Source organism: Catharus ustulatus, chromosome 5 (assembly GCF_009819885.2).
Source record: "Catharus ustulatus isolate bCatUst1 chromosome 5, bCatUst1.pri.v2, whole genome shotgun sequence".
NCBI lineage: Eukaryota > Metazoa > Chordata > Aves > Passeriformes > Turdidae > Catharus > Catharus ustulatus.
In genome coordinates, this window is record NC_046225.1 from 54,626 (window position 1) to 115,573 (window position 60,948).

Consider the following 60,948-nt stretch of genomic DNA (forward strand, 5'->3'; position numbering starts at 1 on the left):
TGCAGAGCAGCCGTGGTAGAGCTACACAAGAAGCGACTTTCGCTACACTTTTAAACAGCAACACTGACTCAAAAAAAGGGGAAAACAGGTTATGAAACAGAGAGAGACCTGTAATCAAAACCTTAGGAATTATGTGGAAAACAGATTTCTGAAGTAACACATGTCGTACCATACTATGGAGCTGAGAATGGCTTTCAAGGAAGGTGTTCTCCCCTAGCTACTGACCACAAGGAAATGCCAGCTGCCCAACTCTAACAGTTCACGGCTCAAGCTTGGGCACTTGCTATTAGCCATTTCCACCTTCAAATACCAATTAAATACTGTTCTCTTTTTGCAACGAATAATTCACTCACCCAGCCAGCAAGCAGAAACTGGCAACTACACCGTACACCTGTTATTCCGCATTACAATGAAATTAAAGTATTTAGAGAATTTGGCAAGGGCGCGCTGCCGACACCGCGGTGGTGGCTGTAACTGCGAACGCGCAGAGGAACGCTGCTCCTGCCCGCTAGGAAAACACGAAGAGCACAGAGAGCTGCTGGTGTCCAGCAGCTGGCCTTTCCAGGGGAGCGTGCACAAACATGGCCCCTGTGACACCTGCTCAGGTGGCTCGGGCGCGGGAGCAGCGGGAGCAGCGAGGAAGGGGCCCAGGAACGGCCCCGCACCGGCGCTGACCTCCTCGGGGGAAGTACACTGCACTATTTATTCAGGTGCAATAACACAAATCCTTGTGGGTTGTTCCGCGGTGATAAAACGAAGAGGATTCCAAAGAATGCGGTCCCTGTGTGACTTCCCCAGCCCCGCTGTAAGCACACCGTGTTTGCAATATCTCGTGATGGCCAGAAGCAAAATTATTGTCATTTGGGGCCTCCGAGTGCAGAACTCAAGCTGCTCTTCAAACGGGGAAAGGTTTATAATGCTGCAGAGTCTCACTGGGACGTGGGGAATAACACAGGGACCCGGTGGAGATAAGCTTTTGTTCCCCTAGGCATCATTTCAGCTGTCCTAACCTTTTCATGAAAAACAAACAGGACAAGCCTGCAATAAAAGGCAATTTATGTGCTGTAGCTGCACCATTAAAGCCTAGGGAGCTGGAGGCATCCCAGCACAGTCAGTGACCTGAGCTTGTGTCATAAATTGCTGGTTTTGTTCAAGAGGAGAGAATTGATGCTCAGTGTGAAACACCACCAGCAGAGGTGGAAGCTAGAACTCTAACTTATGTAAATGCTTTCCTCATCACATACAAACAAGTAGTGCAGACACCTCAGCACCCACAATACCCAACCTCAGAAAACACGTCCGAGCGGGGGCTTTGCACACCTGGGAGGCACACCTGGGGCTACCGGTGCACAATGGATCCCTCCTGCAGCCCTGGCTGCAGCTCACAGGGTTAGCAGGTCACTGTAACCTCAGCAACATCCTCCTGCCAGGGCTTCGAAAGAAAACATCCGAGGGACCTGTGATTTCCCAGCACTGGCTGTTCCATATGGGATCCCCAACTGGATGACCCCTGACATTTCCAGATTATTACATTAATCACCTTGGGCAGTTTCTCTCTAAACCCATCGGAGACAGGTGCTGGGTGCAGGTAAGCTGCTGTGCTACACCTGGGCTCTTTCAGGGACAGAGAGGGACAAGGTGAACTCAGGCCTTTGCTCTGATCAAGCTGCCACCCTGAAGAAAAAAACGTAAAAGAACTGCTATAGAAGCTATGTAAAAATACTCCTAAAAGACATTTTCCTGCTTGTCTGTAAGAATTTACCTTTCACCTGTCAGCAACAGCTCTGTTGCATTTCTGAATAACCCTGGAGTTCAGGCACAGCTTTACATCCTGACGAACAGGAACACTGCAGAGTCATGGGACGCAGCAGAACACCATGATCCTCATGCTGAGACTGAGCACGAAGAAAAGCTTTTAAGAAAACTTAAGCCTTCCCCTGCCTCATTTTCTTGATGGCTGTCAGAGGTAAGGGCATTGGAAGGAAAGCGCAGAGGATCCCTCTGCTGTATGGAATGCCAAGGAATCCATGTTTCTTTTTCACCAGGAAGTTTTCTAACTTTACTTGCTCCACTATCAGTCTAGATCACCAATGCTAACATGAGTGGGTAGCAGCAGCAGCATGGAGCCTTCTGACACAAAGGTTCCTCTGGTGTCCTTCAGGCACAAGCAAAGTTTGGAAAATTATACCTACGCTGTCCCTGCTGGAGTCCAAGTTCAGCCATCACATTCAGTATGTTTCTACACAAAAGGCCAAAGTGAAAGAGCAGAAGTAACAGGGAACTGATACCCCAAGTGTAAAAATACACTTGTGTCCTGACCCATTTCAATGAACTGCTTCTAATAAAAAAGATGGCTCTTGAAAAAAAAAAAAATCATTGATTTCCATTAGGAAAGAAGAAAAGAAAGGTAGGCTCAAACTCCAGTTCTAGAGTGGTCAAAAAAACCCTAAAGAGACAAGGCTGAAACATGACTCCCTCTTTCATTTAGACTGAATGGTCACCTGTATGAGAAACAAGTTGTGTGTACACAGCAAAGGCACGCAGCAAGATCAACTCTGCTAAAAACCCCACAACAAAGCAGGTTCCAAAAGAGAAGGACCTGTGTGCATCTCACGGTGTAAACCAGACAGATGCTAGGCAAAGATGACAAGATTTGTTTGATATGAATCCAAGCTACAGCCATTTTAACAAAGCCATCTGGTAGGAGTTCACCTGACCCACTACATGAGCATCTAGTCTTCATTTCTTTCAACTCAACAGTGCTTAGGAGGCAAATGACAGAGAGATCAAGGAAGCAACGGAGCTGGCAGGATTCAGAGTTGATATTACAGTTCCACAGCAGTACTGGCCCAGGTAGAAGATGCTTTCTCCATGTCTGCCTACCTGAGGAGGGGTAAATCACAAAGCTGAAACACCCTCCTGTTGATGGTTTGAATAAACACACCTCACATCCAGCTGGACACACACTATGTCTCCATTAAGTGCATTGAGCTATGAAAGTTAATTAAAAGAACTTGCATTTCCAGCTCTCAGATCATTGTTGAGCTTTTAGTTCTTTCAATAGCCACATTGAGCACACTGCACAGAAATAAAACTGAAGATTTCACCTTATGAAAACACTTCCTTTTGCCTGTGGAAATAACAGCTTCTGTACAATGGATCTTCTTCACCACAGGACAACAAAAAGGGAACCTCGGTTACAGCAATTCCATTCTCTCTTCTGGGGAAAGGGATGGCCGTATAGTAAAACCACAACTTTGTTAAACAAGTCCTACACACGCATCTATGATTTGGCTGAGCATGCTCTCAGCAGCTCAGTTCCAAACTACTGCAACTGCTGCAACCCTGGTGACTGGGAAAGTCAGACCCATCATGGAAAGCAACATTTCTATTTTTAATCATCTCAGGCCCCATAAGAGACTCCCCAGCCAGCACTGAAATGGGATCAATAAAATTTTGTGCAAGCATTAGAGCAGATCTAGCTGTTGTACTACATGGCAGCAGCAAAAACACATCCCTGGAACATATAAATATTATTAGGGCAGAGAAAAAGCAAAGATGAGCGGAAACTTGAGAAGCAAAACACTCTTGATTTCAGGAGGTTAACACTGATTTAGAAAACCTCCTAATGAGGTTCAAACTCATGAGTATACAAGACCTCTTAATCTGTTGTTAAGCCAAAAATTAAGCAATCTCCACATGAAAAAACACTGTCATGCTGAAGCCTCACTCTGGAATTCCTGTCAATAACCAATGTGCAGGTGGAATACTCTGATTGTCCCACTGCACCCCGAGGGACAGAACTGACCAAACACACCAAACCATGACCTGATGGAAAACAGAAGTGCCAACCTGCATAAGGGAGCACTCCCAGGGTGAGCCTGCAGCCTCCCCTGCTCCTCTGGCACAGCCACACCGCAGTCCAGGGCTCAGGCCAACTTCAAACCATCGAGGTTCTGGGCTGGCCAAGTACACTAGATGCAAAGCTTCATTCAACATCATCATCTTATCCTACAGCACTGACAGAACCAACCAAAACACAACAAATTGACCACTGAGCCCATAAGCCATAGCAGTCAGTCTTTTCCTCACTATCTCCATGAACCTGGAACGCATTAGGGTTCCTGGACTGGCCACCCTTGCAGACCAAAGGTAATTATGCCCTTGTCTCATGTAGTCTGCTGCCTCTTGCAGGATGACATTGAAACACATCACATCATGCAAATAGTCAACGTATTTCCTGCGGTCTGAGGAGGATAATAAGGTAGGCAAGAGAAAACATTTTATATATATAAAAATTCCCTAATAAGGCAGCCCCCGTGCATGGCAAACCCAGCCTGTGCCAGGGCTCCTGTGCACGGCAAACCCAGCCTGTGCCAGGGCTCCTGTGCATGGCAAACCCAGCCTGTGCCAGGGCTCCTGTGCACGGCAAACCCAGCCTGTGCCAGGGCTCCTGTGCATGGCAAACCCAGCCTGTGCCAGGGCTCCTGTGCATGGCAAACCCAGCCTGTGCCAGGGCTCCTGTGCATGGCAAACCCAGCCTGTGCCAGGGCTCCTGTGCATGGCAAACCCAGCCTGTGCCAGGGCTCCTGTGCATGGCAAACTCCACCTGTGCCAGGGCTCCTGTGCATGGCAAACCCAGCCTGTGCCAGGGCTCCTGTGCATGGCAAACCCAGCCTGTGCCAGGGCTCCTGTGCACGGCAAACCCAGCCTGTGCCAGGGCTCCTGTGCATGGCAAACCCAGCCTGTGCCAGGGCTCCTGTGCATGGCAAACCCAGCCTGTGCCAGGGCTCCTGTGCATGGCAAACCCAGCCTGTGCCAGGGCTCCTGTGCATGGCAAACCCAGCCTGTGCCAGGGCTCCTGTGCACGGCAAACCCAGCCTGTGCCAGGGCTCCTGTGCACGGCAAACCCAGCCTGTGCCAGGGCTCCTGTGCATGGCAAACCCAGCCTGTGCCAGGGCTCCTGTGCACGGCAAACCCAGCCTGTGCCAGGGCTCCTGTGCACGGCAAACCCAGCCTGTGCCAGGGCTCCTGTGCACGGCAAACCCAGCCTGTGCCAGGGCTCCTGTGCATGGCAAACTCCACCTGTGCCAGGGCTCCTGTGCATGGCAAACCCAGCCTGTGCCAGGGCTCCTGTGCATGGCAAACCCAGCCTGTGCCAGGGCTCCTGTGCATGGCAAACCCAGCCTGTGCCAGGGCTCCTGTGCATGGCAAACCCAGCCTGTGCCAGGGCTCCTGTGCATGGCAAACCCAGCCTGTGCCAGGGCTCCTGTGCATGGCAAACCCAGCCTGTGCCAGGGCTCCTGTGCACGGCAAACCCAGCCTGTGCCAGGGCTCCTGTGCATGGCAAACCCAGCCTGTGCCAGGGCTCCTGTGCATGGCAAGCTCCTGCCTCTGCAGAGACGCCAATGCCAACATCGCTGACTGTCAGGGAAGTGAGACCTGGGGCAGCCAGTAACATCCTGACTCTCCAGTACTAATCTGGCCACTCCAGCAAAGTCTCCTCAAGTGCGGCCGTACCAAAGGGGCTTTGAATGAAGGGAGGAAATAGAAGAAGGCAACTCTTCAAGCAAAACTGAAATGAGGAGTTCAGGCACTACAATTCATAGCTGCCTAAATATTTTAGTAAATAAAGATTGATCCAAAACCTCCTTCCAGTCCCAGAAATGCAAGGCCATCATTTCACTGTGGTGTAACAAACTTTGGCTTTGGCCCCGCAAACATCTGGTTCAAATTAGCACCTGCATACCTCAGTTATTAAATAAAAACCAGCCCTGTGCACATGACCTGCAGAGTCCTTGTGCACAAGAGCTTATCCAACGCCATCGTGTCCTCCCCTATCAGATGTGTGTGGTATGACATCATGAACACAGTGCTGCAGCACAACTGGCACCAGTTCAATTCCCAAGCACCAGGTCACATTTCCCGTCGTGCTCTTTTAACACAAACACTATGGGCTTGGTGGCTAGTGGACGGAGCCCTGGAATTTTACCACACATCCTTCACATTTAACCTAAGGCTGATGAACTAAAGGCAATCTCTAGGGAAGAATGCATCTGTCAAAACCATTGCTTGCAGCATATGGCCAAACTGAGAAGTATGCACCAGCCATTTCCATCCTGATTTGTAGCACCCAGCCTCCAGTGTCTGCTATGCAAGCTGGATTACAAATGAAAAGTTGCTGCTCCAGATATTTTTCCAAAACAGCACTTGGGGATTTGGATGGAGAAAGCAAATTGTTTTATTGTTAAAGCACACATCTCAGTGTTAAGGAGAGCTCCCTTCTGTTTCTGACTCCCCACGTGTACTGTGTGCTTCACTGCTGTCTCCACAGCTCGCCCCCAGCCTGGCACACCGGTGCTGTGGAGACAGAGAATTGCACCAGCTGAGGGTAAAACCAGTGACTTCATACAGCTCTCACACTCTAACAGCATTCAGCAGCTCTCTCTCCTATTCAAACAACACTCACAACTGCGAGCGGGGTCAAGAATTTAGCAGCTCCTTCAGGTGACAGACTGGTCACTGGTATCCCAAGACTCCCACTGCTGTCTCTGGGCACTGCACAGGTCCAGCCTTCTGCAAGCCTTTCAAAAACTCCATGACCCACAGGGAAAAAGACCTTCACTGAAAACCAGTTTCATGAGAAGGAAAAAGGAAACACAAAGATCTAGCTGCCTATTTTTGTTTAATATAGCAGAAACCCTTTGGGCAATAAGGTACAGGTACACAGCACAGTTATACATTTAGCTGCCCATTAAGGCATCCTGAGTTAGCCTTGTCAGCAACTGCCCATTTCCATACATTTTTACAACCTTCCAGGAGGCTGCCGTGGGTACTGCCCAGTAAAGCTCCCTAAAGACTGAGAGCTGTGACGGTCCATTGCCAGCACAGAGACACCTCCCAGCCTCCTGAAGTCCTTGCAGTGACCACCCGAGCACAAAGACTGGGCAGGTGAGAAGGAACTTCCTCACAATGACTCTCAAGAACCTGTAGGTTGGGTCACACCTCCAGCCGACACAAGCTGGACTTGGGCCCCCACAGCACATTGTGAATTCACTTCCAGTCAGATCTGTGCATCCTTCCTGCCTCAGTGCAGGCCTGAGTTAGCAAAAATGACCTAACAAAACCTTCGTTTCCATGTATTTCATGAGGATCATGCTCTGCTCTAAATCTCTGGTTAACACGTTCAAGAAGCTCCATGCATGGCTTTCCTCAGATCTGCTCAGCTGGATGCTTAAAACCAATTCTGAGTAACGAGATTTTTTTTTTACTTGCTGTGCCCTGTAGCAAAGAGCTCTTCAGGAGCTTCTGGCAGTAACCGGGCTCAGAGGGCAGCCCGTGTCAAACTGCAACATTCATTTGTTGGGCACTTGCCCAAAGACTGCAGAAAAGAAAATTTTCAAGTGCAAACATCCAAGGAGATTAGATTAAATGCCTCCTTTTTCGCCTCTGCAGAGCACTGGCCAGTTAAGTGGTGTCAGACAATGTGGTGCAGCTGTTGGTTAGAGCAAACAAGAGGAAATCATTAGAGATAGGAACTTCCAGCCACTTGACTTGCACACCAAAATAGCAGCAGGGAGCAGACACGTCCGTGACGCGATTTCACGCTCGCAGGAGAGCTGCCGAGCTGGCCTTGCCTTGCAGCACCGACGGGAATTCCTCTCCTCTGTAACGAGGGCTCGCCAGCTCTGCTCTGTCCCGTGCCTACACATCCAGTAGCTGCAATTTACATAATTGCAATTTCATTGAGCAAATATGGTTGGGCTCTTGCTACGCCTGATTTTCCCAAGTGCCGCTTTGTGGAGCTCGAGCCTGCGCTCATTCTTAGCAGAAAAAACTCAAACCATAATCGATACAGCTATTACACAAAAAAAGCCAGGAAAAATTCTCATGGTTTGGAAGATGAGGGGACTTAAGGTTTTGTGTTGGGCTTTTCCCCCCTTTTGTTCTCGTTTGCTCTTTAAGAACAGCACATGCAAAACATTTGTGAAGCCAACACAGCTGTGGGGCCCGCTCACCAGACCAGGACTGTCTACTCAGTATCCTTTCTAGCTTTTTATAGATACAACTTTAAAACACCATGAAATTTATTTCCTGTAATAGTGATCCCCAAATATTTTCTTTAAAAGTGGACGTTTCAGCAAAACTCTCCCAAGAATGTGGAATTATGCACTTATATTGTGTTAGCACAGTCCTTCCCTCCCCGCTTCCCTCGTTGTGCCCCCTCAGACTCATCCCTGCCAAGAAGCCAGGTTGGCACTGCCATGCCCATATAGACCCTGCTGGAGAAAGGCTCCAATACACATCAAAAAACACACAGGGTCAAGAGTTCTTCCCCAGATTTCCCTTTTTCCTACAGTAAATTCCTGGGCAGATAACTTTATGGCTCATTTTCCTCTGTGTGCTCCAGCACACTTCTGGTCTCCATCTCTGCATTTCCAGAGAAATGCCTAGCCTCAGGAAGGACCTCTAGAAGCTGTTATAAAGTCAATGCTATTTTATGCTAATAAACATAAGTCTCCTGTCGTGCATGCACAATCCCTTCTAACACACTGGTACCATTTCCTCATAGAGCACTTGCTGTTTTAAACAATTTACAGCCTTCCTTCCACAGCAGCACTCCCTCCCTGGAGCAGCCCCAAGGGATCCACCTTTATAGCACCAGAAATAGGGCTTTGGGATCTCAGGTAAGCCTGGGCTGGGGTTTGGGGGTTATTTAATTAAAAAATAAAGGGTGGCAAATGCTTCCCATGACCTTCTCTTTCTATCTGACCATCTGTTTTTCTAAAAAAGCACGTGGTCATCGTTCTTTCAACATGCTCACCCCCAAAGTCTGAGGCTGCACACTCTCAGGAGGGAGAGAGAAGCCCTTAGGGCAGTGCAGGGTCCTGGCGCAGCACACCTCCTGCCTCCTTCCAATTCCTCCCCAACCCCTTGGGATGCTCGCTCTGAAGCACAGAGAAGTTGTCGTTTTCTGCTGAGATTTGCTTAACCCACTGATACTGAGGATCCGAGGTGGAGGACAATTTGTCATCTCACTGCCTGTTTTTCTATTCTTACCCCATTTAGTTCCCCTCTCAGACAGAGGTTGCTATAAATTCCCTCTGTACCATTTGGGTGTGACAGTCATGTCTGTGCCCGAGAGAGGCCAAAAGAAAACCTCCTGGGAACAGCCGAAAACGAAGCACGGTACGTCAGGAATACTTGCTAAAAAAAAAAAAAAAAAACAAACCTCCTACAACCATTACAATTCCACAGAGAACAGAAGTTGCTTTGTAGCAATCACCATTTTGCAGCTACTGATCACGGCAGAATCTGTCCCTAAGATATTCATGACCAGTGATTGCTGTTGCTAAACAAAGCAGGAGCACTTCCCAATGAGCACAGAAGGGTTATGGAAACCCCCTGGAGCAGAGCCTAGGGAATGCTTTCGGAGGCAGGCACCTGATGGAAGTACTGCCAGTCCCGTGCCCATTCCAAAGGAAAGGAGAAGGGGCTACATGGCACTGCTGTTTATGCTTGCCAAAACATTCCCCCTCCACCTTGCTTTCCACGACAGACCTGGAACAATTAACTAAAGCGGGAGCAGAGTCAGTCACAACTAGTTACCAACTCCAGTTGAACCCAGGCCAACAGGAGCAGTGCCTGAGCACTGAAACCACGATGGAAGCACCTCCAAGCTGACTAAATACCCCATTTGTATGAAGCACATCCAATCCTCTCTTTTTTATTTCACAAAAATTGCATGGGATGAAAGAATGTCAGGGCTGAACTATCCAGAACAGATGCAGAACACATGTATTTGCATCAGTTTAAAGCAAGATTCCAGACACTAGAAAGCAGTTGTGGTTTGGCAGTGGAGATCTCTCATTTTAATTAGCTCGGGGTACAAATGATTTCTAGAAAGCCTTCTCCATGCTGGAGTAGGGTTACCTCTGCTGGGACAGGTCTCCCAGGCAGATTTTCTCAGGGGGAGAACTGCAGAGCTAACAATTCCAACTCCACACGCTCAGTCCAAGACAGGAGGCAGATCTGTACCTAAGAGGTGACCCCAGTGCCGGGGTAGTGCCAGCAGCCACCTGAGAACCAGGTGTGACTGCATCCCCCGGAGCATGACCCACCAGAGGCACAGCAGCACCACTGTGCTTCACGGGGCTCCTCCCATGCCTTGCAGTTTTCTACAGATGTGCATTCCTTCCTAGCTCAGCTCAGGGAAAAGCGAGTCAAGGTGGGACTAGCAGTTGCCATTTCCTAGCCCCTGACTATTGATACCACCCAACTGAAAATCTTTGTTACCTGTTGCAATTATTTCCCTCCTGAATTTGCTTGGCTTTCATGGTCTCCATAAGTGACTGCTCTAAGGAACATGCAGAATTATTCCATAACCAAAAACTTGCTCTTAATTAGAAAGGAAACGTAGGAAAGAATCAATATCCCTGATTGTGCCTCCTGACATACTAAACTCTAAAAGCTGTGATACTGCTCGTTTGCCAGGTCCTCAGCATCAGTGTTCAGGACAGTGATTACTCAGACTATCAGGATGCAACATCACCGCAGCAAACAAAGAGACAGCACTCACCTCTGTAAAGGGAGGGCAGGAAATAGCTAACGACGTGCAAAGATGAAATGGTTACATTTCTCTCAAGACCCAACTTCAGCTTACAGAAGACAAAGGACAGAATGCCATGAGCTGAACTTGGATCGCCCGAAGGGACCCGAGAACACATCACCAAAGTCCCTTGTGCTCTGCAGTCCCGCCCAGGAACCAGGTTTCTCCAAATGCCAGCCCCACCAGGAGGGCAGGAGCCCACCCTGGATGGGACCCTGTCCAGCTGGGACCTGTCCTGTCTGCTCCTACCTGAGTAACGTGAGGCAGAACCCTTGTCACACTCCAGTCACTGACAAGGTTTAACCATCAGCTCTACAAGGCAAGTTTTCATTGTGCCATGTCCTGGATCAGCCTGTCCAAAGGGCCAGCAGGAATTTTCACTTCCCTAAGGCACATGCCCTGCACAGGAAGCTCACACACGAGACACTTCCCTCTGTGTTTGTACCGAAGTGTGCAAAGCCTCGCTCCACCGAAACCAGAGCCGTGCGGCACGCTTTGGAAAATGGTACTATTTATAGAATGTCCACTGCTCTCTTGCTGTACTGAGGTTTCATCCTTTCTCCATTGTTCACAGATATTTTCCATAAAAAGCAAACTTCACCGCTCTGCATTTAATGGATAGATTCTGAGGGAAAAAGCTGAAAAGAAAAACAACATCCCTGGGAGTTAAATCAAAGGAAGGGATAGTTTTTCCAGCTGGGTTCTGGACGATGGAAGACAATCTGTCATTCTGAGGCCAGAAAATATCTTTTACATACACCAGTCTCAGCAAACCTGCCCTCAGTTATAAGGTTCATTCTAAAACAGTTTTAAGTCTTATACTTGACTTCTGCTGCTAGCAACCAAGGCCTATGCAATAGATATTGATTAGAAAGTAGCATCTATTCATTTTATTTTGCCAACACACAATGTGCAGCCATAAATCAAAAACGGTCCTTCCCAGGTCGTTTATTATTATTATCATTAGAATACTAAAGTTCACAAATTGTCACTGTAAGCAAGGAGTGCTCTTTAGGGACAGCTCTTCTGGGAGAGAAAGCAACATCTCCTGAGTGCAAACTCAGCCTGTATCCTTCTGACATCACAGCTCATTTGGAAATCAAATGCTGGAAATGCATCCTGTGGGTCAGCCTGCAACAGCTGAGCTCTCTTGCTCAGCTCAGTTTGCAGTCTCTGACATAACCCGGCACCTACTAGACTGCCAAAATTCATTTCTCTAATGCCTCTGAAGGTCTAAATTATCTGGGGTTTGCTTTATGTCCTCTTATACCCCAAATGTAGTGCCACCTTTCATGCACTCTAAAGTCCTCGGGAATTGAGCTCAGTTCCACTGAGCTACCCCAGAATACAGTGTAATCCATCTGACTTTTGGAAAGCCAAGATGTGCTTTACAGCCACCAAAATCTCTTCTATCAACCCCGATCTGCACATAGTTCAGTGTCTTGGGTTACAATACAGGGCGTGATAAAAGGTCTATTCTATTACCATCTGTTGAGGGTGGGGACAGTGATCCTGATCTCCGTGGAAGATGTTCTGCTAATAGCCCATCCATCGAAACCAGGTGGAGCATTTATCTTTTCACAATTCACCCTTCCTCCAGAGAGGTATCTTCTGCTAATGGCCCATTGAGTCCCATTGTGGGACTGATAAAATTACTTCATCCCACTGGAAGTTGCTCCAGCCAGGGGAAAGAGCCCAACATTTCTTACCAAAAGAAAACAGAACCTGTCAGCAGTGAGTGCACCTCCCTCCCTGCCCAGCACCCCAGCACCCCAACGGGGAGAGCAGCCAGCAGGGACTGCTCTGTGCCTCGTGCAAGCAGCCTCCAGAACCACAGCCCCACACAAACACTCAGCCTGACGGGCACAAGTACCTGGCCATTATTTACAGCTGTTATGTCACTGAAATAATACAATTTATGCACTCCATGAAACATACTCAGCTCTCCTAACTTGTGCTTCACTTCCATAAATTACAGCAAAAAATGAAGAAATAAAAGACACTCTACATTGTCCTTATTGTCCACATGCTTTTCTACACAGAGTCACCGCCAGCAGCCTGGTCATGGAGAACGTGCACTACAGCAAATCACGCCACTGTCAGGCGTTTCACACCATCCACAGTTCATACACCGCTATTTCATGGGAATGATTTGTCTGTGCTGTCACAGCTATGACTTAAAGAGATGGCTCTCAGGGAGGGAGGTAAGCAATAACTATATTGATTGGTCCTCTGTAAGTAACAGAAATCAGAGTGCACCATCAAGGGCAGCCAGCTGCCCCACAGCTCCTTTCGGGGCCCAGAGGACTCCATATCCAGTGGCCCCATTTCTGAGCACCCCAAGTGCTTTTGTGCTCCATCACACCAAGTTACATGTGCAGCACGATGTCTGTGAGAGGCACAGCATCACACCTACGGTTTCTGGAGAAAAAAGGTTCCATTTGTCACCTGCACGAGCAGCCTCAACAAGTAACACAATTTGCACACCCACCTCTCTCCCCCTCTGCGCTGGGAGCAGTGCACACCAGACATTCAGGAGATGAAACTGAAATGTGACATCTGGAGGAAAGGCAGTCTCTTTCACACTCTGCTGATCAGTGGCATGGAATCTGACAGGTATTTTGTACTGTGAGGGCAGGAGGGTTTGAAATTAGTAATGATTCCCTGCATGACTCATGCCAATTCCACAGCAATTTACTAAACAGACAAAGATGGCTCCATTTAAAGGAAATAAATATTTCTTTAATACCCTCTTCTTCTTGATTGAGAGCCCTCTGGGGATATTGGGAAACAATAAAGGGGAAAGATATGTCAGGAGGCCACTGTTGGTCAGATCCAACAGCATCCTCAGCTTCAGCAATTTTCCAGATGTGAAACATCCTCTGGAAAGCTTCCCCAGGTGTTACCAGTGCTCTTGCCCAGAGCACTTGAAACCCAAAAGGACCACCCAACTGCCTTCACAGCCAACACTCAGAGGCACTAAAAACAAGTTCCATTCTCCCAGGTACAGATTTCATCTGATGACCTGGTTGTACTTCTGACACAACTGAGAACACCAACACCAGGATCTGGAGTTTTAACATGCTTTGTGGCTTGGTTTTATTGGTGGAAACCTTTCCCCCACCTCCCTCCACACCCCCATCAGTGGACCAGAAGAGAAAGGATGAATCCTCATCTTACCAGAGTTCCCTAATTTCCACCTAATTATTTGAAGCACCCAAACACTTCTGACGCTGCACTGCTACCCATACACACACGACTAGAATTTGCTCCCATCACCATGGAAGCCACATCCAAGCTTACAGGGTCCTCAGACACATCAGTGAGGCTGGAGTCTTCCTCTCTGGCCCATCACACCAAGCCTCTCCCAAAAGATCAGCACAGCTGCTTTGGGAGGTAAAGGAGGAGTTCCCGACTATTGCATAATTTCCTAAGGCTTTTGTCAATACCAGTGCCAACACCACCGGGCCCTTTATCACCTTGAATAAACAAGCAATATTTAATGCATACCAGAGTAGAGGTTAGGGCTAGACAGGGTAAACATACACCTGTGTAAAGAAGTCAGGACCTGTCTGCCTGCCGAGTTCTTCTCGCCAGGAGGACTTGTACTGGCTTTCGGGTGAATTCCACCTCCTACAGCTCATTTCCCACACACACTTTTCCAGATCTGGTTTGGAACAGACCTGGTTAACCAGAAAGTAAATGCAGTGCCTCTGTCACAACAGGCTCACTTTAGAAAATGAACCTCCCAGACCAATCTGCAAAAGAACATAGGGAAAGGGAATGAAATGGAATGGGAACCGCAGCTAGTGGTGTTGGGGTTGAGTTTCTTATGGAAGGATAGGCTGGCTGTACGTCCAGAAAAGACACAGAAATTCACCTTCTGGCAGAGGCTGATTGCTAAGGGTTCAGACACAGCAGCAGGGACTGAGAGCATTCCCACTGCTCCCCAGAGCTGAAAGGAATATCCCCATCCCTCAAACAGCACTGCTAGGCCTCCAGCGAGGGGCTGAGCCTGGCTAAGGATAACATCACAGCAAAAGAAGGGTTACAAAAAGCTTTGTCAAGACTGCACCTACTCAGCTCCTGGAGAGCTTTGAGATTTCTTTCTTCTGACCTTTCTGGAGTAACCCTGACATCCAGCTCTGCAGCAGGAAAGCCCTGCTGGCTCGCACTGTCCCCATCTGCCTGGCAGGAGCAGTTTCCTGCTCCCCTAGAGTAGTGCAGCAAGCACCCAGGTGCCCCAGAGAGCACAGCCAGAACCTCACCATGCCAGCACTGCCCCTCTGCAGCCACCAGCCTCTGAACTGCACGGAACTGCCTGCAGTCCTGCTGCTGACACAGAGGGCATTGTGCAGATTAAACCCCCACAGCCCCACAGGGAATGCCTGCTCTCTGTTGGCTCAGCAGGTATACAATGGAGAAAACCAAAAATATCTCCTGAGTGTCTCTGTGATCACAGCCAACAGTCCTTTCTGAATCACCGTGTGAAAATTCCTTTCCACACTGAAGAGTTTTAAGGAAACATTATGGGGTCTCCCGTAAACCAGCAAACTGCACAAGAAACAGAGTTTGGACCATCTCTGTGACAGCACTAAAAAGACACACAGACCAACAGCAGGGAACCCCACAGATCACAGAGATGCAGCAGAGCAGCAGCAAAAAAAAAAATAACAAACGGGAAAAAAACTACCCCGACCACCTTCCGAATTACTACAAGTTGTAGAAAAAGACCCTTTTAGGCTACACGAGTGAAATCGCTGCCCTGCCGTACAGCCAGGCACATCTCCGCACGCACCGAGCCCCTCCCGGCTGGAATGGCTCTGCCTAAGGCACTGCTGACCCCAGCCGGAGAACGGGGAGAGTGCAGCGCCTTCCCAAGGAGCTCGGGAAACTCGGGCCAGACAGCGAACGGAGGGAGCCACGACTGCCAAAGTCCATTCCAACTCTTTTATAACATTATGCTAAAGAAACATAACGAGACAACGAGTGTTTCCATTTTTTCAAGGCTAAACCATCACAGCACCGTCCAACCCCCTCTCAGTTCAGGCATAGATTTAACCTTTTGTGTTGCATTTGTCCCCGAATATCCCAAGCAGAACAGTTCCCGGGACACCTGCCGGGCCCGCTGGAAGCTCATGCAAAACCTTGCTCACACCTGCTACGGAACCACACTTCAGGCAGCATTTCCTCTGCCAATTAGCCAGCCATAACAGAATAATAAACGAGCCCAGAACAATGGAATAGACGGAAGGGAATAACACTTCTATTGCAAGCAAAAGGCATATTTAAAAACCTAATATCAACACATTTCTCACTTTCAAGAAATCTCTCATCAAATAATCTCTCTCATCAAATAATCTCTTTTAAGTGTTTCCACCTGAGGTTTTCCTTAAAAAAAAAAAACACGTTCTGCTTTTCAGATTCATTTTGAAGCTGTTAAATTTATAAACTCGCAGGTACTCACAGAAACTCTTGCGACGCAACTTGCTGCTCCTCTCCCTGCTAGGGCCTGCAAGAAGTCATCGTTCAGTTCCTGTCCCACGCCTCCCAGCGACCTCGAGAAAAGAAAAGTACAGCTCTTTCTTAGAATGGTTTTACACGGGTTTTGTGTTCGTGGTTGGGTTAAGGGTTCTGTATAAGGATGCTTATAAAGCTCATAGTTCTCAGCCTATTGGAGCCCTCTTGTTTGCCGTTCTGTTTGTACAAGCCCACAGCCGCTCTTTGAGACTCAGCGCTTCAGCAAATCTAAAATACAACAGCTCTTTCTCCAAAAGCAGCTTTTACAGCTGAGCGTTTTCTGTTATGTATCCGGAGCACTGTAAGGGCTTATTGCACATCTCCACAAGCAGGGACAGAGTTCCTACGTACGCAAGAATACCACATTTTCAGCGCACCAAAGGAAACTCGAACAGGTATAATAATTTATTATCCACACAACACCTGAACTAATTATCTCCTGCGCACTGCAAGACCCGCCCAGGGAGACCCGGCCGCCACCAGAAACGAACAGCTGGAGGGTGCTACCGCAGCTGCCCGGCGCTTACCTTGCGCCTGCTCCCGCGCACATCCAGCGGGCTGGAACACAAACGCGCTGAAGATCGCCATTTCCACCCAAACCGGAGCGCGGCCGCGCAGCCCCCGCGCCGGGCCGGAAAGAGCGGCGCCTTCCGGTAACGCCGCCCAAGTTTGCCGCCCTGCCTCGCCATTGGCCGCCGCGGCGCGCGGGCGCTGCGCCGATTGGACAGGGCCGCGCGCGAGGCGGCGGCCGGGGGGCGGGGCCACGGCCAGGACCACGCGTGGGAGGGGCGGGGCCGTGGGCGGGAGGGGCGGGTGCATGGGTGGGGGGCGGGGCCAGGGGGGCATGGGTGGGTGGGGCGTGGTCATGGGGGAATGGGCGTGGTCATGTGCGGGAGGCGGGGGCCACGGGAGGGGCGGGGCCATGTGTGGGAGGAGCGTGGTCATGGGAGAGGGGGAGTGGCCACAGGTGGGGGGGCGGGGCCCGCGCAGCCCCGCCCCATGCCCGCTTCTCGCAGGCTATGACGTGACTCTTCCCACTCAGAAATATTTTTTTTTTCAAATCAGCTTGTGCCTAAACTCGCACCTTGCACCAGGATTGTACCCGAGTTTTGGCAATAGTAAAATGAGGCAGCACCTCTACTCACAAACCACACTGACAAAGTAACTCTCTAAGAGTAGTTTTAAGCTTCCCCCCCCAAAAAAAAAAGTCTCTAGGTTCCTGTACTTATTAATTTATTTTCATTAAGAGGCTAGGATAGCACATAGGTGAAAGCTGGAAGACGTACAGAGCAGTGACACAGTGGAGAAAGGGCACGAGTAATAAAGCAGGGGGAATGCACACTGTACACGATAAAACGTGAGTGCACAGCACAGAACGGTCGGGACGGAGTCACTGTCTGTGAAAGGCACTCGCTGCTAGAAGGATGAACAGGCAGAGCCAAATCAGCTACAGCTAAAACCTGCATCAGCACGGCCTGAACTGCCCTTCTGGGGAACGCCCCCGCCCTGCCCTCACAGGCACAGTGGAGGGTGGCAGGAGCAAGGGGAGCTTGGGTGCGAGATGGAGCAGCTGGCATGCTGGGGGGCCAGGGCCCTTCTGTCTGCCATTAGTGGTAGGAAAAAATTAAAAATTAAATTAGCTGGAAGCCACAGAAATACTGCACCACTTCCTCTGCAGAGCTTTTGAACTAAGACTCTCTTTGTCTCACACAGGAGGACTTGCTTGAAGCTCGTCAGTGAACTGTCTCCCATCTGCTGTGGAACCAGACTTGAGGCAGCAATTCCTCTGCCCATCAACCAGCCATAACAGGATAAATAATGACCCTGGGATTATGGAAGGGACAGAGGGGTATGACGTTTTTATTTCAAGCAGGAGAGCCAAAGGAGGTGAAATAAATCAGTAGGGTACACCTGCCCAACGTCCCAACCAAAACCAGGATACAAAGACACAACCACTCCCAACTTCCAGCACAGCCTGTCATGCCTTTGCAGGCACCTTAACTCCTTTTCTTTAGCACCAAGCTCCAGCTTCTCCCTGAAAAAGGGACCAGAGGCACCATTCTGGCTGAACACAGCACCCAAACCACGATGCTCTTTCTTGGTAAAACCAAAGCTCTCAAAAAGCCAAGAAAACAGGACCATCCTCCCTTTGAACTGAAGAATTTTGGTGCAGCTCCGCAGACAGACAGAGACCTTCAGCCAAACCATCCAGAGACAACCAGCTGGAACTGCAGGGGCAGCAGATGAGGCAGCAGCAATCCCAAATGTGTCTTCAGCTGCTCACTAACCTCTCATAGCCTTCCTGGAGTGTTTCCAGACATTTTGTTTATGCAAAAAACATTCACACCAACACACTTCTTGCTTTCAAGAGATCTTCCATCCAATAATCTCTCTCACATGTTCCATGTGAGGTTTTCCTTCAAAATAACGTGGTTTCCTTTCCAGGCTCAGTTTAAGGCTGTAGATCATCATCATCCCACAGGTGGATATTCTTCCAGCACAATTTACTGCCTCTCTGCCAGGCTGACAAGAATTTGTCCCTCAGTCCTTGTCCCATTCTTCCCAGTGACCTTGAGGGGAAAAAAAAAAGCACAACTGAGAATCACTGCCACAGGTTTGGTTCACTACTGGATTAAGTATTCTGTAAATAACGGGATCATCCTCAGCCTATTGGAGCTGATTTGCCTATGCCCTGTTCTGCTTTCTCAAACCCTCAAACCACGCTGAGCCTCAGCCCTTGTGCAGATCTACAGTGCAGCAGCTGTTTCTCCCGAGGTGATGAGCCCTGGCTCCCTGCAGCTCCCACCCTGGGCAGGGGGATGGCAAAGGGAGCTGTGCTGACACCGACAGGGGGTCACACAAACACGGAGGAGCCTGAGGGAGGTTCAGGGGGGTTTGCAGGGAGCAAACAGCCGAGCATGGACTCTTTTCCTCTGCAGGGGGACACAGAGTCACAAACAGTTATGAAGCTGGGATACTCCAGGCAAACCTGCCCAGTCTGCACCTACTGCAAGGCCCTGAGCCCAGACAGTACACGAATCCACACCCAGCACAGCCTCAGGGAAGGCCCAGCTGCTCATTTCCAGCAATGACCAAACACCCAGTCCCTGTGTTCATCAGCCCCTGCTCCCCTCCTGAACCACCAACACCTGATCAACTAAATACCACAAACCCACACTGCCAATATCAGAGCTCTCTGCCCATCCAGGGGCATCCCTGTCTCCACTCCTCCAAGAGAAACCTCCTCACTGCACACCTGATTTAGCAAACACCAGCTGAACCCTGACCTGGGAAAGCAAAGACAAGAGATACTTCAAAAACATGCCTGCCCTGATGCTGTCCAAACGTGGGAGAAAGCCTTTCCCATCACCCTCCTGGCCTTTTCCCAGTCTGAGCAACTCTGCAAACTCACATCCAGATCCGGGTTAGAGGGACCACAACGTTTTCCACCTGCCAAATCCCTCAGGCCCAAGCACCTGACGATGCTCTGGATTGCAATTCCCAGCCTCAGTGAACCCTGCATGGGAAACCCAAGTGGTTTGTGCACAGAGAAAATAAAAAGTCACCATTTTTAATAATTAAAAGTCAGTGGAAGTTACTGGCTGTGTACAGCAGCAAGCTTCATATACTTACAGTTGTATCAGAAGCAGCAATTTCAGGTTCCTTCTTTTTGGGGCCCACTTCCAAACAGGAAGCTTTCCATGACTGCTCCTGAGAGAGGCAAGTGGAACTTTAGGAGCTCAGGAAAGCGACGCCCTCCCCTGAGTCTTGGCTCACCTGCCCGAGCACCCGCAGTGCTTCTGTCCCACCTCGCTCCCTGCTCTTGCACCTTCATGTTAAAAAAAGAAACGCCCAAGCTCGGCCTCCAGCCCCAGCCGCATCTTCCCTGCTCCCCCGCCCCTCGTCCCCGGGCCGGGCTGGGACAAACCCCGGTGTTTGTTTCCCAGGAAAGGCTCTGCCGGGCGGCCCCGCCGTGCAGGCCGCAAGCCCCGGCCCCGGCCCGCACCTCCTCCCCGGCTCCGTGCCCGCGCTGGGACAGCGCTGCCTCGGTTCGCCGCGCGCCCCCAGCAAAGCCCCGCTGCCGGCTCCGGAGTGGCGCTCACAGGCGCCGTCCCCGGCCCCGCTCACCTCCGACGCGGCCGCAGCCACAGCACCCGCCCGGCTCCTCCATGGCTCCCCGGCGGCCGCTAAGGGAGGCGGGACCCGCCACCGCGCATGCTCACTGCTGCTCCCGCCTTGCCCTCACTGGCCACGTGGCACACGGCGTCTCCGTGCGCAGTGCGCATGCGCAGCCTGCTCGCTGTAGTGCTGCGCTCTAGTCGGCAGGTGTCCCCACGGAGCCCGGCGGGTCAGTGCGCATGCGCCGCGCCCTGCCGCAGTAGCGCAGTTCGGACAGCAGGCGGCAGCAGTGAGGGAGGCGCCACACTGGGCAACACAACTTTGGACAATTTTGGACAATTTTGGACAATTTTGGACAATTTTCCCTGCTGCAGAACAAGAGCACAGGACAGCGCAGCTCTCCGCCCTCTCCACTCCAAACGCTCCTCTGCTAACTGCCTCTGCCGTGTGATTTCTCTCTGGAAAAAATTAAACAACTGCTCATAGCAATTTAGAGAATAAATGTCCAGAAAGGGAAGTAAAGAATAAAATATTGCTGGTAGAGCCTTTGGGGTCTGTTGGGCTGAATTTGCAAGGGGGTATTCAATCATTCCCTGTAGTGCAAATACACAATCACCCCCAAGAGAAAGCACACCCTGTCAGGTGGGTGCACAGACTGTCAGACTGACCGCTCTGACAAACTTCACTGTAATTTTTTGTTTCAGTGACTTTTGAAACCAAACTCTGAAGCTGACAAGCCCAAATCTCTGTCCAGCCACCCAGGAACACAAGGACACTCCCTGGGATGAGGCACATTCCCAGCAAACACTCCCAACAAGGCAGAGGCACCTCTGGAGCCCGTGTGTGGGGCTGGCAAAGGCTGCCAGGAGGATGCAGCCCCTAGGCAGGGTGGCAGTGCCAGCAGAAATTCCCCTGGTCTGGTGGCACAAGAGAGAGACCAAGGCCAGCAATGCCCACGGGAGGTGCAGGCTGACTTCCAGCCCAGTGCACTGCAGCATCACCTTCCACCAGCCACATCCCGGGGGGAAGTCTCAAGGGGGCATACAGAATCTCGGGATGTAACAAAATGCAGTCAGCCTGCTCCTGCTTCAGCTCAGAGCTGGGCCCAAACCCCACACCTACAGGTGAACACTGACCTGACCTGGGTCAGTCTTAAACAAGCCCTGATTCTGACCCACAACACAGCCCCAGAGGTGTCCTGGCCAGGGCTGAGGGGAATCTGACATGATGTTAATAAATAACCTTTGCTGAGAGCAGTCATCACCCCACAGGCCTTGAGGCTTCACAAGATTTTGTAGGGAACAGTCCTAAATTCTAGTCCTTGATCTGAATTTCAAACAGGTTTTGTTAGAAAAATAGCGGACAGAACGATTAAATTACTCCACTATATTTTCCATGAATAACAGAAGTTTCTTTCCCCCTTCATCTGTCTGGGACTGTGGGACCAAATCTTTGCAGTCAAGACACGAGGGAGTAGTTATTAAGGCTTTAAACTCTCAAACTTTGCTGTTTCTCAGAGAACTGTGCCAGCACCGAGCTACTTCCTTGTGCCTGGGTTGAAAAATCCAAGATAATGAAAAGTGATTTATCTTCTCTGAACACCAGTTTGTTTCCTAAAGCGCACACAAGACATCACTTACCAGCCAACTCCTCTCTGTTTGGACCCCAGCAGCCCCTTCCCGGATGAAAGGCCCAAGTGCTGTGTCCCAGCTGCGGACAAAAAGACTCCCATTAATCGCCTTGGATATGTGCAGGGCACTCAGAGCAACCTTGTCTAGTGAAAGTGACTGCAAAGCCCAGAACTGCCGAGGCAGACTCAGCTCTCACAGAAGTGCACGCTGCAACAAGCGTTCAGAGCTCAGAATAAAAGTTTAAACCCAAAAATTGCATAAGCTGTGCCTGAGCTGCCCTTGCCAGAGACTTTTGGGGAGTGCACGGATGCAAAGCTCAAAGGGTTTACCAAGGCAAGCCAAACATCCCGCAGGACACGCAGGAACACGCACAGTGAAACATCCCGGGTGAAGGAGCGCTTACCTTGCGACAACATGCACGGTGACAGAATCCGTGGTGACACAGACACTCGGTCCTCTCCCGAGGCGGTACCCCGGAGCCAGCAGCTTTGCAGAACGCACTCAGGTGATCCGCACTGCGGGGAGCCGCTCTTGCCGCAAGCCGAGCCCGGAGTGGCGGTGCCCGAGGGACATACGGGCGGTGAGGGAGCGCCCAGAGCCCGGGGACATGGGGACGGCCCCCAGCGGGAGGGATTCCCTCGCTCCCTCCGTCCGTCCGTCCGTCCGTCCGTCCGTCCGTCGGTCCGTCCCTCCCCGCGGCGCACGCTGCTCCAGTCCGGCGCTGCCGGCCGCGCTGCTCTCGGGAGCACACCTCGCACACACAAGGATCGGCCCTGCCCCCGAATGGGGGCCAGAACACCTGCGGCATCCCGCTCCCCAGGGCTCCCTCCCAGCAGGGCACACTGGTGCTCCAAGGACCCCAATTCCAGCATTTGGGACCCCCCGACTGCCGCTGTGATGCCGCTTGTTCAGGCGGATCGAGCGACCCGGGGAAGGAATCGCGGCCGGAGCCGAGCCCCGGAGCCCCGCACTCCTGCGGTGCGGCCCCACGGGAACGCGCGACTGGAGACCCCCGGGGCTCCTTTTGGGGGAGGTCATGGTCACAGCCCCACCCCAGCTCTCCCGGAGATCCCTAAAGGACCCTGCAACTCATCGGTTTGTTCATTTTTTCTTTTCACACCTGCCCAAACTCGCCAGCTCCATATAAAAGCCTCTTCCTCTCACTCCCGCTGAAGGATGCTCCTTCCGAGCTCCTTCCGGACACACAAATCCTTCTGGGGGCTCTGGAACAAGACATACACCCCTGGCAGGGAGGACTGCAGGGTCAGAAAGCGTGGGAAGGTTTTTTCCCCCTCTCATAACGTCAACGAATGTCCCCAAAACCAGGGAGCTGGGGCACAGTGACAGTTCACTGCCCTCTGCTATACTCCCCTTCCTCAGCTCCACGGGGATTTGCACCTTCTCTAAAGCTGGCAATTTTCTGGAAAGGAGCTTGGGAATCCTCTTTAGCTTCTTTGCTTTTGTCCGTCACAGTCAGACAATCCGGCTGCAAGGACAGCCCTATTCACCTGGCCGTGCTGTGACCCAGGTCCAGGCAGCTGCCCCAAAGGGGCCACTGGGGCACAGTTTTGGGGGTAGAGCAAAGGGAGAACCCACATCCCTTCAGCTCCACCCGATCCCCAGCCCCACCCTGGCCAAGCCCAACCCGACAGAAATGCGGAGCAGACGATTTTACAGCGCTCCTCTTTTTCCCTCGGGGGAAGGAAAGAAGGCACAGACAAAGGAAGAGATCACACCATCAGGTTATTGAAACACAACTGTTTTATTCCAGCGTCCCCATCCGTCCTCGTACGGGAAGCACGCGCGTCCGATCAGGGGCTGCCAGAAGGATGACAAAGGCTCAGAACCACGATTCCAGTGGGAGCAGCCATTGGTACCACAATCAGATGCGGAGAGGAGGCTAATTATTGCTGCTGGACGCTGGTGGGGCTCAGGTCCTGAGGGCTTCTGCCAACCTGAGCCCACCTGGGCTCCGATTAAGGCCTCGCCGGTGAGGTTCAATGCTACCAGTGCCTGTACGTACAGCAGCACTGCTAAACACTGATTACAAGCTCCATGTGCACAATTACTCCACAGATCACACCACGACAGAGAAACAATTCAACATCAGGGCCCTGGGGACACCTGGGTGGGAAAGACACTCCCCAAAGGACAAGCAGCTGGAACAGCATTTATTGCCACATTGCCACGCTCACTGTAAAATAAAAACCTTGCTCCCTGCCTCTGCAAATGTATTGAGAGTGAGAAAATAAATCAGCAGCAACAACTGTTGGATGAAATCAGTGGGCACCTGGGGGCCACAGGCATCCCTGTCCTGAGGGGACACCTGTGGAGGGACTCCTCCAGGGAGTGGGAAAGCCCCGGGACCAGGGCAGAGGTATTTCAAAGTAGGCATTGAATCCATACTTGGAAGGACGGGAAGAGACTCGCTCCTCCAAATGTCCAGGGAAGAACAAGAGAGACCATCAGGAGCGGGCTGCGAACAGCCACTCCCCCCAAATCATACACTGTGATGTATTTATCACAAAATATATACACACACCTATTATTGCCAACAAAGGGTTTGAAGACCTCCTGGCACCACAGATAAGGTGACTGAATCTGCAGGGCTTGGTCTCTCTGTTTTACCTGTGGAAAAGAAGAGCTGGCTTCTAAGAGAAGGGAAAGGGACAGACCTGGATACACGGTGCCTGAGGTATGGTCGGAGGAAAAAGTGCAGCAAGAAAGAGATGCAAGAAAAACAAACAAAACCGCTTGGCTCTGAACATCTCTCTCGTATGAAAATGATTGTCAAAGGAGTCACTGGTGAAAATAAGAAAATATGTCTGCAATAGAGGTACATTTCCGCTTCTTCCAACAACAGAGGGCTGACCCGAGGTCCGTGCAGCGCTTTCAGTCCACCGCAGGAATTCTCTTTGGCAAGCCCGAGCCGCTCATCCCAGCACGCGTGTCCGGGGATGCCTCCCAGCTCGTGCGGTGCGGAGAGGACCTGGAGCCCGGCCGGGAGCCGGCCCGTGTCCCCGTGCAGAGGGCCACACGAGTGTCCCGCGGGGTCACCCCGACAGCTCCCGGTGCGCGGTGTGCGCGGTGCCAGCCCCGCGGGGCGCTACCCAAAGCGGAATTTCAGCCGGTACCGGACGGGACCGCCGCTCCTGCGCGGCGGGGACGGCGCCGCCTTGGGCTTGGGCGGCGGGGGCTTCTTGTCGGGCAGAGCCACGGTGAAGGCGAGCTCGGGGGGCTGCGGCTGCCAGAAGCGGGGCAGGAAGTGCGTGGAGACGTGCTGGGGCCGGGCGCGGGGGCTGCAGCCCCGCTTGGCCTTGCCGCGCTTGTTGAGCGCCACGTACCACGGGCGGCCCGAGCGCGGGCTGCGGTGCACGGCCGAGGCGTACGTGTTGTAGCTGTTCTCCTGGAAGCGCTCCCGGAAATGGCAGTCCACCGTGAAGCGGGCCTGCGGGCACACAGGGGACACTGCTCACCAAGGCCACGGGCTACCTGTCCCCCGCCCCCCGTGCCGGCTGCTTCGGCCATCTCCAAAAGGCAGGCCCTAAGGAGTGGGTGGGAACGCGGGGCACCAACACTGAGGGTGACAGGCACCCCACTGCTTGGAAAACCCTCATTTCAGTAGCTGCTTGCCACCCAGCTTTGGGCTTCCTTGGGGATAAAAAGGCTTGGGCTGCCCCACTATTGCACTTCCCTCCTGCCCCATCCTACCCCAGCCACGCCCTTCCCTTCTCTCCAAGAAAAGCACTCCAAAGCAAAAGAGCAGAGCCTGGAACTCCATTGTCCACCCTGGGATCCCTGGCCATAGCGGCCAGCAGCCCCTCCCAAATCCTCAGGCACACTTTAACCTCGAGGTGGGCATGGTGCCTGGTGCCCTAAAAGCTTCCCCAGCCCCATTTCACAGCAACACCTCCAAACCGCTGACGTGGAGGAGATGCTGACTTCTCCAACTCCAAAACCAGCGGGCGAGAACAGCCCCCAGCAGGGCTTTGTAACCACAAGCAAAGTGTTCCAAAGCCCAAATTTAACCAAACAAGTTGAGCCTCACAGCTTAAGCGACAGAGCCCACAACCCGCCACGCACATTTTGCCTCCCAGCACTTAAATTAGGTCTTCCTTAGCTTGCTGCTTCCAAGGGACATCCCCTCCATGACTCATTCCTGCTCTCCGTGTCCTTCATGCACCCTCCCTGCTGTTTCCCCTATGCCCAGGCCTTCCCTTCCCCAGCAGGGCTCTGGTGACCCTTGGGGCTCCCTGAAGCCCCAGTGCTCAGGCAGGACATCCCATGCACAGAGGGAAGGACCTGCTCCTCCCTGGGAAGCACAACAACAGCTGCCTCACCATGATCCTGTCAGAATTGCGCACGTCCCAACCTCTCAGCTCATCACTGCGCTGCTCCAGTCTGGAAAAGCCATTTTCCCCACGTAGGCCAGGCAGGGCAACCACAGCGCATGGCTGGCACTGAATTTGCTCTGCAGAGCTCCAGAGACAACCACCAAGAGCAGCCCTCAAGTCAGTTAAATTCCAAAACCTAGCTGAGCAGAGATTTGCCCCAGTGAGGGATGTGCCTTTGTGACAACTCCTGGAAAAGGAGAATTACCTGGGCAAATCTGTCCCCCAGGCTCTGTGCTGGACAGGCACAGAACCCCTCCCACCCGCTCCGTGCTAAAAATGGACAAACAGGAGAGCGAGGATTTATCAACGAGGAAAAAGCCATCTGTGCACACAACTGATAATTGCCGGGATAACTGTCATTTCTGAAGCTGCTGCCTCTAAAAATGAACCACTCAGTAATTTAATTAAGCTGGCATTAAAAAAAAAAAAAAAAAAAAAAAGGAAAGAAAAGAAAGAGGAGGAGAATGCCTGTAAAACACCAAGCTGGGATGGAGCTGAGTTTTGAAGGAGCCCAAATTCCTGCAGGAATGACTTTTGCCTGCGGTTCTGCGTGAAGTCCCCAGCCTGACTCCCATATCAAAGCGCTGCCCTGAGTGACGGGCACAGGACGTGCTTTGTACTGCTCGGAACTCATTAGGCCATGAAGTAACTTCAATCCTGCCAGCGCAGGAAAGAACAACAGATGCCGGGTTTGCATTATTGGCATTGTTTAGTCCAGCAGTCTTTAGACATTTGGGTCAAGTTTCTACAAATTTGCGGCTTTCACCCGAGCGGGGCATCGTGTGTCCTCACCCCTGCCCTGACCCTCCTGGCTGAGGTCCCTCCCTGGCCCTGCCCTTTGTGTGTCAACAATTAACCATGCACCAACAAGGCTTGATTTAATTTCGGCCTGTGCCAGGGCATAAATCAAGGCTTCAGCTTGGATAAGAGGTCCATTGTATGCCAGAAGAGAAGGCTCTGGAGGGTCCAGCTATCGCGCTCTGCCTGCTTCCCCTCTCCTCTCCATCCTTTCCCTCTCCTCCTGCTCTGCTCCTCTGCTCCCACCTTTCGTTTTCCTCCATGGAGCCATTCCCCTTTTCCCCTAGATACTATTCATGCTCCTACCTTATTTCCTAAAGCAAGCAGGCATGTGCTCACCCTTTAAGCATCAATAGGCTTCAGCAGCAGCACTCCAAAAAGGCTTAAAGGAGAGAGAGGCGAGTTCATAAATCTCCCTCAAGTGATCTGCGGTCTCGGGCAGTGCGAGCACATCCATGACATCACTCTGGGACCGGGAGGTTTGTTTCAGAACTGCGGGCTGGGCGCTCGCCTTTTCCCTTTCCCCCAGCCATCAGCCCTGACCAGGCTCTCTGGGAGCCACCCTCAGGGATGAGATGCTGCCCTAAAAATGCCCTTCCTGGGCGGTGCATGCGTACACACCTTGCAAAGGCACTGACTTTGGTGTAAGCACAGGACCTCACTGTGTTTAAATGACCTCTGGGACTGACAAGAAGAAACAGGGAAGCAACATCCCGGGGTTGGAACAAGCAGCAAAATTAATTTATGGATTTAATTCGACACAGAAAGCTGCAAACAGCATCGTGAGACCTGCAGGAAACCTCAGCCTTCAGGAAACCACCCTGCAGAGCCAAGTTACCAGGGTTTTCCCACTCTGGCCGCAGCACAGCTGCACAGCCCGGAGCTCACCTGCCGAGCCCCCCAGGGCTCCCTGTCCCCAAGGGCGAAGCCAGCCCGAGCCGCGGGGCTGCCGGCGCCACGCGTGCTGCTCGCCGGAGACATTTGGCTAAACCCTTCTGCTCGTTCTGCCGCAGAAGCGGCTAAAAATAACCCAGCCGTGCTCAGGGAGCAGGCTCTGCCGATGCACACACCCGAGCGCACAGCAAGGAGCACGAAGGTGGGCTCGGGGGGCTCGGGCCCCGCCGTCCCCTCTGTGCCTGCCGTGCCAGCCCGAGGGACCCGGCGGGCCCTGACGTGGAGGTGCCACAAAGCCTTTAAAAAGCAACACATACTCATAGGGGGCGGGGGGGTTTACTTACACTTGCATGGAGTTTTCCTTTTTTTGACATCGCTAAAAATTTGTTGCTGAAAACTCCTCGTATTCCTACAATCCCCTGAGACACAGCAAATATTTCCAAAATACCTAGGATGACAGAAATCCCAAAATAAATCACAGTTCTTTTCATATCGGTGTGACAGAAAAAATAAACACAACTCAGTCTGACAGGTTTGCATTTCCTCTCCCACGTCCCTGCTCCTCAGCTGCCTGGCTCCACCCAGCTCCTGCTCCATCCCTCTGCCTCACAGAGCAGCCTCCATCCACGCTGGGATGGATACAGGGTGGTGGCTGTGACTCCTTGGTTGTTTTTTTTTTTTTAAGCTCCGTTTTGGGGCACAACTCCTGGCTGGTCTGTGGTAGAACAAGTTAACCCCTGGGGAAACTGCTGCCAAGGGTGGGAAAAGCCCCGTGTACCGACAGCCACCTGCTGGGATCAGAGCTGCCCACCCTCATCCTGGGAAATCAGTGGGACACAGGGCAGCTGATGCTCCCTCCCACCCCGTGCTCTCAGCAGGGCTTGGGGGACAGGGCACTACACAGCCCACCCATGGAAAAAACGGGAATTCAGTGAGCATGATGGGGCTTCTGGCCCCTGATGGGCCACGTAGAACCTGTAACTCATCTGACAGAAGAGCTGCAGCCTCCGAGCATCCCTCAGCAGCAGCACTGCCATGCCACCTGCCCAGGTGCTGTGGGGTACCTGGGGCAGAGGGCCGGGCATCCCCCAAACCCTCCCAGCTGGAGGGGGCAGCACCACGTCCCCAGCGTCCCCTTGGCACCCCAGGGAACTGGCTCTGGTGCCCCGCTGCAGCCCCAGGGGCTCTGTGGCCCCGGCCCCAGAGGAAGGAGCCTGCAGAGCATCTCTCCTGGCCCCCAAAGGCCGTGGGATTAACATGTCAGGAGCAAACACAAGCCACGTTAAATCCCCCAGGGCTGGGTATCGGATCACCACTTCCCATGTTTATTTTAAGGAGGAAGCACATCCCCCTGAGGCACCCAAGTCCCAGCACCAAGGGCCTGGGGGGCACTTTGGGGATGTTACGGGCTGCCACCTCCCTCATCCCATGTGCCACAGGCCACAAGCCATGAGGCTCTGCAGCCCCTCTGCAGCAAGGCGAGTAGCTTGTCCAACACCTGTCTGTCCTCAGGGGCACCCCAAAACCTCCTGCCTTTTGTGGGATGGACCTGGTTTTTGGGGCTGCTGGGGGTCCAGCCCCATTTCCCAGGGGCCAAAGCTGGGGTTTCCCAAAAGCCAGCTTGTTCCTTGTTTTCCAGCCAAAAGCCAACTTGTTCCGAGGGCCTCGTCCCGGCAGCACCCCGGCACAGCCCCCCCAGCAGCCAGGGCTGGCTCTGCTCCGGCGCACAGAGCTGCTGTCACTGTGGCCTTTCCGGGGGGGATAGCTCAGGTTAAGGAGGAAGGAACTGCACATAATTCAGGTCTCTGCAGGACAGCTATAGCACCAACTTCTGCCAGCCCTTCCGAACCCGTGTCTCCCAAAACCAGCCCAGGCGTGGGTGCCCAGTTTTCCTGTCCGTCCTCTGAACTCCTGCAGGCCACATGCCTGCTGTGCCCACAAAGCCCTGAGCAGAGCTCCTGGGCTCCCAGCATTCCTGCCCAGGGATTGTTCTCCCTCCTCCTGGGGCCACGGCACAGTCTGGGCCCCAAATTCTTTGGTCCCGGGCAGATGTGGCGGCTGATCCCCGCGCACTCACAACAGCTGAGCCATGCACGCGGCCAGGGTCACCTCGGGCCTGAGCCCTTGGGCTCCTGGAGGGATTTTTCATCCCCACCTGCCATTTCATTCTCTCTAGCAGGATATCATGGCAACTCCGACCAGAGGATAAGCCATGAGTTAGCACAGCTTTCTCTCAGGGGAACGTCAGCCTCAGTCCTATTTTTAAACTGAATATATCCTATCACTGTGCTGGGAGAATGAGAATGCAGGGAGAGGGATGGAAAAGTCCCACAGGGAAAGGACCGAAAAGGGGCAGCATCCTCTCCCTCAGGTGCCTGCCAAGGGGCTGTGGTGGGAGTGCAGACCTCAGGCTCCCACAGCATCCCCACCGGCTCACGGGAGAACCCCCGGGTGCCACTTCCCGGCAGGAGACAGGCAGCTCTCAGGGAGCCCGCAAACCACAGCCCCCCAGCACCCCGAATTCCCCTTCCCGGGTCCGCCAGCGCTGCAGCTCGCCCAGGGGACAGTGACAGGAGCGAGGGGCTGTGTCACCCCGCGGCGGTGGGAAGCCCGCAGGGACAGGGATGCTCAGCCCCGCCAGCCCCCCAGCCCTCCCGGTCGCCACTCACTGAGCGGGCTCGCGTCGTGGGCGCCGTCCACGCGGCCGTCGGGGTGCAGCTGCAGGTGGAAGCCGATGCCCACCCGGCAGTAGAGGCGGCCCCGCCGCCGATCCGGGCGGCTCCGCGGGAAGCGGCTCGGCCCCGCCGCCGCCGCCGGGGAGGAGGAAGAGGAGGAGGAGGAAGACGCGGGGGCGTTGCGGCCCCGCTGAGCCCCGCCGGGCACCTGCTCTCGCCGGGCGCGGGCGGGCAGGGCGAGGAGGAGGAGGAGGAGGAGGAAGGACGGGCTCATGCTGCCGGCGGGCGGGAGGAGGGAGGGAGGGCGCCGCATCCCGCTCCGCTCCAAGCCCTGGAGGGGGGGACCGAGGACGGGGGGAGCCGGGCCGCCCCTCCCCGCTATTTATAACCGGGCGGCGGCCCCGCACCTGTGCCCGGCCCCACGCCCCCCTCCCTCCACCCCGCCCCCCTCACACCCCCCTCACCCCCCCCCCCCCCCAGTTCCCCGCGGCAGATGCGGGACTCGGGGTGCATCCATCTGGGTATTAACTTGTCCTCCTCGCCGGGACGAGGCCACGAGGCTGCGGGACCCTGGAGACAGGCTCGGGTTGCAGCCCCCCGCCCGGGGTTCGGGGGGTGACACGGCAGCTGCACGGCCAGGCCAGCCTTGGGCAGGGGGCTCGGAGCATCCCCCGACCCGCACAGCCGCTCTCCCTCATCACGGGGCCACGCTCGGCAGCCCTTGGGGACAGCGGGGACTCCCCATCACGGCCCCCGAGGGCATCTCACGGCCTGCAGGAAAGCGGTGGCCCTTGTCCTGCTCCTTGGTTCCTGGGCAGGGGGACACAGCCCCCGGACCCCGTCACTGCCAGGTGCCCCCCAGCACCAGGGGCCGTGTTCCTCCCAAGCACAAAGCCCCCACAGCACTGCAGCACAGGAGGAGACCCTGCGGCAACAGCCCCTCCATGCCTCCGGCACAGCTCCACTTGGATTATGCTCTCCTCAGTTCCCAGGGCCACTCCAGGTCCTCAAAGCCACTGGGGAAACCTCACCTCTACAAAAGCCAACAGCGGCCAAGCACGCCCTGCCCAGCCTGCAGCCCCAGGCTGTGCCCTCATCACTCCTGCCCACAGGTGCTGTCCCCAAAATCCCACCCAGGAACCGCCCCCCAGGCAGCCCAGGGCTGCTCCTGCCCGGCGGGCTCACCCGGGCCACGCGCCCAGGGATCGGGTTCGGCAGGAAGGAGGCAGAGCCGCTGGCACGTCGGAGGGTGACCTTCGCCTTCCGAGGAAGCTGAAGGTCGGGGGCACAGAGAGGGACACGCTCTTGAGGAGCTGTACCCAGCCCGGTTGACACCTGGCACAAGCAGATGATCTCACAGCATTGCTGCAATTTCAAACCATTTCTCAGCACACAGATATATCCACAGAGCTATATGCACATGTGTTATATATAGACATGTATACATAGACAGCCCTATATATAGATGCACATACCTGAAGGAAGGTCAGGACACTCAAATCTTGTTTACTTCTCCCAGCTGTACTGGTTAGCCTGGCAAAATCCATGACTTCCACTTAGCCACCTCCTCTTGAATTACACACACATGCTGAATCCGGATCCATGAGGGCAATGAGGACCTGCAGTACTTCTTAACCTCTTGAATGGCGTTTGTGCAAGACTTTCTGTGTCAGCACACTTGAGGGAGGCATGGCCACATTGCTCCAGGAGGATTTCCTCTTGGGCATCCTGGTGTAAAGGCTGCAGCTGGTACAGGATCATGGCAGCAAAATCCCTGTTCTTCATCAGCAGACCAGAAACCACTTGTGCCACTGACTGTTAAAGGTGAATGCAAAAACATTTACAGTCACCGTCCTGGGGGTGGCCAGGCACAGCAGCAGCCCAGGAGTACAAAGGAGGCACCTGTGTGCCCAGGCCAGAGATACCCAGCATTATAAAACCTTCTGAGCCCAGAGGTGCACCAGCAAGTCCAGCCTCCCTAACTCCTACCCTGTTGTCTACCCCCACAGTTTGCAGCAGCAGTTCTGGTGCCACCCCGGCTGCCAGGCATCCTCTGCTCGCTCACACTTCTCTTTCTCCCGTTCAGTGAAGAATTCCCAGGAAACTCAATCTCCCGAGGCGGGCAGTGGCCACCAAGAACGCAACATCAGCCAGATGGGTTTGCCCAGGCTGGTCCCCAAGACCTGCTTTTGAAGGGAGCCCCACAGCAGCACACATTCCTGACCCTTTCTTTCTCTGCTGCCAGGCAGCAGAGCCCTTGGGGGTCACTCATTCCCTGCACTCCTCTTTTCTTTGCTGCAGGAGAGGACCCCCACTTTTCTGGGGGCTCCCTTGTCCCCATCAGAGCAATACCCAAAAACCTTCACTGTGGAGAAATGACTTACACAAGTCCCTGTGGCACACGGCGTGTTTTCATCCTCGCCTTGAAGCTCTGAGAGCTCACAAGCATCGCTTTAGGCATGACCTGGATGGTTTTGGGGGCTCTCTATTTGTTCACCTGCCTAACACATCCATTTTAAATTCTCCAGGTGCTCCTGTAGCACACCTCAAAAAAAAGCCCCAAAAACACCAACATAAAAGCAAATCAAACACGAGGCTTAAGTGTAAATAAATAAGTAGATAGAATAGTGAACATCCTGGAGCAATTGTGTGTAATTGCCTTTGGCAGCAGCAACTCTCACACACCAGCAGCTTTGGAAACCTAATGCTGATGTTATGTTATTTAAATTATTCAAGGCTTGGTTACAGAGAAAACCCAGGAAATGGAAAGGATAAGCTGGGTTTCACGTGTAAGATTCCCCCTTTGAAAATGACAAGGACTCCTCCTAGCCTGTTTGATCTGCTGCAGAGCACCAGGCCTGCAAATTGCTCGACAGCAGTGCTCCCCCCTCCCAATACCAGCCTGGTGTTATTCAATTGCCACTTGAAAATATGTGAGGCAAAGCATGAGGAGGCGAGAGACCAGCCAGCAGACCCCCAGAAAGAAAACCTCAGAAATGAGGATGTGCCAAAGGAGACTCACCACAGTCAAATGGAGGTTGCTGGTCCCCAGGCCACCCTGCAAGTCTTTCTGGAAATGCCCCAACTCTTGAAACAGGGAGAACATGAATGTCACTGAAATCACTCAGAAGCCACCTCAAAAGCCTGGATAAGGAAATCAAGCAAATTCTAACAAGTGAAAAGCAGAATCTTTTATACAAAGCTCAGAATTAATTTAAAAATATTTTATATAAAGTTCAAAATTAATTTAAAAAATTTTTAAATAAAGCTCAGAGCACACCAGCCATCCCAGCATTCTGCAGAACAGCACTGTATCTCACAGAAACTTCCCCCCTCCATTTCTGGGTTTTGTGTGTATTTGTTTTAAACCCACAATCAACACATGCTGTACTGGGTCAGGTCTTTCCCCATTCCAAATCAGACCTTAGCAGCAGGGAAAGTGGAGAAGAAATACTGTTTTCAGCTCATATGATTCTCACAACAAGGGAACTATACCAGCCGTTCCTAGACACCCACAGCTGGACAATGCACTGTGAAGAGCTAGGTATTGCAATGAGATCCTAATAGCTACTTTTGCAATTGGAACCACTTGGAGGTCAGCTAGAGATAGGCAGGGTACAAAGAGGAGCTCGGGCTCCTCGCAACAATGGCAGCGAACAGATCTCCATCTGTCCAGCACGCTGCTCGGCATCCTCATGCGCGGCAGAAAACCCAACACAAGGATTTTGGGACGGCCTCTGCAGGCTGGCTGGGAGGATGCTCAAAGGTTGCATGGAGAAAGCCTGGCTTGTGGACCCCTCTCAGACCTAAGGAAAAGAATCCGAGTGAAATTCTGCACAGCCCATGCCCACACTGACCAGGAGTTCAGGTGCCTGTGTCTAGCTCCCGGTGCTAATCCGTTCCCAAGGCTGCTGCCTCGTGGGGCTGGAGGCACAGCTCCTGCTGGCCCCGGCAGGACAGGATCAGGCCCGAGGCAGGCAGCACAGGCTGTGGGTCTGCTGCCCCTGCCTGCCCGATTACTGCGCCTTCAGACAGAAACCTCAGTGGATGCAAAGCTTCCTTCTGTTCCCCGGGAACAGCATTAATATCAGGATTTGTTGGAATTATTATCATTGCTATAATTTGCAGTGTGGCACAGCTACAGGTAAGACGGAGCTTACAGGGCAGCTCTGTCCCTGAGAAATGCCCATGTGATGTCCCAGCTCTGAATTTTCTGGGCTGTGATACCGGCTGAGGACCCTGCGTGGGGGAAAGTCAGCAGGTGCCCACAGCCCAGCCAGGTTCTGTGCTGTGCAGACATAGCACAGCATCAACCACGGACAGGGAAAGACTGCTAAAGGAAAGCAAAAAAAAAAAAAAAAAAGGAAGGGAAGAAGGGAAGGGAGATTCTCTGGACCCTGTTTCCCACACAGCAGCAGCAGCAATGTTGACAAAGTGGCAACGAAGCAGTATGTAGCCATGGTGCTCATGCTGACCTGAGCAGAGCCAGCATGGCTCCGGGGGGTGAGAGACCTGCTGCGGCCGAGCCCTGAGCCCAAATGGCCCGAGGGGAGCTGCTGTGACCCCCCTCCACACCACACCCAACTCCACAGGTTCATGGGCACTGCCTGCCCTTGTTATGGCCCATTCTGCTTGTGCAGGAAACACTAGTTGGAGTTTGATTTATCACTTTGGAGTTTCATATTCGATTTCACCAAAACAAAGTCTTGGATTAAATTTCCTCACTGCTCTTCTGTAGATTTTGTGCTTACAGAGCAAAACAGTGTGAGCTTTGTGTGGCAGTACACAGTGCAGGCACCTGCTGCACCACTCGTGCCCTGTCTAACAGTGTTTTCAGGGGGCTGACTGCAGGCTGATCCAAACCCGATGAGAGAAATGCTGGGGCTTAGCCCCGTGCCTTCTGAGACAGTCACAAGAACACACAGAAAGCGAGGTGCTGCAGGATGCTGCCAGGGCACGGCTTGCGCGGCTGTGCAAAGCCATAAAGTACTTGGGGTAGATGGAAGAGATTCTGAAAGTTGCAGGTGTGTGCTGGGATCTCGAGTACCCCTTCGTGCAGGGGAAGCACCATCCCTGCAGCAGCAGCAGGACAAGCGCCGGGAGCCAGAGAGAGCGGAATTAACGCCGCCCCTCCGGACGAACCTCGCCGGAGCCGGAGGGAGCCAGCCCCGAAGCCGACCCGCGGCTGTGGAGAAGCGAAGGAGTGCGGAGCATCATCCCGGGAAGGAAGGAGCCCGCCGGGCCCCGAGCATTGCCGCTAGCCCCGCGGCGGCCCCACTAGATGGCGGTGCCCACCCGCCTCTGCCGCCCCCGGCATCCCCGCAGCCCGCCCGCATCCCCGGAGCCCCGTCCAGCATCCCGGGAACCCTCAGAAAGGGGACGCGCAGGGCTGGCACCGCGTTTAGGGAAAACCCACGGGATGACCTGTGTCTCGTCCCCGCAAATAACGGCAGCAGGTGAAACTATGCGGATTCCGAGGCACGGAATGAGAACAGGGGGGTCTCTTCGGCTCCTGCCGTCGCTTGGGGGTTATAGGTACCGTGCCGGGGACAGTGTGCTGCGAGGGTGAGAAACACCAGCGGGAAGCAGGACTGATCTCCCTAGGCTGTCCTACGTGAGGCCGCTGGCACTTCCCCAGGAACTGGAAAGGCTTTGCAGCACGTCCGGATACTCCGTGAAAACCCCAAACGCTACGGCAGCACACGCCGGTGGCACCTGGACCCCGTTTACGTGTGGGGCTCTCGCTCTGCCGTGGGCTCCGGCCTTGCACAGCTCCGGCTTTGGGATCTTTTCCGTGCGAGTTACCTGCTGAGCCACGCACAGCCTCGGTGCCGGAGTGAAGGCAGCCCGTGTGTGGGAACGGGTTTCCTGCACATCCCCGGGCTGCTGCGTCCCCAGCGCCCGCCGGTGCCCCCCAAAGCACGGGGGGCTGGCACTAAACGCGCCCGCTGCGGGTGGAGCCCTTCGGAGCAGGCTGTGCAGCCGTGCCCGGGAGTATCCCCCTTGTCCTGGTCCTCCCGTGTGAGCCCGGCTGCGGTGCCATCACCCTGGTACTGCCAGGACAGACGGGACCCACCCCCGGCCCATTCGAGCACTCCCCACCCTAAGACACCGCGGGCTGGGGGCGTCCCTGGATTCTGCTTCCCCAGAAAACCTCCGGGAAACCCCCGTGGCTGTGCCCACCCTGCGAGCCGGGGACCACCAGCAGCCCTGGCAGGGATGGAGGGAAATACGGGCTCCAGGTGAGGTGAGGTGGGAAAATACCGAAACACAGAAAGACAGAAGAAAAAAGAACGACGGGCAAAAAGAAAAATAAATGCAAAACGAAAGAAATTAAAGACAACCCAAAACACGAAAGGAAGAGGAAAGGAAGGGAAAGACGGGATGATGGAGAGAGATAAAGACTGAATAAAACACCGGACCAAAGCAAAGATGCTTGAAAAAAGAGGAAGGGCGGACAGATGTCGGAGGGGCCGAAGGAAGGCAGGGGAGTAGGGAAGGAGCGCGGAGAGGAGGCGGCGTGGTCGGGCTTGTCTGCCCTTCCCCGCGGCCCGGCACGGCTGGAGCCCCGCTGGCACCGCGCCGCCGAGGGGCCACCCCTTCGTCACCGCCCATTCCCCCGCATCGATTAACGTCCAGGTGCTTTGAAGAAAATAAAGTCATTTATTGTCAAAGCATCCAACATATCCGGATAAACTATAAAGTTTAATAAATCTTTTTTTTTCCAGAGGGGCGAGGAAAAAAAAAAAAAAACGAACCCAAACGGGAAAGGGAAGGTAACACGGAACTAGCGAGACTCCATTCCACGGGCACCAGTGACACTCGGGGGGAAGGGGCGCGGGCGGCGGGGCCGGACGGGGGTAGCGCCCGGTGCATGCAGGACCCCGGCCCGCCGCCCGCCGGCCCCGCTGCGCTCCCCTCGCCCTTAGCTTCATATCCAAAATAAAAATTTACCCTGACATAGAATTATTATTACATCTAAACCATAAGTGCTTAATAATTTAAGTAGAAACGTATGACAAATGCATCAATATGTTGCAATATATGACATTTTAAAAAATGTATTTTTTAAGTAATTTGATTTTTTTTTCCCGGTGCTTCTCTTTTTCTTTTGTCTCCCTCTCTTTCCTTTTTTTCTTTTTTTTTTCTTCACTTTTACCTTCATTTTTCTGCTTCTTCTTCACCTCCTCCTCCTCACCCGCTGCCCTCCCCGCCCCTCCCCGGACAGTGGAAACACGTGCATCGAAGGGGAAGGGTGGGAGAGGCGGGCGGCCCGGGGGTGCCCCGCGCGGGGGTCCCCGGGGCCGGGGGGTGTCCCTGCTAGTTGTGGGAGGTCATGTGGCGGGAGAGGTGGTGGCGCTCGCGGAAGGACTCGTTGCAGATGGGGCACTTGAGCTTCTCCTCGCGGCGGCGCTTGACGAGGGGCTCCAGCGCGTACTCCTTCTTGTGGTGGGAGCGCATGTGGTAGACCAGGTCCGAGGTCATGCGGAAGGACGCGTTGCACTTGGCGCACCAGTTCTGGGCCGGCAGGCACAGCGAGGTGAACGACGGCGGCAGCAGCGTCAGCGCCGACGGCAGCTGCAGCTGCAGTGGCCCCGCCGCCGCCGCCGCCACCGCCGCCGCCGCCGAGCTCTTGGGCCAGAAGGCCGTGGTGTAGAGGAAGGGGCTTTGCTTGGGCAGCCCCCCGCCGCCGCCCCCGCCGCCCGCCGCGTCCCCGCCGCCCGGCAGCTTGGCGGCCAGCGCCTCGGCGGCGTACAGGCGGCCGGGAGCAGCGGCGCCGTCAGGGCACGGCTCGCCCAGCCCGCCCAGCTTGGGCCCCAGCACCAGCGGCGGGACGTGCGGGAAGGAGCGGGCGGGCTGCGAGAAGGCGCTTTTCCTCTCGTCGGCCCCGCCGCCGCCGGGCCCCCCGGGGCCGGCCCCGAGCTGCGGCACCGTGCTGAAGGCGCTGCCCCGCGCCGGGCTGCCGCCGTCCAGGCGGGCGGCCAGCGAGCCCCCCGCGCCTCCGCGGGGGCACAGCCCCGGCTCCGCGCCGCCCGCGCCCGGGGAGCCGCGCTCCGGGCCCTCCTCGGGGCCGCCGTCGGGCTCGGGGCCCCGGGCCGCCTTCTTCACCTCCACGAAGGCGCTGCGCTTGGCCTCGCCGGTCTCCGGGCTGGGCGGCGCGAAGAGGCGCCCGCCCTCCTCCAGGCCGCAGTAGGAGCCGGCGGCGCGGTACTGCTGCTGCGGGGCGCAGCCCGGCTCCTCCTTGGGCGCCGCCGGCAGCCCCGGCCGCTCCGCCGGGAAGCGGCCCCGCGCCGCGCCGGGCCCGCGCTCCTCCTCCTCGGGAAAGCGCCGCTTCGCCTTCCCGGCCGCTGCCTCGGGGCCGCCCTCGGGGGGCGCCGGCCGGCCCGGGGACCCGGCGCGCCCGCCGCGGGAGTTCTCCAGCTCCCGCGCCAGGTTGTGGAAGTCCGTGGAGGGCTTGGTGCTGGCGGCGGGGCCGCCGTCGGGCCCGGGGAAGGGATGGTGCGGCGGCCCGCCGGGCTTCCCGAACTTGCCGGACTCCTGCTCCTTGCCGGCGCCGTCCTTGGCGCCGGCGGCTTCGGCGGCGGGGCCGATGTCAGGGCCGTGCAGCCTCTTGGGGCAGCGGAACCGGAGGTGTGCGGCGAAGGGCAGTTCGAACTGGAAGCGCTGGCTGCACTCGGGGCAGGCGAAGGGCGGCGAGCCTGCGTCGGGCAGGCACGACAGACAGAGAGAGAAAGAGAGAGAGAGGGCACCGTGAGCCGAGGCCGCCGACGGGATATCCGCCGAGAGCCTGGGCATCGGGAGCGGGGAATCCCGAGGCCGACCGCCGCCTCCCGCTTCCCCCCGGCGGCGGGGATCCCGCTCCTTCCTCCCGCTCGGGGCACCCACCGTTGGTGCGGGCGGGGGCCCGGGCCGGGCCGAGCAGCAGCAGTTCGGTGAGCTCCTTCCCGTACCACACCAGCAGCTCCTCGTCCTTGGCGATGCGGCGTAGGGAGCGATAAAAGAGCTGCCCGCTCTTGATGTAGGCCTCCAGGTTCTGCTCCTCCCGCTCCCGCGCCGACTGCACCAGCCGCAGCCACATCAGCCCCTCCGACGAGCCGTTGGCCGCCGACGTGTCCACCTGAAACCCCGCGTTAATCCACCGGACCGAAGGACACACCGACCGACAGCGCGGGGCCAGGCAGCAGTAGGAGCAGCGGTGCGGCTCTGCCCTCGGCGACAGCCGCGGCTCTGCCCTCGGGAACAGCCTCCCGGCGGCGGGGGCTCCCCGGCCCGGCCCGACCCGCGCTCCGCGTTCGGGCACCGGCGGCTCTTACCCGGAATATGTAGGGGACGGTGCGCTTGTCGGTGGACTTGAGGGCGATAAAGGCGATGCTGTCATACAGGGATGTGTGGCTCAGGACGCAGGGGCCGAAAATGGCATTTTCCGGGATGTCGCAGGTGGTGTAAACGCTGGTAAAAATGTCAGTCAAGCACTGCTGGACCGTCTTGGCATCCCCGTCCCATATTCCCCGCTGGACGCCGGCGTCCTCCATCCCTGCGAGCGGAGAGAGGGGCAGAGAAGGGCCGTTACCGCAGCGGGTCCCGCTCAGCGCTACACCGGGATGCCCCAGAAAACAAACAATAAAATCGACTTGAATTATTAAATAAAACATTAAGAAAAAACTCCAAAAATTAAAAAAATAAAAAAGAAACAAAAATTAAAAAAGCAGGCGAGCAGTTTCTCCGGTGTGGGAAAAAAAAATATTAAAGCGGGCTAGGAGCTGCGAGAAGAGGCGAGGTGCGGGGACTCTGCCGCTCTGATCTATTTTTTTAGATACCGCGGCGAAGCTGGCTCTCGGCAGGGACCCGGGAATCCCACCGGCCACGTCCTGTCCCGAACAGGCGCCGGGACTCCCTCCGGCAAGCCCCGGAGCCGGGCCGAGCTGCGGGCTATGCCGGGGGAGCGGGCGGGTTCCAGCGGCTTGTCATTGTCGCCGATTGCATGTCAGCTCACCTCCCGCTCCGCGCGACAAGGGGAACGTATGGCTGCTCATTATCATAATCCAGCACTTTCCCTCCGAGACTTTAATTAAAAGCAGCAAGCAGAGGTAATTATTTTTACCTCGACACGCTTATTTATGGAGCGGGGTGAGCCCCGGCTGCCGCGCGTTCCGAGGGGAGGGATGCGGGCGGCGGGCAGCTGGCGGGGCGCGGGCAGCGGGCAGGGTGCGGGGCCGAGGCCGGGGAGGGAGCATCGCGCCCGGCTGCGGTGCCCTCGCCCTTCCCGACCAGATTAGCGCACGGCTGTCTCCCCCCGCCCCATCTGCCATCGAAATCCGTCATTTGGGGCTGGCTCGGGAAAAGACCGGTGCTCCTCCCGGTGCGCCTGCTTACGGCTGCCGCCGCTCGCACCGGGCACAGCTCCGCCGAGCGGAGCCGCCGCTGCCCCCCCCGATTTCGGGGTACGACCGGGTCCCCGCACCGCCGGAAACTTCACCCCCCGCGAGCGGCGGCGGGGGTCCCAGTGCCTCCCCGGCAACGGAGGCTGGGGAGAAGGCGCTCCGTCCGCCTCCCCGGCGCCCTCCCCGTTCCGCCGATGCCCGACGCATCCCTTCCCCGAAGGAACGATTTCGCCAAACGAAAGCACCGGCAGCGAGCGGCCCCCGCCGAAGTTTCCCCCCGGCGGCGGCGGGCCCCGTACGGCTCCCCGCGGCCCCGCATCCCCCCGGCTCCCCGGGCCGCCCGCGGCGCTGCCTTCCCCCGGCCGCCCTTTGTCCGGGCCGGGCGGCGCCGGGGCCGCTCCCGGAGGGCTCTGCCGCCGGTCCCCGCAGCCCGGGCAGGGCCGCCGGCAGCACGGCCATCCCCGGCATTGTTCCCGCTCCGGGGCGGCGGGGGCGGCGGGGCCGCTCCGCCGGTACTCACCAGGGACGGTGGGGATAATCCTCGCCCCGACAGTGGCACAAAGGCGGCTCCGGGATGGCTGCCTCGGGCTCTCAGCGCCGCTCCATGCCGGGCCGGGCCGTGCGGGCGGCGGAGCGGGAGGCGCGCGGTGCAGACGGACCCGGTGCAGTGAGGGGCTGGCACGCAGACACACACTTTTTGTTTGCTGCACATAATCTGCCCAATGACGCGTGACAGCCCACGTCCCTCCCGTTAACCCCTTCGGGGCTGCCCGCTCGCCGCCCGCCCGCCCCTCACCTGGACCCACCGCCGCCGGGCACCAGCGGGGAAGGGGGTGGGGAACGCGGGGCACGTTCCCCCAGCGCCCTTCTGCCGGGGCAGCGGGCGTGTGCCGGGCGGCGGCTCCGCTTCGGCCCGCCGGGGGTGCGAGGCGGGGAGCGGGGGGGCCCGACGGCCGCTCCGCCCGGCGCCGGGATCGCGGCGGCCGCTTCCCGCCCTGTCCCCGCACCTGCCAGGTAGGGGCAAGGGGACCCGCGGTGAAAACCCTCCTGTGCGGGACGGGGCCGAGCGGGGACGGCAGTGCCCGGCTCCGCGGAGCGGCCCTGCGCTGCCCGCGCCCAGCCAAGGCCCGGTGTGCGGAGAAGCGGCACCGGGCAGCCCCGCGCTCCCCGCCGCCGGAGCGGGGCAGGGGGCGGCCCCGGCCGGAGCCCCCCGCCCGTCCCTGGCCATTGCGGCCACGGGCTGTCCCCTGCACACGCGGGGCTCCCGCATCCACCGACACGCGCGCGGCTCCAGGGAACACAGACACGAGCAGATGCTCTGTGCCGAAATAAGGGGTTTACCGCGTGGAAATGTGTTTACCGGTCCCTCCCCGATCGTCGTCATTTCGGATACAAAACAGCTTAAAAAAAAAAAAAAAAGATGATAATTAAAAATAGAATTTGAAACCCCTTAAAATAAAATTAAAAAAAAAAAAAAAAGGAGAGACAAAGCATTTTCCAGGGGCGAACGGAACGGGGTTTGCAGAGAGTGGGCTGATGTTTGGCTTTCAAATTCACTTATCCTCCACATAATTACGATTTTCCTTGCATTAGGATTAAAGGCTGCATATAATATGCTTTCAACATTTATCTTATTAATTCGACAAAACGCAGCGTCTCCTAAAACGGAGATTCTCATAACATTAAAAATATGGGAGTCTGTAAAAAATTTGTATGCCAATTCCTGCTTCAAATGTGGTGGTTTTTTCTTTTTTTTTTTTTTCCCTATTCCTGTTTCTTTTTCCATTTTCTTTTTCCAGTGCTGCAGCTCTCGCTGTAAGATATAAATTGTCCGGATGACTGTCATTAGTGGGGGGAAAGAAAACCTACGCGCTAATTTCATTCGTGAGAATTTTAAGGGACACCACGGCACACAAACGATCTCGAAATCGCTTCGGCATGATTCAAGCTACCGAAATTCCCTGGGACTGGAAAGGACCGCGGCGGAATTTCTGTGCTTTTATCCAACCTCTGATGCCACTCTAAAAGTGGATGCCCTGGAACAGTGTCCTTCGACCCGCAGAACGGCACTGGGATGGATGCGGGCTCTTTGTTTTGGAGTTTCTGCCGGGGGTGCCCCGGTCGGCAGCGCCCACCGCAAACCAAGCAGAGGCCGGTGCCCGCGGCGCTCTCCCGGCCCCGTGGAAATGGCTCACCGGGATTTGGGGGGACACGGGCCGGGTGCACCGGGCCCGATCCGGCCCCCGCCGCGCTGCCACCGAGCGCGGTGTCACCCCACGGGGCCGTGCGATCGCTGTCCGCCGCCGCCTCCCGCCTGCCGCACGCTCCTATCTCGGTACATCCACGGATTTCTTATTTACTTATTTTTCCAGAAAATCTCTTGCAGAGAGCCAGGGGCAACCCGGGCTGAGGAATTCCGGCCGTTTTCCCGGGGACGCCCGCAGCCGGCAAAGCCCCACCACTCCCCGCCCTCCAAAATCACAGCCCCGTCTGTGCCGAGCCCCCTGGACGGCACCAGTGCGGCACAGGCAGCTCCTGAGCCAGGGGAAAGAAGCCCCCGGAGGAGCGGACAAGCCCGGGAGCTGAGCTCGGAAGGGGCTGGGCTGGCGAGCCAAACTACCACAGAAGCCAGCCCGGGGTCCGCTGTTCCCTGGCCAGGAGGGGATCCAGGCGGCTGCAGGGCCGAAGGGCTGGAGAGTGGGGATGCCTGGATGCCCGGACGCTGTTATCACTAACCACTGTGATAACCATCTTCTGCCCGCGATGACTTATCGTGGGCACACCTGCAAGGGACACAGAGCCTGCTCCCGGGGGTGCCACTCTTCTCTTTCATCCCTGACCTTCACGCGGGAAGGGGCGAGCAGAGGGACCAGGAAAGGCTGCTCAACCTGTGCTGAGAAACACCCCAGCGTCCTTTGGGAAACACTGCCTGGGTCGTGTCATGCACCAGGCCTACGGGTGTGTGGTTATTCCTATGAGGACACACACACACAGAGCTGAGAGCCAGCTCCCAGGTGACTGCAATAAAGTCACTCATAAAATGAAATCACCGAGAGAACACACGAGTTCCCAGCCAGACTCACCCCTGCGGGGCCAGGGCACCGTAGGGAGGGAGCACGAAGGGATGCTCACAACTACCTTGCCACCCTCTCCGTCTGCTGCTGCCAGGGGCAGGGGCAGCTGTGATCCCCGGGACGCGCACACCAGGTGGAAAGGAAAATCCACTCAAAACGAAATGTGGAGCCACAAGCTTTCCTGGTGCCTGGAGAAATGCAGCCAGAATGGTTCCCTTCCCTGGAGACAGACAAGCCTCTGTAGTGGAAATAAATCGGGGCCTCAGCTGAATGACTGAAACCATCCTTTCAGCTTGTCAGCAGGCTCGTGGATGGCTCCTTTCCCGGGGAAGTCCTGTGCTGGGGTGCCCGAGATATCCCACCACGCTACAGACACGGCACACAGAGGAGCAGTGCTTCTCCCACTGCTAATTCGGCTGGGCAGCACGGAGACCACTGAGAGTCCTCACACCCACAACCAGGTGAGTGTTTGCCTACCTCCAGGTCCGTGCCAGGGCCGAGGCACACCAGGAACGTTCTGTCTTGTTTCCAGCCCAGCTCCCAAACACACCTGGGGTGTCTGTTCCTTCCTATTCCCTCCAACCCTTCAGCCCCACCTCACCAATGCTGGACTCCCGGGTCACTGCCTTGCCACAAAACTACAAATCCCTAAAAAGGGCCAGACAGCAGCTTTAGCTGTGGTCCACCCCAAGGAGCAAACACTCCTGCTCCCCAGGAACCCGACACACCTTCCCTACCTGCCTTCTCGTGGTTCAGACACACCACAGGCACCTTGGCTCTTTCCTCATCCCTGATGGTGCCTGAACTTCACCTCTATTTTCTTCTGAGCAAACGCAGAGTCTGGTTAGAAACACTGATTTGCATATTCACCAAAGGGCCGCAGAAATGTTTCATTGCTGACCGAAACCTAGACCACTAAACGTAATACCGGTGACTGGCTGAACGGTTCATACATAGCCCAGTATCACTGCTGACTTTCTATCTCAAAATTGTTTTTCTCAGGCTTTCTGCTTCTCCTCCTTACTTGGCCTGACAGCAGCATCAAGGTTGAAAACCTGGAAAGCTTTCACCTAGCTTCACCTTCCTTCAAACGTTTAACAGCCTGACAGAAGACATGATTGGCTACGAAGGACAGAAAAGGGAGAGAAATGGAAGAAGGGGAATCCCTGCGGGACTGAAATCTGCCTGCGCCTCCTGCACACCCTCGGGCCATTCTGTCCCTGTGTGCCAGCATCACGTCCCGCACTGGCCGTGGCTCGGTGTGAGGCCGGGCAGAGGGCACGCTGCGGCTGGAGGCCAGCGCAGAGCACGGCCCCGCAGGGACGGTCCCACACACAGCGCTCGGCCTGGCGTGGGGAGCCTGGGGCGGGGCGCCGCTGGGTTCCATCTCCCCCCTCGGGACACCTGAGCTCAGAGCGGTGGCCCGGACGTCTCTGTGGTGGCCACACCACCTCTCTGCTGTCGGGCCCGAGGACTGACTGAGGACGTCACCCACAGCTCTCCACCGGACCCTGGGTGGCTGCTGAGTTCCGTGTGGCCGAGCTTTGGGAAGAGCTGAGTGCCCAGCACATTCCCGTCAGGTGGATAATCCCCATGCAGGGATGGCCCCTCCCTCCCTGGTGCTGCCTGGGGGCTCTGAAGGCCCTGGCTTCTCCGGCGAGTGACAGTCCCTAAAGTCAGTAAAGGTTTGCTAAACCCTGGCGCAGAGGGGGTGGGGAGAGCAGTGAAAGGACAGACAGACGGGGCGGGGGGGGAGGGAAAAAATAAAGATGCAGAGGATTTCAGCTCCAGCTCTGCTGCAGCAACTTGACGTGGGGTGTGTGAAGGAGCTTGAAACTTAAAAAGATTTATTTTCTCTAGTCATAAATCTCATCCCGTTGTTCCTCTGACCAACGAAGCATGATAAAGTCCTTTTCCATAAAGTATTCAGTATTAAAGCCACAAAGCTCACCCAATCAGTAGCCATCTGCTTCTCCCATAACTGCTGCTCCAGAAGCAGGGGAAAGCAGCCAGAAGAGAAAGGGCACCACTGTTACGGCTCTGGGACAAATGAGGAGGCACTGAATAGCAGCCGAAACCTTTGGTTTGCCTTGTATATCTGTATCTATAGAGACAGAGGAAGAAAGGAAGCATTATATTGATACAACAATTGTAAAACAAAAAAAGGAAGAGGCATCTAAAGGGCAATACAGCGGGCATCAGAGGGCCCCGCGGGGAGGGATGCTCGCAGATTCATACAGACCTTTAATTGCTTTGCAATTGAAAGATAAAGAGACCGAACAAAAAAAAAAAAAACCGGGGAGAGCGGCAGAGCGACCTGCGTTACGCGGTGCCTCGGCGCCCGAGCTCCCGCAGCCAGCGAGGCGGAGCTCTGCTGCTTGGGGTACGAGATTCCCGGGACGGACCCCACTCCGCTCTCCCCGGCTGCCTCTCGGCCCGGCCACGCCGCGCTGAACTTGGCTTCCAGCCGGCTGGGAGGGAACAAGCCCCAGACGCCCCCCGGGGCTCCCCGGGATGCAGGACACGTCCCGCAGCCGCCCCGGCCCTCCAGGCTGCCTCCCGAGAGGGTGCTGGGGGGAGCCCTCCTCGCTGCTCCCGGGAGCACCGGAAAAGCCGGCAACGATGTCACTCCAAAAAAGCCGCGGGGAGGCGGGAGGGTGGCGGACTGGAGAGGGGGTGCAGAAGCCGGGGAGGGGCTGCAGGAGCAGCGGGCGGGCAGCGCCCACCCGAGAGCGGCCCCCGCCCCTTCCTGGGCTGCCGCCTGCCCGGCAAACAGCGAGTTAATGACCGAGTCAGGTCATTAGCCAAATTACGTCCCCTGAGAGCCGGGGGCTCGAGCAGGGACCCCACTGCACGCTCTGGGGAGGGGACATCGCCCCCAGCCCGCGGGGACACGGGCAGGGACCCACGGCCACGGGCCGGGATTAGCGGCGGCGGGCTGGGATTAGCGGCCGCCCGCTCTGCTGCCGCTCTCCGGGATTAGGCCGGGATTAGGAGGCGGCCCCGTCCCCACTCCCGCGCCGGGCAGGGTGAGGGGGAGTCCCGCAGACCCGGCGGGGCTCGGGGCGCACGCGGGCCCGTCTCCCCCTGGCCCCCGCTCTGCCCGGCGAATGCTGCTTCCCTCCGATGGAGGGCAGGAGAGGAAAGACGAAGCCCGGGATGCTGCCGGCGGCGAGATGCAGGTGCCAGGCACCTGCCCGCAGCCATCCGAGCTCCCGGGGGGACACTGAGGCTCCTGCTCGGTTCCGCATCTTGGGACCCGGCGAGAGGCTGGAGGGCCCAGCAGGAGCCGGGGCTGGAAGCACAGGGGATCAAAAAAAAGAAAAAAAAAAGGTGGTGGGTTTTTCTCTTAAGATTCCCTAGCACGAGTGAAAACAACACAAATAGGATTTACGCACCGTAGGAGCAGGGCCGAGGAGCGGGAGACGCGGACGTGCTGCTCTCCCCCCTGCAGGTTTCGTTCCTCTTGCAGAGCACGAGCAGGACCAAACGCCACGCTGAAGGCACGAGTCGCTCCCCTGGCTTTTCCCAAGCACTGTCGTGTCCAGCAGCCCTGTATTATGTCAAAAATCTGGCATGGCAGGCAGTGGCACATCTGCTAGGTGTGGATGACATTCATTAGCCAAGGTTCTCTGCTAAACGGCCTGCCAGAGTCTCAGCAGTGCTGCCCAATGCCAATCACTCATCTGCTGCCAGCTCAAAGGCAATCCTGCTTCAGGGATGGCTCCTTTCCATGCTGGCAGGAGAAACAGAGGAAACAATGCATTTAGATGTTTGGGATGTGAGCGAGGTTGCACATGGGATCAGCAAACAGATGTAGCAGAAGAGGAGATGAAGTTGTGAAGTGTCATTCAATAATTGCAGCACAAGGGAGATGTGCTGGTGAGCTGAGGTTTGGGAGGGGAAAGCGTTAACCCTTCTCCAAACCACCAGGCAGACAGTGGTGGATGCTTTTTGGAAAGGAAACATAATGAAGCTAATGCAGCAAATGGGCTGCTTGTGCTCGTGGAGAACACCCAGAACAAGGCAGGGAGATGGATGCCAGGGCAGCCGGGAAAAGCGGCCAGGCCAGGCGAGGGAGCTGCGCTGACCTGCTCAGGGGGCAGCCTGGCTCACATGGCCTTCCCCTCTGGGGCTCTACCTGCTGCAGCCTGCACAGCTGCCCTGCCCGTGACATAGTGGGCTCAGTGCTGGCCCTGACAGCTTGGTTCACAGCCCGAAGGGGCAGCTGCACACCCGGGGCAGGCTGGCCACTCACCGCTCTGCCCTACGACACATGTGGAGACCACAGGTGGAAGGAAGGAGCATCTGCTTGGCACTGCTACAGACATCCTTCTCCGGGAAGGGAGGGTCTGTTTTCCTCTGCTCAGAAGCCCTGGGAAGGTACTTGTTCCTACAAAGGAATTAAAACACCTCAATCAGAGGTGGATGTAACGATGTTACTCTTCCCCTCTTATTAATTTAATAAATTCACAACCACATAATGAAGCTTGAATTCGAGCCACTATGTGCTTTCCAGGGAGCTTGGGAGGCAACCTCAAATAGATGCTCAGTGAAAGCTCCCTTCAGCCCCATTTTCCCTTAGCTTCTGTTCTGACTTCTATTTCTGTTTACATCTATTCAGGTAGTGGTTCATAAAATGTGTGAGATGCTACCTACATACACACACACACACACACACACACTCAGCTCTCATCTCACAGATAATTCCTGTGACAGCCTCAGTTTCTTAAATGTTCCAAGACTTTTGCCTGCACCATGAAAGATCACCGGCAGCTTGCAGTGCCTTTCATGCTTCTCTCAGCCAGGCAGGGACTCACAGGCTTGTCCCCCAGCACTGGCCTCTCCGCAGTTACCTGCGCTATGAAACCCCCATGCACACCAAGAGCCGTCCCAGACCAGCAGAACTGTCCCACGGTGGAGCCCATCTCTGACACCACACGCGCTCTTCCCACGGGCAGTGGCTTCCCTGACATCCCGTGCCTGGCCATCTGCGGCACTGCTCAGCTGTGAGCCCTTTCCTTCTGCTCTCACCTCCCCAGGAAGTCGTTCTGCTCCGGCTGCATTCGGGACTGAGCCTTATCCACCTTCTGTTTCTGCGCTGGCCTTGTCTCTGTCCTGGTTACTTGGCTGGCCTCAACCAATGAATGTCTGCACGTTTTAAGAGATTTCCCCAATTTCCTTTTCGTGATTTAACACTCGCTGTACCACATACACCACAACACGCTTCTGGCAGAGGCTGTGTGAACCCCATAACCTCCCATCCTCAGACACTAGAATTGGGTGGCTTTAAGAGCAGGAGCTAAATCAAGAGACAGAGAAGAGCTGCTTCTCCTGCCTCTCCAAACATTATACCTTCGTTTAAATACGTGAATAATCCCACTGGATCTACCCCAGTGCTTAAAGTTAAGCCTATTAAGTGCTGACAGAGCAGTGGTCTGCACAGAGGAGCCAGAAGAAAAGGGAAAGGGGAGAGCGGGTCACTGCTCTGGCAGGGAGCCATGGTGCCAAGAAACACTTCCCTGCTCTCCTTCCCCTCAGGGTTACCTTCTCCTCTGGTGCTCCCAAGGGCCCCACCACCAGGCTCCCCTCGGTGTTCAGCACTGCCACCATCAGTGATGCCAGTGCAGTAATGGTGAGGTGGGATGAAGCAGCAGGTGCTTTAAAAACTTGTCAAAACAAAAACCTGGATCCATTCCTTAATGCCAGGTTGGGCTATGCGGTCACTGCGCTGGAAACTATTTTGTTTTGTTTCCAAGATGCTCCTCGCGAAACTCATTGTGTTCATCATCATTATTTTCAGCCAAGGCTACGGGAGAGAGAGCAGTTATCCCTGGTTCTACAAGGAGGGCTCTACAAAAGTACTCGTGCACCTGGCTTCCTTTGCTCTCCGAGGATTTCAAGCATGTACTTAGATTTAAGCCTGAGTGGTACTTTTTGTAACAAGGAGCATCTCTTAGAAACAGGACCTGATTCAAAGCGTGCACATCCACGGAGCTCCGGCTCTTGACTCTGCCTCAAGCACAGGAAAATCTCCTTCCCTGGCCGCACAAAGCCGTGTCCCACCCTTTGATGCATTTCTTGGCACGTGCACACTCTAATTCCCGACACCACCCTTTCTTCTCCTTTTCTTAGCTGCATTTTCTCTGGGCACAATGCATTATGTTTTCCTGTATGTACTACTCCATACTGCTTGCACAATGTTTTGCATGATCTAATATTCTTTGTTCAAAACTGCAAAAAAATCTAAATAAAGACTATAGCGTGTCGCATCAGTATAGGCATCAGCTAACGTTTTCCACGGCATATGGTACTTCAGAAGCCATATGTACCACTGTTTAGTGATTCTGGCAAAGAGGCGCAGAATGGTGAAATCCAACTGCCAGGATTTCTGAAAACAAATATGTAAATGCTCCAGTGCTTTTGTTATTCATAACATACCTCTAACACAGCACATACAATATGCTGTTCATTCTGTAACGAGTATACTACTAAACTATATTTGCTTCTGTTCTCATTTTTAAAGATTTTTTCCTTCTGTATTCCACCACCCTCTCTATCAAAATCAATCTCAACTGCAATTGAGAAAAGGCATTTTGTATATTTTAAAGCATACACCGTGGGGAAGATTGTGTACCTACGCAAGGGTCTCACATCAGAACAAAGACAGACGTTCTCACTGCAGCCTGACTAGTGGAGTGAAAGCAAGCAAGGGAAGTGCACTTAAGCAGATCAGTTGCATGGAGCAAAGCTTGCTCAGCCAGGAATAACCTCCCAGGGAACACGGATGGTTGGCCCTGCTCACAGGCTACTGTGAAGCAATCAGGGAGACAAAGCTTTTGTGAACAGGCCCTCAGAAACAATAGCTGGGATGGAAAGAGAGGATTCCAGACACGGGGTCCAAGGTGGCTGCCAGGTTCTGACCTGGGCTGGGATCGGTCCTGCTGAGCCAGGACTCAGCCAGCAGCCACAGAGAAAGGGGAGAGTCCATGGCTGGGGGCTTTTTCCCAGAAGGGCTGGCACCTCAACATCGAAGTGCTCATGTGGAGCACTCGTGCACCACTCAAGGCTTCAGAGCCCAACACCAAGGCAGAAGCCCTCCTTCCAGAGCCAGGTAAACAGGAACCAACCCCCAATTCCATTAACCACCTCTGACAGAGCTACTCCAGGTAGCTACTCCCAGCTGTTCCTCTCATCCACAGAGAGCTTGTCATCTCTGCCTGAGATCTTGATGTGCTCAAGGATTCCAAAATGTTGTATTTAGCATTAAGCCTCTCCACTCACAACAAACATACTAACATTATCCATTGCCACCAGTGCCTCTGTCTTTCGGTTTCACGGTGTCCACAGAGACTGACATGGCAGGAGTGATCAAGCCCATTCCCAGGTCCCTCTGCAGCTTGCTCCTGCCTTGCAAGCAGGGCTCTTGTCCATCCCCAGAGCCAGTGCTCAGCATCCCACAGCTCCCAGTGACACCAGGAGACCAAACAAACCTCAGGATGAGGGGAAGATACCAGTGCCACTGAAAAACGTGGGTTTCCCAATCTATTGCCTAACTGATGTTGTTAAAAACAACAATGAACCCATGACTCCCTGCACAGTCTCAGCAAAATAGTGTCACGCTAGAGGGTCTGAAAAAATTCAGTAATCTCCAGATATGACAGTGTCATTCAAGACACACAGATGCCTTTTTCCCAAGAGATCGAGGGCTGCTGCTCCTTTCTTTGCCAGTCTTGCACTGCAGCATCCCATTTCAGCAAGCACAACCTTCCTCACCAGGGTCCCTTGCCCACCACCTCTACTTGACTTCCCTTGCCCATCAGACCTGCTCATTACCTCCTGTCTCCTGCCAGCCCCCAACGCATTATCCTGAGCTGCAAACCATCTGGGTGCCCAAGCAATTCCTTTTTGGTAGGTTTTTTCCCCCTGTGACATAAATTGGAGTCCTACTTTCCTCCTCTCAGGTTACAGGGATACTCTGCTCTAAAAGTTTGAGCCAGACCTCTGCATGCAGCCAGGTCTTTCACCTCTAAATACTTTCTTCTATTCTGTCAAAGAAGAAATCCTTAAAATAAGCCTTTATGTTTTCTTACTTTTGTAGGTCCTTCAGCCAGAATCTGGTTTTTTTCCAATCCTGTTCTAGCCAGCAGGTGATAAAAAATTGCCATAAGTAATGTTGGCTTGGAGCATGAGTGCCTGGATTAGAAAAAGAGACAATTAGAAAGTGAAAAGTGGCGAAAAGCTCTAAGAAGCCAAAAATAAAAGAACAAACAAACATGCAATCTGGCTATCAAAAAAAGCCACGTTTTTCCCTTACTGCAGTAAAATCAACATCATCAAAATTACAAAGTGTGTTGAAAGACAGGAAGTCATGGGCAGAGGGAAAACCAGCCCCACAGGGTCAGAAAGGGGAGGCCTGGGAAAAGCCACCTGAAGGAGCTGACAAACGAGGGGACAGGGCAAGGCAAGCACCTCTCACCATGCTGCAGTGATGCTGCAGCTGCGGGGTGAGACAAACTGCCCCGAGCGCAGGGAGCTGAGAACGGAGCCCGCTGATGGAGCTGCTTCACGTGCACCCGCGTTTATGGCAGAGCAAAGGTCACTCCTGTATTACCTCTTGTGAATCCCTCTTGAATGAGCAGGCTGGGGGCATAATGAGCTCAGCACCACAATTTATCAATGTGCCAGGGGTTGCTGGCCCTAACTCAACCTGCTGGCAGAGGCTGGGCCTTTTCATTAAGCGGGGCTATGCATGCAATACTTGCAAGGCTTCGGCTCAGGGTAAATGTGATCTCAGCCCACATGATCTGCCACTGCCTAAGAGACACCAGATTATTTTCTCTCAGCACAGAAGTCAGCAGTCCCCTGGAACCCTCTGTGCAGCTGAGAGCACAGAGGAGACAGTGAGGGGCAAGCTGGAAGGGGTCTCATGGTACGACACAGTTCATCATATCCGTGAGCTCCAGATGGGCAGAGAAAACCCAACTGCCCTTCCAAGCTGTACTGCTGTGTTCCAGGGGCACCCCCTTCCTGGAGCCAGGCAAACACCACTGCCACTGCCAGAACAGGCCTCACTCCAGGGCCATTCACAGCTCCCATCAGCAGTCTCCCGTCCATCACAAAATCTGGCCACTTTTAAGGGAGAACAGTCTTCACGTGGGATATAATCCCCTGGACAAGCTTGCTCCCTCTCTTAAATCCCCTGTCTTGATTGCACAAGCAACTGTGGATTCAGGACCAAAGAATAACCTGAGCAATTGGGTATTTACAACAACACATCCTTCTGCCTCTCCTATTACTTGTTTTCCTTGAGGCCCACGTCTCTGCACCCCAGTCCCTCCACCTGGATTGCGTCACCTCTGATTGCCTGTACATGAACTGCTCAGTTATTTTCCCCCTGCTCTTCCTGGGGTGTTTCAATGAACCATGCTGAATCCATCAGACTTGGTTTTATGAGATCCAGCACCCTTTTGAAACTCTTGAGCTTTGCCCAGCATCTAACAAAAACCCAACTCCAAAACATGGCCTATGGGGTTTTACACTTGGTGTTCTTGTTTTTGTTCTCCTTTCCAACCTGCACGCCCCACGGTGCTGGGTGAGGGGCAGTACCTTCACTGCCTCCTTCCCTTCCTGCAGCCTCTGGCACAGCTCTCAGTTGCCCTCTGCTCCCCTCTTTGTTCGGTTGAGAGAGGCAAAGCTTTCTCACCCGAGAGACACTATCCCGAGGAGCTCCCCAGCCCCTTGGGGACACACACCCCAAGTCCCTTCAAGCACCTGGGCTGCAGCAGACACAGCTGGAGGAGCCAGGCAAGGGCTGGAAGAGGGATTCCCAGTAGGCTCTCCTGCAGAATGAGTGCATAATTTCTCTCCTGCAGTCAGTGCCAGCACTTGCTCTTTGCCAGTTGGCAGAGGGTACTGCTTCCTTTTCTGAGGAACGCTTAACATCCACCTTTCCCCCACCCCAAGGGGAAACCACAGCAGCTGGGGGAGTCTCACCAGGCATCTGAAGGGGCGGCACGCTTGGCGAAGAAGGAGGAATCCAGCAGGGAAGGCAGGTTTTACTTCACAAACTTCTTTTAGCTGAAGAGGAGCAGGGAGCACATCTCTCCCTCACCTGAGAGTTCCCATGGGAACACAGAAGGGCAGAGTAACAGCAAATTTTGGAACAGGCACGTCTGAGAACAACTTCTGATATAATATTTGAGTCCTCAGATGTTCAGGCACTTGCACATACTGTGCGAGTGCCTGATTTGCATGGGATTTGTATTTGTTGGTATTCACATTCGTAGGAGAACGCATACATTAGATTAATGTCATCACAGTTTATGGAGATCATCTGTGCCACAGCACCAGCTCAGGGCTCTGACTGCATTCTGTGCCCTGTGGCACATGGCAGCCCCTCCTGCCCTGCCAGGGCCACCGAGAGTTGGGACGGTCGTGCCAGGCGGAGCCCTGAGGTGGTCCTGCTGGACTCTCCTCTTTGTAACACAGAAGTTTAAAAATCTAAAATTGCTCAGCCCCAGATTCTAAAGGCAAAATTAATCAAACTGTTCGGATTTATGCTCTTACATTTGGCTTGTATGAACTTAGAACACACTCCACACCCTCATTTTCAGTGCCTACTTAAGGATATTCAGCTGTCAAACAGACCAACTAGGTGGTCCTTTTTGTCTTGCAAGAGCATCCCTCTGTCAGTAAAACGGGATGGTTATAATTCCCTCCCTGTTTGCCATGACACCTGGGTGCTCTCATCTGCTAGACAGCTGGAAGCTGTCACTAGAGATGCTGTTCTCACAGAAGCGTTGCTGGGCTCAGTCAGACACTCTTTGTAAAGCAGATGGAACATCTCAGAAGAACAGCACTGTAGCAACAAAAGCTCATTTTCTGCTAGGGGATTTCTGTTATTGGGCAATGCTTCCATCAGGTGACTTCACACCCCAGTGAGCCCACATGCCAACAGAGTGCAATGATGATTCTGTTAACCTACTTCCACGACTGAGGCCCTGCAGTTCCCCTTCCCAAGGCTGGCCACCAGTCCGCTCTCCATCTCTGCGCTCCCAAATCACACAGGAGCAACAGCAATGGGGCTCCAGCCCCACCGTGGCCAGGATGTGCCACGCAGGATTTCTGGCAGAGCAGGATTTCCGCTCCATGCCCACGGAACTGCGCACCCACAAGCCTCTCACATCCGCAGCCATATCCGAGTCGCTCCTCGTGCACAGGATCAGCAGAATCTGTCTCAGTCTTGATGGTGCAACCCAGAGGAAGTGGGTGCCTCAAAGGAAGAGTGCACATCTCCAAATCCGGAGATGATTTCGTGCTTACCCTGGTAACAGGCCAAGTAACACCTTCTGGCCGCCCTCAAAAGCCTTTTTCTCTGCTGCACATGCCACCAGCCTGCGCTCCAGCTACCTGCACAATTCAGCCGCTTCCGCTGCTCCTTACCCAGGCACAGCTCTCCCAGCTCACAGCACAGCTCCCATCCCACAGCATGTGACACTCAGAGATGCTGTGGGATGCACAGCTCGCCCAAGAGAAGGGCATGCCCTGCTCCAGCACGGGTTAGCAGACACACTTTATTGCTCTTACAAGCAAAGTCTTGAAAAAGCCTTTCAATATCTGAGTGCCTTTTTTCCAAGCGATTTATACACTAAGAAATCTAGATGGAAACCTTCAAGTGATAACCAAATCTCTTAGATATCTCAGAAAATGTTGCCCCCACATGATCTAGTACCCTCATGACAGATAGCTCTCTATTTTTCTTTGTGATGGTTCCTACTTCCCACCAACATCTGTCACTGTGATTTTGATCTCTAATGAGCTTCTAAATTATATCACAGCATTCTGCCTTGATGAGCTACATTCAGTAACTTTCATTCTGCAAAACATGAAACACTGCCTACAAGATGCTGAATGAAAATTCCCTCAGCACAACAGCTGAAAAAAACTGGTTTGGAGGGGTTTTTTTTGCTGTTTTGCTTGGGTTGTATTTTGGTGGTTCTACCATTCTGTTTGGTGTTTCTTGTTATGCATCTTATTCCAGGATGCCTAGGAACTTTCCAAATGAGGAACAGGAAGGTGAACCTTCCTATTGCACACCCCTAAAATCTCCACCCGAGGGTGGGAACTGTCTCTCACCACACAGCAGCAGGGTTGGCACATTATTTCTGTAAGGTTGGATGGGGGAAAGAACCCAAGCCAAGACCCCAGTGAAAACTGCCATTATTTTGATGTTGATTTCCAGTTAGATGTGAGGGTTAGTTTGGGTGATGTATCCAGACCCTCAGGATGCTGTACAGACTCAGTTTCCCTGTGCTGCCAGGATGCAGCATTACACTACTCCACGCACTCCTTTGCCAGTGATCACACTGGGAGACTCCAGTACAAACTGGAAAAGTGAGTATTAATCCCCCAGGTTTGCTGCCCAGGCTGCAAGGAAGCAGTGCCACAAGACTGGTGGCCACCCAGTCTTGCTAACACGTGCCCACAGTGGCTAGCAATCCCTAGGGGACCTGGATCTCTCAGTGCCATGCTCCTGTTGATCCCTCAGACAGCACCACCCCCTCAGCACCCTCACTCAAACCTGTTACTGATGTGCACACCCAGTGTCACACCTGGCACTGATGTCACCTGCCCAGTGTGCACAGTGTGTCTGAAGACAAGGACAGAGCAGGCTGACTTGTGTCTACAAACAGCTCCCCTGAGGCAGCAAGGTGCTCACTCCCTGCTGGTGACTCAGCTGCACCTTTCCTGCTGCTCATCCAGGATCTGTGATGAGGCTCAGGAGAGCTGAGCTCAGAAGGGTTTGATTTACAGGACAGGATTTATGGGGGTTATTCCCTACTTCCTGCAGACAAGGACAGACAGCGCTGATGAACAGTTGCCATGTTTCTAGCTCAGAGTAGCTGTGCTCTCTGTAACTCCTGCCTGGGGCCCACCTTGCACTTGGTGCCTTCCAAGCAGCTCCAAAACAAATGGGACAAAACATGCTGAGCACAGCAATCTCAGGGGTGCACACTGCTCACCTCTCCCAGTCAAACTGGGAGAACCCACTGCCATTCCCCACACTGCCAGCCTGAGCAAGCACTCGGGCAGCAGGCAGGGAACTGGGAAGGTGCTGAGGACACAGGCTGAGATGGCAACACAGTCCTGAAGAGGACAAACATTACTGCACACTGATCCTTGCCGATGAGCTCCCAAGCAAAGTTTATTTCTAAGGGCATAACCGTAATTGCAGAGCACTAGACTGGCTCCAAACAAACCCTGCCCACTCACTGCAGCTGACACCATGTCCCATTTCTTTTGCTCTCTGTGCACCCAGTACCTTTCCAAGCCCATGGTAACTCTGGCTCATTCTCCCCAGTGCAGCTTGTTCCAATGGTTCTTGCGAGGGCAGGAGCACAAAACCCTGAAACAGCAAGCAAAACAAGTAAGTGCTCCTGAGCAGAGGAAGAGGGAGAGTACAGGACTGGCAGGGAGCTACTGAGGAGCTTACACACCATAGCTTATCTGTGCCACCAGGTGAGCTGCCCAGGTGAACACACACTGACTCATCACTGTCTCCGACTCAGGAAATGAGCTCTCCAAGGAACTAAACCATGTCTATGAATATGGTCAGCAGGAAATGAAGGCTCTTCCAGCTCAACATGCTTCACTACAGGTATCTTGGGCTAGGGTGCCACGGTACAATTGTGCCATAGGCTATGTTGCTTCTTGGTTAGCTTTGCTGAGCAAAACATTTCCTTTAAAAGGCCTCCTTACGGGCACAAGAATTCCACATGAACACAGAAACACTGCCCCATGGTGGATGAGAGCTCAGCACCCCAGCTCTCTTCCTGTGCCTATTACCCTGTGGCAACTCTAATTGCCCCCAAAAGCAATGCCGAGCACACCACCTTCTATATCCTGCTAAGCCTGATTCATGAAAACGAAGTCCTTGCTGAGCTGCTTCACCAGCTTGTCCCTGGGGGAAGGAACACGACCCTTCCTGCCCTTGCAGCATTTGCTCCTCTGCCAGCAGCACTGCAGAAAGTGACGCCTGCAATCCAGCCAACACTGCTCCACCTCCACCCATTTTAACTGCCCAGACATAGGAAGAAAAGGATAAAACCTCGGGTTGCAGACAACGGGACCTGAGTGCATGCAAGTTAAACTTTTTCCATGTGGGGAAATTGAGGAATAGGTAACTCAGAGTCACACAGATGTAAACACCAGCCAGATAAGACACACACCAGCTGCTGCACTCCTGTCCTAAGGCCAGCACAGTCAAAGTGATGATCAGAAACACTTGTCATCAGCAGCCAGGGGAGCAGCTCACACGAACAGGGCAGGCTGACATCCCCAAGTCACCGGTACGATTCGGCTGGTGAATAAGCAGGCAGGGCTGTGAGTCAGCCAGCAAACACTCCTACACTCATCCTTCCTGCCCTGCAGTCTGACAGCAGCACTACCAGGGGCTGGTTGCAGTAACAATCCCATCCCACCTTCTGAATGCTGTGTTTCTCCAGGCACATCCTCCAGACAGTCTAGCCAGGGTTTGGTGTACAAATATTCACAAGCCAGTGGAACGGTGCTGCAGCCAGGTGCAACAGGCAGGAAGGAAAATCACCCAATCAGGTTGGAAAGCACCTTGGATTGTTTCACCTCCTGCTCAAAGCATGGCCAACACCAAGACCAGATCAAACATCTAGTCATGCCTTAAAACCCAAAGTGAGCTGACCCTAAATCAGCTCAGTACTTCAGAGCCTGGTGCTTAAAATGCCAGGGTTGTGGGTTCCATCCCCAATGGGCCATTGACTCAAGAACTGGGCTTGTGATCCTCAGGGGTCCCTTCCAACTCAGAATATTCTGTGATTGTGATCCCAACCATGCCACTCTACTGTCCTGCCCAGCGCTCAGCTCTAGCTGGGGGGTGACCAAGTTCCCCTACATCCTGCTGGTACAGATGAATCAGAGTCCCACAATCAGGGAACACTTGCTGAGGGTGCAGCCAAGCTCAGGAGCAAGCAGGAGCAGTGACCTCACTCACACAAAGCAGGATCTACACAAAAAGACAAACGCCTAACTCCACAAAGAACTCCTGGGGAGAAGAAGGGTAGAAAAAAATCGACATAAAAATTCTAAACCCCGTTTCTTCCTCAAAATGTCACACAAGAAAAAAGCTGAAAACCCCCCCAAAAAGCCATCCAAAAATCCCCTCCCAAACTTATAAAAGCCTCTGATTAAATACATAAATTAAATAAATGTTTTGCTGGAAATCTTCAAAATTGGGGAACTCCTCAAATTATGAGGGAGAAAGTAACAGAGGAAAAAAAAGGGAAAGAAAAACTCAAATAATTGCCAAAAACCATGGAAAGGAACGATGGAAACTTAAAAAGCACCAGCAGCAATAATAACAAGGGGATCTCCCTGGTGTAAAAAACAAGGGAGTATTTTTTTCCCCCCCAATCCCAAATTTCATCCCCCCACAAGTGAACAGCCTCTCTTAAGTGCTGGTCTCTGCTGAGTGCCTACACCTGTCTTAGAATGCTCCCCCAGCACACAGCTCCCTGTCAGCAGGCATGATAACCTGCGAGAGCTAAAATAAGCCAAGCAACCGCCCCAAATCCCAGTGGGTTGTCTGAATTCTGTTTGGTCCCAGCTGAATTTTGCTTGTCCAAAGCACGGGCCAGGTGTTTGGGCACACAGAGCACACGGCTCTTCGTGACTGTCACTCACCCCAGCCCTGCAGCCGGAAGAACCTGGCACAGACGACTTCACGAAACCAAATTAGGGGTCATGCACAAGAAAGGACATTGCCACAGCTCTGGCGTAATTAGGGCCCATCATCATCAAGGACAGGAAATTGGCACATCTGCTTTCCGGGCTGCTGATCCAACGATGGCTCAGGCACAATGTCCTGCTGCAGCCCGCTGGCCCTGCAGCAATATTGCCCTGATTGCCCCCAACAGTGGGACAAGCAGTTGTTTTATCACTCAGCCTCCTACTTGCTCTTTGCTAGGACTGGAAAGACAGAATTCACACAATCACGACCTGTGCTTTTTAAAAAATGATATTTCTCCATATACTATTGAGAATTGTGTTGTCCTTTCCCTGGGCTGCACTGCTCTGCAGGGAGAGTTCCTGACCGCTCCATTCTTCTATCTCCTCTGGCTGGGCCGTTGTTTCCCAAGAATACCAAAAAGGGTCACTACAACTCTAGAGTTGTGCTCAACTCCAGTCCCAGTGATTTCTGGGCATTGCTCAGAGCCAGCAGCAGCTCCAGGGCCAGGGCGGGATTTCCATGTTTTCTGTCCTGCTTTTTTTTCTGCTCTCCCAGGCCAAGAGCGATTTATTTTTATGCTGTTGTGGTTTGCAGCAGGACAGCCCATCTTTCCCTCTTTGTTTTCATTCCTTCTGCTTGCCTGAGCACCGTGGAAACAAAGAGCTCTGGAAAAGTGGAAACAAATGTCTCTGCGCCTTGTCCAGGGCATCGGGCAGCAGAGGAGCACAAGAAGCTCAGCAGACCCTGCTCCACTCCTGCTGAGACAGGAGTGAGCACCAGGGCTGATCCTGGCTCCTCAGGGATGAGTCAGCGTGCACACAGCGGGGACACCGCTCCATATTCCCGCATTTATACCTCCTCTCATCCAACATACTGCTAGCATTTTGGCTTCCTGGCTGTTGGAATTGAAGGGTTTTTCCCCCTGTGTGTATTTTCACTGGGTACTGCAAATGTTGCATGATGTTGGAAAGGAAGAGCTATTCAGGAATTCTGAGCTTGCATAATTCCCAGATTTGTCTAGACAGATACTTTCCATCTGGATGATGCAGGCAATACCACATGGACACGAGAGTTCCTGTGTTACTTAAT

The 60,948-nt window shown here is 54.4% G+C and overlaps 2 protein-coding genes and 1 long non-coding RNA gene across 4 annotated transcripts; all 3 read right to left on the reverse strand.

Moving 5' to 3' along the window:
* Positions 1-17,345: 17,345 nt before the first annotated feature.
* Positions 17,346-20,358, reverse strand: LOC116996536. The gene is made up of 3 exons (XR_004417953.1): positions 20,258-20,358; positions 19,763-19,840; positions 17,346-18,699 (listed from the first exon to the last, which is right to left on the reverse strand). It is a non-coding gene; the product is annotated as an uncharacterized LOC116996536 (long non-coding RNA).
* Positions 20,359-23,622: 3,264 nt separating this feature from the next.
* FGF5 (fibroblast growth factor 5) lies at positions 23,623-30,960 on the reverse strand. The gene is made up of 3 exons (XM_033059433.1): positions 30,635-30,960; positions 28,310-28,413; positions 23,623-25,327 (listed from the first exon to the last, which is right to left on the reverse strand). Exons 1-3 carry the CDS (start codon positions 30,951-30,953, stop codon positions 24,986-24,988), a joined length of 765 nt encoding a protein of 254 aa, XP_032915324.1. The 5' UTR covers positions 30,954-30,960; the 3' UTR covers positions 23,623-24,985.
* Positions 30,961-37,794: 6,834 nt separating this feature from the next.
* Positions 37,795-60,087, reverse strand: PRDM8 (PR/SET domain 8). Of its 2 annotated transcripts, XM_033059428.1 has the most exons (9): positions 59,814-60,084; positions 48,355-48,489; positions 47,495-47,832; positions 46,048-46,200; positions 42,364-42,422; positions 41,543-41,697; positions 39,955-40,175; positions 39,527-39,758; positions 37,795-39,339 (listed from the first exon to the last, which is right to left on the reverse strand). In XM_033059428.1, exons 4-9 carry the CDS (start codon positions 46,060-46,062, stop codon positions 37,961-37,963), a joined length of 2,061 nt encoding a protein of 686 aa, XP_032915319.1. In that variant the 5' UTR covers positions 46,063-46,200; positions 47,495-47,832; positions 48,355-48,489; positions 59,814-60,084; the 3' UTR covers positions 37,795-37,960. The 2 variants fall into 2 exon arrangements, with proteins under 2 accessions (XP_032915319.1, XP_032915320.1); XM_033059429.1 differs by lacking the exons at positions 41,543-41,697; positions 42,364-42,422 and having other exon boundaries at positions 59,814-60,087.
* Positions 60,088-60,948: the final 861 nt, after the last annotated feature.

Coding starts and splice junctions, on each gene's coding strand:
- FGF5 (XM_033059433.1), bottom strand. CDS start 30,953: ATGCGGCGCCCTCCCTCCCTCCTCCCGCCCGCCGGCAGCATGAGCCCG. Junction 28,414..30,634: donor CCACGACGCGAGCCCGCTCA/GTGAGTGGCGAC, acceptor CTGTCATCCTAG/GTATTTTGGAAATATTTGCT. Junction 25,328..28,309: donor AAGGAAAACTCCATGCAAGT/GTAAGTAAACCC, acceptor GTGTGCCCGCAG/GCCCGCTTCACGGTGGACTG.
- PRDM8 (XM_033059428.1), bottom strand. Junction 41,698..42,363: donor GGTAAACACATTTCCACGCG/GTAAACCCCTTA, acceptor TCTGCGTGCCAG/CCCCTCACTGCACCGGGTCC. Junction 40,176..41,542: donor GATTATCCCCACCGTCCCTG/GTGAGTACCGGC, acceptor CTCCGCTCGCAG/GGATGGAGGACGCCGGCGTC.